This window comes from Periplaneta americana, chromosome 6, assembly GCF_040183065.1.
Source record: "Periplaneta americana isolate PAMFEO1 chromosome 6, P.americana_PAMFEO1_priV1, whole genome shotgun sequence".
NCBI classification, from domain to species: domain Eukaryota; kingdom Metazoa; phylum Arthropoda; class Insecta; order Blattodea; family Blattidae; genus Periplaneta; species Periplaneta americana.
In genome coordinates, this window is record NC_091122.1 from 132,413,939 (window position 1) to 132,486,027 (window position 72,089).

The window sequence follows — 72,089 nt, forward strand, 5'->3', positions numbered from 1 at the left end:
AATTACCGAAAATGCAAAAGAAAAGTAGGCTATATTAGTTCGTGTTGGAGTGAAACGAGTTTATATTACATCCTGCATTTACTGTGATGTTTCAGAAAAAAGATATTTCGTCATCTTCCGAGCCCTATTCATTACCTTATTTAAAATTCAACGAAATGAACGTAGATATTTTTCTTGAGGACTTAATACCTAGGTAAAATAGACGATGTCACTGGCCCAGGAAAATGTTCAATATTTCATGCAGTGACGTGTAATATTCGTATCCACGAAGCGAGGCTACCTCATGATTAGATATGGTAGATTTTAGCAAATTAAAATTTAAAATTTGAGGCCGTCGCTCCCGGCACGTCGTCTGCGCTGCGTTAGGAGCCCAGAATCGGCACCTCCCCACACGATGTAATCTGCCTCTTCTCTCTGCTCCGGCCGCCAGCTCCGATTATATCGGGACAGGTGACTCGAGGTGGCAAATTTTGTTGTAATGTTGGGCGCCAGCCCCCTCGAATCAACTGTGGCAGATTAGAGTTCCCAGGTAGCTAAGGGTCGTTCGGGACATGGAGTTTGGGAGAACGTAAGGTAATGAATGAAATGATGTACTCGACACACTTGATGTATTCAATTTTTATTCATTAACTCCAATTAGGATACGATGAAAGAGTAATGGAATGGAGAAAAATTCTCTCCGGCGCCGGGATTTGAACCCGAGTTTTCAGCTCTACGTGCTGATGCTTTATCCACTAAGCCACACCAGATACCCACCCCGGTGTCGGACAGAATCGTCTCAGTTTAAGTTCCAACTCTTGGGTTCCCTCTAGTGACCTCCCTCTGCACTACGTCATAGATGTCTATGAACGTAGGACTGAGATCCACACATGTGCTGAGGTGCACTCGTTATGAGCGACTAGTTGGCCGGGATCCGACGGAATAAGCACCGTCTTAAATCACGAAGTGATTTACGCATCTCATATATATTATTTTAATGTACCGAAGTACATATGATATTTCCATGCAGATAATCTGCGTCATCATACGATGAAAGAGTAATGGAACGGCGCCGGGATTTGAACCCGGGTTTTCAGCTCTACGTGCTGATGCTTTATCCACTAAGCCACACCGGATACCCGGCGCCGGAGAGAATTTTTCTCCTTTCCATTACTCTTTCATCGTATGATGACGTAGAATATCTGCATGGAAATATCATATGTACTTCGGTACATTAAAATATTATATCCAATTAGGATGTTTATTCTCACTTGTAGGATTATGTATAGCTGAACGCGTATCCAAGAGTGTGAAATTCACTGCATTATAGCAAATGAGGAATTATATTGCTGACATTACTCGATGATTTATAGTTTTGATAGCAATCGGCGAGTTATTAAAATTGATAATAATTGAAGAGTGGTCGTGTGATTCATAAGTAATCAGAGGAGGTATCTCGGTGGCTGCTGCTACGATTAATCAACTATATTCGCACAACTTAAGTGACGTTGCTAATTATTCCTGATAATATTCAAGTCCGCAATTGATATGGTTACGGAGCCTGAAATATCTTCTAAGTACCGAAATTACACGAGCGTCTAGCTGACTTGTATTCCATCACCATATTCACTGAGTCGATTATCTCACCAGACTGTTGTTACTGAAGTCCATCTTCACCCCACCGAGTTTAGTGATATCTTATGCGAAGTTTTACCGCTAGATGGCAGGAACGTTCCATTCGACGCAACATGGTGTAGGGCTATGTTATGTCATATGCTACAGTTGAGTACATTTTCCCGCTTGTTGGTTTTCTGTGCGTGTCAAAATTATATTTACAATTATTTTGTACAACCTAGTATAATTTAATATAATTCAGTATTTTCTATCTCATAATTTAATTTAATTTACAATAAATAATAACGTAAACCTGTATAATATTGAGCGATTCCCCGAGATGGGTGGGGAAATCTGCAATATGCAGAATATAGATACGAGTAAATTGAATGTTCATGAACCTAAACGAAAACTTTGAGAACAATATGCACGAATAAAAAAATAGGAAATATGTCGAAAGTGTTATTGCCCTCTTTAATAATTAGTGTTTAAGAATCGTATGCTAAAATCAGGATATGCAGCCACCAATGTGTTTTTTTATAGGGAAGAGACTATCGAGATTGAATTCCTTGTATTTTTTCTGTAGTTGCAGAAAGATCAAATGCGATTTTGAATAGGATGATATAATATGATCGCAGTAGTATCACGATTAGTAGTGTGTTTTGTAGGTTAAGGACATGCAGTTTTGAATACTGTGTGGGATGATTTTGAAAATTTGAACTTAAAACATGGCTTTAATAATTAGGGTAAAGTACATTAAAAACATTATTCACGAAATGGATTTCACTAGAGAGCGTCCTGGATAATAAACATTCCAGTTTATCGAGAGTTTACGGCAGGCGTAAAATTCGGAGACTCCTACATCTACTGCATAATAATCTAAGCTAACATAGCTCGCTGTCGAGGTTGCATATGTTTTTATTAATTTTTCTTTTTCCTCTTCCAAAAACAAACTATAGTCAACAATTCCTTACTTGAAGTAGTTACTTTTATTTAAGAGCTAGCACTTTCGAGGCCCAATTTTATTACTTATATTTTTTAAGGTTTAAAACATATATTCAGAATATTTCGGGACCTGATAGAAGACAAAAAGCTTTCCCTGGTTTTTACATATAGGAACATAACAAAAATTTGCCATTTTTAGTTGTTTTAAAGAGTAGCCTATTTAATATACTAATACACTACGTATATCCTCAATGTTTATATACCGAAAAACAAATGTACACGCAAAGCGCATCCCTCATAGTACATGTGCGCTATCTGTTGGTGCTAGTTCAGGATATCCCTATTCCGCTGCAGCGTGACGTCATTGTTGTCCACCGGTCCGGTGACATTCGGAATACGCTATATGCGAAAATCAACCCCTCTAATACTCGATCACATGATCTGTTCCTAAACTTTAATTGGCTGAGAAGAGCCTTACGTCAACATAGACGCGTTACTTGAAAAAATATACGTTGGCGTGAATCTACAATATCTGCTAATGGCTTTCTAATAGTTCTCAGATCAACAAAGACAAAACAGTACAAATGACGTTCAGGAGGGGAGGTAGAAAGACGGAGAACGACACTCTCTACTACAAAAATGAACCACTAAAAGTCACCAACGCGTTTAAATATTTGGGAGTAACACTGCAAACAACGACAAAGTCCTTCCGGATCCATGTCAAAGAAAGGGAAACATCAGCAATCAAGGCAATATTTGATATTAAGAATATAAGGCAGCTCAGCCTGGACACTGCTATTAGACTCTTCGAGGAAAAAATTGTCCCGATAATAACCTACGGCATTGACATCATATGGACCAACCTAAGCCTAAGAGATCTCAGAACTATGGAAAATGTCAAAGCGCGGTTCTTAAAAGCAGCCCTCGGGATCTCAAAACACGCGCCATCGAGAATAGCCTACGAGTTGGCGAGGGAAAATTTCTTAATAGAAGACCTACGGTACAAACTGCCATCTACCGAGAATTCGACCAGACTGCTAGAGGAAAGGAGACAGAAAAGAGACGAGATTTGGCTTGACTTCTATAGCACGAACGCATTGACCGACAGAATTTGGGCAGGACCCAACCAAGAACTACGACATACAATAGCAAGCCTGGCGACCCACGGCTACCACCACAAACTCTGCAAGACCCAACGCTACCACTCTCCTAGTCTGGAATGCGTGTGCGAACTCTGTGATCAGCTCTGCGAAAGATATCACATAATAAAATGCAAGAACAGAATCAAGTCAATTAGCGAATATAGCAAAGAATAATAACAAATCAACTCTTGCACACTTGTGCGCATTTCTTCTTATTAATTAAAATAGTTCTCAGAAACACAAAATTCCCCCGTGTGCAACAAAAGGTTCGTTCCAACAACAGTCAGGAACCGTCCGTAACCATCGTGAGCATGCGCAGTACAAAAAAAGCGTTCCAACACAATCCGAACCAGTCCTGAACCGGAAACATGTACTGCAGTCGGGCATTCCAACAAGCTTTTGACACGGGTTCGGAACGGTCAAAAATAGTCCGTGGATTGAGGCATGTACGGAAGAGTACGCAAGACGAGCATGCGCATAAGCTCGCCAACGTCTCCTGGATACTGAAGAAAGACATGACCGACCGTTCACATCATTGAGGTGAAAGATGAAAAGTGACAGTACAGACGAATAATAAAACTAGAGATTTAATTTAAATTTTCGCCAAAAAGAAAGGGAATGGAAATTATTTGGTTATTGAAACAGTTAATTACAATTTCAACATGCAGCTTTGATTAAAAATATAATAAATAACGTACATACATTAATAATTAAAAAAAGAACTATTGAAGTCAATTATCGGAATTCTTGCCTTCCATATTTTTTGTCATCTTTTTATAGAAAATGATCGAAATTCTATTTTCTGCAATTAGAATTAGCTGCGAAACGATAATAATTAAGCATCCCGTTCTTAGCAAAGATGATCACAGCTATAGCATCTCTGGATTTAGTACATAACGATCCGGGAAAGCGTTCCAACAGCGTCCAGTCCAGTTTCAATCCCATAGCAGATGCTCAACTAGCGCATGCGCATAAGATGGTACAGGAACCGTACATGAACTGATCCATGAACCGCTTGTTGGAACGAACCTAAAGATTCGTCTCTTCAACCTACCGACGTGTTCAGGAGGTTACCTCAGTTCACCACTACTCCATACAATTACAGGGGCGGCTCGTCCATAAGAGCTGCGAAGCTGCAACACTCCCTGCTTTGACAGTAAAATAAAAATAATATTTATTTTAATTTCTAGAAGAATTGTTACAGATTTTATTGGTAAATTGCTTTATATTTCATCTGGCAGGGAATATGTACTATTATCTTATGCATAATCTTTTTGCGCGTCGACTGTATTGGAATTGACACTGCATTCAAAGTCGTCCTGAGATCTGCAGGGTGGGACAGATCATAGAGAGTGTGTCTTGCATGGTCGGGGGTAGAGAGGTGAAGGGAGGCAGAGGGAAACTGCCGCTGTTTAAAACCCGTATTTCGCTGCATTGGCTTGCAGAGCCAGGCCACAAGGGATCTTTCCTCTCCTCCCACACCGATATTGTAATGCTGCGTCAAATGGATTCTCTATTCCCTTGAAACTTAATGACAACATTTTTATTTTCTTTTCACATAGCCTACTTATTGTTGTAGAATCTTATGGAGTTAATATAACGAAATTAATATTCTCTTTTGCCTTATTATTACGTATATATCCAGCCTCCAGCAGAACCTAATATTTGCCTTAACTCAAAATGATTCCACGAGTAGAATCCTATTGATATAGCACGTAAAATACGAAAGAGACTTCTTTTCCAGTTTTAGAAAATTGTTGACCATCAGTATATCTGAGTGTTGCTTTGATGTGACGTCTTAATACCGTAACTTAACCAGTGCAAATTTGCAAGCATGAGTGTGTGTGAATTACAGAATATTAATTTTATTTTTCTAACTTTCCCTCGATGAGAAGATTGATGTAATGAAGTGAAATTAAAGGGTCGTCCGTTACCCGACTTAAATCTACTTAAGCTTCATCCAGCCGAAATAGTGCATATATGTAAGGAAGTATAACAATGAAATTTACGCTAAGCATTTGCGGTTACGTGGATGTGAACAAAAAAAAAAAAAAAAAAAAAAAAAAAAAAAAAAAAAAAAAAAAAATCTGTATTTTATTTTCCTTGCCTCCTCTTCGGTGGTGATGCTGCATGGACTAGGAGTGGTGTGACACATTTAGGACATTTGCCCCTAAAAAGCAAAATGCACGAATCTTCGCAGTCTCACCTGAAAATGTTGTTTCATTGACTATGTTAGGGAAAACTAATATTGCAGTGCAATTAAGTGAAACGAACAGAACAAACATTCTCAAACATAATCAAGAAGTGAGAAAAAATCGTGAAATTATTTAAAAAAAATACTGATTGTATCAAATTTTGTGGCCAATATGAACTTCCCCTTAGGGGACATGATGAAAAAACGATTCGAAGAACCCTGGTGTATTTCGTGGGTTGCTACAGTTCGCGAATAATCTAAATGAGCCTCTCAAAAATCATTTGGAACATGCCACTGTTGAAAGGTAATTCTAAGACAAATCAGAATGCACTGGTAGATTGCAAGTTGGGTGTCTGCCGATCTGAAATTCAGACTGAAATCGATGGTATTAGTTTTTTTTTTTTTTTTTTTTTAGCGATTAGCAAATGATGCCACAGACATCTCCCAACTAAGTCAGGAAGTTTTGGTTTTGCGATATGTAGGAGTGCATTAATTTTTTGTCCTATACTTATTAGTAATAGTATCAAGAAGAGAAGATTGTATGTACCAAAATCTTCTGCAGCTCTCCCAATCCACAAGTTCACGAGCCGCCACTGATACAATATATCACGCATCAGTAACCTGGCTCCACAAGTCTGACTTTGACAATAGCATTTGCACTCTCTATCCGTTATGGATTGGCCTATCCTCGCCTAGAGCGGCTACTATGCTAAAATCTCTAGCGTTCTGTGTCCAACAAACTACAATCTCAATCTATGCTATGCATGAAAATCAATACAATAAAATACCCTATCCAAAATGAATACGCGATCCTACAAACTACATATATAAAGAAAAAATAATCAAACAAATAAACAAATAATATCTATGCTAAGTACTAGGAACCGTCTCAAATTTAGCACTTTAAAAGTCAAACTTACCACTTTATAGCACTTTTAGCGTTAGGATTTAGCGTTCTGGAGTGTTTCGGGCTATAAAATCGAAGGGTTGATACTCGGACGATTCCAAAAATTCAAATTTTGAGCATAGTACAGTTCTCTTTACTTCATTTCAAACGGCATCTGTTGACATAACAAGTTTCTACTAAACCGGATTTGTGCCATTGAAAATGTAGCGTTCTTGAAAAAGTGGAATAGTCCAACGTCTGTCTAGCAAAAGACGGACAAATCACAAACTTATCCGGTTCTTGTTAGAAAATATCATGAAGATGGCATTAGTGTTGTCTTCTTTTGTTTCATCGCCATATTAGCTGTTACTGTCGGTGTTATTCGTTAAATATTTCCTTTTACAAATAATCATCAAAATGAACCGGATCCAAATATGCAATGGTAAAAGAAGGGGGAGAGTAAAGAAAAGAAGGAAGACAAAATAAGAAATGCCAAAGTTAAAAGTGAAGAACATACACTTATAAATCATGTCGTGAAATTGATTCCAAGACGTGTGAAAAGAGCTATAATAATAATAATAATAATAATAATAATAATAATAATAATAATAATAATAATAATAATAATAATAATAATAATAATATTAGTTTGGTTGAACATAGTTTATTGTGTTATTAGAATAACTATTTTTCGATACTTGATATAGGGTGTACGGTACAATTGTTGGCAGTGTGACAGTTCTTGGCAGGTGTTGAACATAGTTAATAATAATAAGCTTATTTTTTTCCCACAGACAAATCTACTTAGGGAAAAACATAGCTTATAATGTTTGTCACATTATTATGTGAATGTTTTCTCTCCATTTTTCTTTGAGTCTTCATGCTATGTGTAAATTTTCTGAACTGCATATCTAGTGTTGAATTATAAAGAAAAAAATAAGGAAACAGGAGTGACATATTCTGTGAGTACCTGCCTATGTTGTATATTACATATTTAAAATACAGTTATACTTCATCTGTATGTTCTGCTGGTAATGTAATTAAATTCATTCAATCTCATAACCCAATTTTACTTAAAATAATTTGGGTGCCAACATCTGTATCATTTTTTCTACATATTATAATTATTGGCACTCCCTGCCAACAACTATATTATTGTGTATTAGTGATATAAGTACAGATTTTGAATCGCCTTCTAATGTTTCAATTAGGTATATTTTCGACTCACTTCTGATACTTAGTTACAGTTCTTGGCATGAGTGCCAATAAACTGTAATTTTGAAACGAAAAAGTGCTATAGTTGTTGGCAATATTGCGATATTATAGAAAACTTTTCCCCCCTGCACAGGGTGTCAGAAATGTTGTCAAAAAAGTAAAGGATTTAGAAGCTGCTATTAATGATATCAAAAGTGGACTTCCAAAAAATCCAGCTGCGAAGAAACATAACGTTCCTTGGGCAGCAATTCAGTTTCATTTAAAGCAAGATTTTGTTAAAAGTCGCCTTGACCCCAACACAATTTTGGCTGATGAAGAGGAAATCACTCTCAAAAAATGGATCATTAATAGTTGTAGAAAAGGATTCCCTCGTCGTAAGGCAGATGTGATTGCAAGTGTCAAAGAATTTCTCCACAACCGGCCAAATCAATTCCTAGACAATACACCATGTATAGGTTGGTATAAGGCTTTTCTGAAAACACATCCAGATACTGCGACTTTGACTAGTGGAGCTGTCACTTCAGCAAGCAGCTGCGTCAGCGAAAAAGATATTCGAAACTAGTTTGTCAAAATATCTGAATGTCTAACGGAAGAACAGAACATTGATGTTCCTAATCAACCTGACAGGATATTCAATGCTGACTGTTGAATCCTGTAAATTGAAAAGTTTTAGGCCCAAAAGCAGCTAGAAATATTTATGAGGTGGATTAAGGAAATGCCAAAACCTCCATAACTGTAATGTTCATCCTTTTAGCTAGTGGCTTGGTGGTACCATCGATGGTAGTTTTTCCGTACAAGAGGATTCCAGCAGAAATTGGGCGCTCAGTTCCAGATTCCTGGGGAATTGGTCGCAGCGATAGAGGCAGGATGAAATCTTCTATGAGTACCTATGTTGGAAATGTTTTTGTGTCATTTCTAAAAGAGAAAAACATCTAAACACCTGTAATTCTATTTGAAGATGGGCATAAAAGCCACATATTATGCCATATTATTCAACTCTGCACAGAACTTGGTGCTGTATTAATCGCGTTGTATTCCAACGCAAAGCGAATTCTTCAACCAGCCGACGTAGCAGCATTTAGACCCATAAAAGAAGGCCAGAGGAAAGGAGTACTTAATTTGCGCACAAAGATCATCCCCATGAAGATCTGAAAAAGGAACATTTCTGTCCCGTCTTAGAAGCAGCCCTAGAGAAGTACGTTAAAGTAAAAATGCTCCGAAGTGGTTTCTGAGTATGGGCTATTTCCTTGGAATCCTGATTCCATTGATTACTCAAAATGTCTTGGAACCAAAGTAATAAATGAGACATGAGATTATGAACATTTCAAATTATTGGTGACTGAAAAATTAATAGAAAAGTTCAAAGACATTAAGAGTGAGACTGAAGTAGAATAATGAATTTTATATTCTCTTCAGGATGTAGAACGAAGTGTTTCGTAAAGGTGTGCAACCAAAGATAATGAAAAGACAAAGCACTGTTTTAATTCTATAATTAAGCCAATTATTTCAGACTATAAAACGATAAATAACAAGCAAAATTTGGAAAAAGTTTCAGGCAGATAAAGAACACAAACAGGTAGAACAAGAGAAGAAAGAACAAAGGAAGAGAAAGAGAGAAGAAAAAACTCTAAATAAAAAAAAGATGCTTAAGAAAAAGAACGAGCGAATTAGTAACGTGGGTAAGGGTAATGACGTAACTGGAATGTCAGTTTTCAAACAAGACATGTGTCATTTTTGTGTTCGTAATATTAAAACTGAAAATGGAAGCCTGCAATGTTCACTGTGCAATAAGTTATTCCATGAGAAATGTGTACCTAAAAATCATCAACAACATATTCCCGGCAATACAGACTGCGATGATTTCCTTTGTCAGCTGTGCTACAATGTTGATGAAAGTGATAGTGAAGACTTGTTTTTAAATACTGAAAGTGATAATGAATAAATGGGACGTGTGTTGATTTCAATTTTGTTATAAACTGTTGATAAAACGAGTATGTCAAGAACTGTATCAATACCTGCCAAATATTGTAACAACCCTGCCAAGAATTTTATTTTTCAGAACTTATTCTTTTCACATGAAAAAATATTATTATTTAAATTTAAAATGTCACTTGATATATGTGAATATATGTAAAAAATATCCCTTTGTCCCATAGGAATTTCATTTTTACGATTGAACTTAAAATATCTACTCAATTTTTAATTGACTAAAAAATCATCCTTAACCCAGCCAATAATTGTACCTTTCCCTCTGCCTGACGTGCCAGGAACTGGAAGACTGAAAAACACAGATTTAGAAAAAGAAAAATTGTATTGTTTTTCCTGTTCAGGAAATCATTTCAACATTAAGTTTTTAATCCAATTAAACACATATACAGTATTTATTTGTATGTTGATACAGTTGACAAAATGAATGAAACAAGATTTCATATACTTTCTCTCAATTAATGTGTGTACAGTAGTGGCAAAAAAACCGGACCGACCATTGTAGCTGATTTCAAAGCTTTGTTCACTCCAGAGCACGATAGACTGGAAACTAAGACTTTCGTGGTTCGAATCTTGCCTGGGAAGGAAACTTTCTTTGTTCCTTATTCAAATTTATTCCCAATACCTTTCGATTGCAACGATATTTTACTAATTAATTAAATTATTATTCCCAGAACATGAATTTTACCAGCAATGGAATTGTATTGGGTATAAATTTGAAAAAGGAATAAAAAAAGTTTCCTTCCTAGGCAGGATTCATTAATGTTTAATAAAATCTACCGCTATATGATATCCAATGTCACACCTGTTAACTGGATCAATATTGTAAACGGCAGCTTATACATTTTCCGCCTGGTGCAGATCAAGAAATTTCAACTGAAACATGTAAATACATCTTTTTATTGCGCGATCGTGTTTTTTGTTGTATTTACAGCTATTGTTATTATGTCTTGAAATTTAGAATTCCCACACAGAAACTTGTTGCTAGGGAAACCATTCTTCATAACATAAAACTATACTGAAATAGATCCATTACAGCGCACTTATATTACCTAGTTATCATTAGAGTATAATTTTGCGAAGGCTTTGGAGTAATATTGCTCTCAATTTTCAATGCAAAATATATTGTATTTGCAATTTTAAAAATATGATCGTGCAAAAAATGTTGTACAATACACGTTTGTGAGTGCATTACAAAATCTCGTTTTTCAAGCATTTCCTCGATTTTGTTGAAAGCACTTCCCAACCTTGTATCGTAATATACTATTAAATTGTCTAATGCCCTTGTAAATACCGAGTGGCAGTTTAGAAAACAGTGTACGACACATAGGTGCAAAGTGATTTTATTTTCTTGGAGGTTTGCAAAACTTTGTCTGCGGACTAGTTTTACAAACATTCTCACTCACAACATGAAATACCACTTTTAATACTTGTAAACATTTATTATGGCATCAGGATTGTCAGAAACGAACATTTTCGTCATAATACTGAAACAATACAGTGTTTTTATTCTTGGAATAATAAGAAAAAGTAAAGTCAAGCCTCGACCATGTGGGACCCACACATTGGGAAAAGAAGGAGAAAACGTCAAAGAAAAATGTGATCGGACGCTTTCCGGAGACAGGTTGGAGCGCAGTGGACGAGACTAACGAGGGACAGGCAGGCATGGAAAAGACTGGAAGAAATTACCAACACTATGTAAACTGTGTATAGTTGTGTTTAGTTTATACATCTCTTTTTGGGTGTGTTAGTTTGGATTGTTTGTTTGTGTGTTTAGCTGATATAATTTATGTATTTAGTCGTTATAATTTGTGTCTTTAATTGTATAGTTTTTGTATGTTTAGTTGGATAATTTGTCTGTATGTTTTGTTTGGATAGTTTGTGTGTTTAGTTGGCACAATTTGTGTTTTCAGTTGGTATAGTTTTTGTGTCTTTAGTTTCGATAGTTTGTGTGTTTAGACTCTCTAATTTATATTTTCAGTTTGTACAGTTATTGTGTGATAAGACTGTACAATTTATTTGTTCAGTTTGTATAGTTTTCTTGTGTGTTTAGTCTGAATAGTTTTCTTGTGTGTTTATTTTGAATAGTTTATGTGTTTAGACTGTATAATTTATGTCTCCAGTTTGTATAGTTTTTGTGTGGTAAGACTGTATAATTTGTGTGTCCAATTTTTATAGTTTTTTGTGTGTGTAGTTTGGATAGTTTGTGTGTTTAGACTGTATAATTTATGTCTTCAGTTTGTAAAGATTTTGTATGGTGTTCAATTTGTATAGTTTTTGTGTTTTTAGTTTGGATAGTTAGTGTGTGTGTTGAACTGTATAATTTGTGTGTTCAATTTATTTAATTTTTTGTGTGTTTAGTTTGGATAGTTTGTGTATTTGTTAAGATCGTATAATTAGTGTGTTCAGTTTGTATGATTTTTGGTGTGTGTAGTTTGGATATTTTGTGTGTGTTAAGATTGTATAATTTATGTATTCACTTTGTATAATTTTTTGTGTGTTAGTTTGGATAGTTTGTGTGTGTATTAAGACTGTATCATTTGTGTGTTCAGTTTGTATAATGTTTTGTGTGTGTGTTAAGACTGTATGATTTGTGTGTTCAATTTGTATAATTTTTTGAATGTTTAGTTTGAATAATTTGTGTGTGTGCTTAGCCTGTATAATTTGTGTTCAGTTTGCATAATTTTTTGTGTGTTTAGTTTGGATAGTTAGTATGTGTGTTTAGACTGTATAATTTATGTTTCAGTTTGTATAGTTTTGTGTGTGTTTAGTTTGTATAATTTATGTGTTTAGTGTGTATAGTTTTCGTGTTTAGTTTGTATAATTTGTTTATGTGTTTAGTTTGGAAATGTATAGTGTAAGCTCTCTTGGACTGGCTCCCCAAGTGTAGTAGACCTTCAGCTCACCCTACACTACTGTAGGAGGACGTTGCCGTTATGGGATTTCAGGCTTTTTATATTTCATATATTTATGCAAAGGATTTTCATTAACATTTATGTCGATGGAACTGGAAAGAAGACTGAAAGTGAAAGAAAATAGTCCATCTAAGAAAACTTTGACAATAGAGTGATTTCCGCATAATATATCACGTTGGGACCATGCGTTTCGGTTCACTAATGCGGCTGATCCTCTTAACCGGAATCTGATACATATACTGACCAAAAAGCATGATTACAACGTGGTTCTATTAAGCGGAATGTACTGTAATTACTATTTACTCAATGTAATTTCCGTCTGCAGCTACACTACACTCAACGATCATGAAGCAACTGAAGCGAAACGAAGAAGGATGTACCTGGAAATTTTTTTAGGTCTCACACTACAGCCCTTTCAATAACTTCCACGTTATCGAAACAAAACCTTTCAGTGGCACACTGAGGTATAGGAATAAAAGAGTCACACGGTGTTAAGCGAGTTGAATATGGTGGATGGGACAGTAGTGTACATTTTTAACTAACAATGAGAATCTCCTATGGTTGGATGAGTTTTCATGCAACAGGAAGAAACTGTTCTCTTCTCGGTATTAAGACGATAAACAGCGGATTATCTGATGCAAACTTTTAGGTAACTCCGATACGAGGTAGCAGTAACTATTGGGCCAATGGGTATGATATATCTGTATACAATTTCCTCTGTATTGTAAGAAAATCATTATTAGCAATTTAATGGGTGAGAGGAGTGAAACTTCGACCATTTCTGATGAAATCACTTTTTCGTCGTAAAGCATAGTTAAACGTAGAGGCTCTAATCTATGTGTAACCAAAGTTTCAGGATTTTAGATTTTTTTTTAAGATTCAGATTTAGATTTATTCAAATTCAAATATTACAAATACAATAAAAGGTAAAAGATAACATAAAATAGCAACAGTAATAATTACAAAAAGAAAGGAAAGTTTCAAATCATACGTGAACTATATTGGAATTATAATACAAAATAACATATTACAAGTGGGTCACAGTCAAAAAGCAAGAAGCTTGAGATAGGACGACCAGACGTTCCCCGATTTCCCGGGACAGTCTCCGGTTCTTAGTTGCTGTCCCTGAGGAGCAAATGTCCCCGGGAATTAATTTTGTCCCCAGAAGCTTTGATTTTGTTTCAATAACATTTTATACATAAATATTTAAGTATCGTGATGGAACTGCTGTGATTCGTGCATATTTCTGAAAGGTCCTTAGTATGAGACAGAAGAATCAGCAAGCACAGAGCGTATTCTGAATCTCACCGGTGAGCAATCCGATGGCATCACTGTGTTCCGAATTCCACCGATGACGTCCTTGATGCTCCACCGGTGTCGCTCCGGTGCCATCAGTTTGCAGAGGTGGTGGCAGTCTCCATCAGCCACCATCAGTGAATCTGATTGGTTCTTGTATAGGGCGGGAATTAGCAGACGAATGACATCGTGCACTGTTGTGTCATGGATAAATATATTATAGGATGCGAAATTGCGGTCAGCACCATCAGGCTTTGGGGGTCTGAAATAAGGTGATCAGCGCCCAAATCGTAGGTGGTGAACATTAGAACTACATGTTGGGTACATTACCCAGAGTTCTCTATTTATACGTTCGAGATATTGCTGTACGGGAGAGTCGAGGAGTCGAGATGGCGGACTGAAACTTGCTAATAAGTGAACATAAAGTGATACGTGTGTGTATAAGCAGTGTATGTTAAACAGTGATGTTTATGGACGTTGTAAAAATAGTGTTGTTCAATGTATTGTAAAGTAATAGTAATATAATAAATTGAACTATCTAAGTAGTTCTTGCAGACTTTTCCATTATGCTGTACAATAAATAGCCTACCCAAAGAATGCAATCCCAATTATCTAACCTTTTGCTTTATTTTTTGTCTCTGTCTGGTTATATTTTAATCGAATAGTGTAAAATACATCGTCTCTTTTATCTTCCTGTTTCCTCCGGTAAGAATTTTCAGTAGAATATGCTGTGAGGAATAAAACTGTAAATGTTCTATTTTAAATTGGGTTAGTTTTGATTATCGATGAGGGTGGGAGGGAATACTTTCTGCACAGTTTAACATTTTCGTCACCAGGTGCGCTGCTAAATGCATGGCGTAATTACTCTTTTCGCTACTTGGTGCGCTGCTAGATGTAATAACGCCCCTCCCACAAACAGATGGCAGCAAGATCAATTTCTACAACAGCGCCTCTAGTATGTGTTACGGGAAACTCAGTAAGTGTCGCATCCTATTATATATTTGTCCATGGCGGTGTGTTCTACTTTAGTTCTACTGTATTGTTTGTAATGAGCACAACGTAAAAAAAATATGTTAATGGCTTATGAGCGAACATGTCAAAGGACCAGTTATTACTCGCACTACCGGTTCAAGAAATAAGTTGTTTATGATCTCTTTTCTTTGAACGAGATGGCAGTACGGAAATTTCGCAAAGTTTTGCTAGCGTAGCACAGACAACAACTTATACAGTCGCCATGACAGACATGGATCCTTCCAGTAGTTTTGTTCCTATTCCGCTGCAGCGTGACGTCATTGTTGTCCACCGGTCCGGTGAGATTCGGAATACGCTGATAGTATGAGATATTCTGCACTCTTTGAGAAGAAAATACCATCTCTGTCTTTCGTCATCTTAAAGCCTTGGTTTCTCTGAAACGACGTATGCGACGTGCGGATGCGGGGCCCGCTTCGTACAAATCCGGACTACACGAGGGATAGTGAGTGGTTTCTGTAACTGCGAGATGCGAGATCTGCGATATCCGATCTCCTTTGCGAAATATCATAACCTTAGTCTTTTCTGTGCTTATGGCCATGTCGTCCGCATACACCACGGCTGGGCAGCAAGAGCGGATTCTACTCTCTCACGGGGAGCCATATGATTTCTCTTCGTCTCCTTTCTTCCCCGCCGAACACCGTGCAGGTTGATTCAGTAATGGATGAATATTAAGCGTCCCCGTTTAGAGTCTAGTTCCGCTTCCGATGCCCAGCCCTGGCATACACGTATACGTCTGTCTGTCTACCTCCGCGAACTGCTTCTATCACGTCCGCTTTCATTAGGTTCAAGAGTAGGAGCATGGATAAATATATAATAGGATGCGAAACTGCGGTAAGCACCATCTGGCAGTGGGGGGCTGAAATAAGATGACCAGCGCCCAACGTCGTAGGTGGTGAACATTAGAACTATGTGTTGGGTACATTACCCAGAGTTCTCTATTTATCCGTTCGAGATATTGCTCGAGGACTCGACGAGGAGCGAAGATGGCAGACAGAAACTTGCTAATAAGTGAACATAAAGTGATATTACGTGTGTGTATATAAGCAGTGCATGTTAAACAGTGATGTTTATGGACGTTGTGAAAATAGTGTTGTTGAATGTACTGTAAAATAATAATAATAATAATAATAATAATAATAATAATAATAATAATAATAATAATAATAATATAATAAATTGAACTATCTAAGTAGTTCTTGCAGACTTTTCAATTGCGCTGTACAATAAATACCCGAAGAATACAATCCCAATTATCTATCCTTTTGCTTTATTTTTTTTTGTCTATGTCTGGTTATATTTTAATTGGGTAGTGTAAAATAGATCGTATCTTTTATCTTCCTGTTGGCTCCGGTAAGAATTTTCAGTAGAAGCTGCTGTGAGGAATAAAAAAATGTAAATGTTTTATTTTAAATTGGGTTAGTTTTGAATATCTATGAGTGCTGGGTAATTTACGGTGTTGGACCCCGGACTCATTTCACCGGCATTATCACCTTCATATCACTCAGACGCTAAATAACCAAAGCTGTTGATAAAGCGTCGTAAAATAACCTACTAAAATAAAATAAAAAAAATCTATGAGGATGGGAGGGAATACTTTCTGCACAGTTTAACATTTTCGTCACCAGGTGCGCTGCTAAATGCATGGAGTAATTACTCTTTTCGCTACTTGGTGCGCTGCTAGATGTAATAACGCCCCTCCCTCTAACAGGTGGCAGCAAGATCATTTTCTACAACAGCGTCTCTAGTATGTGTTACGGGAAACTCGGTAAGTATCGCATCCTATTATATATTCATCCATGGTAGGGGGCTGACGGGATCTCCCTGCAACACACCGTTTGTTTGCATGATAGGTCTTGATGTCCTTAGGTTGTCGGTTATGTTCACAACATTATACTCTAACACAGTGATGTCAAAGCAAGCGCATTTTTCTAACCTTGAAGTCGTGCGCGGGCATCAAGCGCTAGGGTATAGAAAGAGGAAGAATTATGTATATAAATAAGCAGCCTGTTGGATTAAGAAAACAGTGGCGCACAAACTTCAAATGGAACGTGAAAGTCTATGTCGTTATTTTTATATGGCTTCTTTCTGTTTGATATTTTATTTATTGTCTGTAAAACAAATGTACTAACATCAATTTCTTAATACTGTACTTGTTTTTTAAATGTTAATAACATAATAAAGAGTTGTGGAAGAATATTCACATAAATTCCATAGTAATACAACTATACTGCACTAAGTGAATGAAACACATCATTCATAAATAAAGTGATATTCCAAAGAAAGAGATTGAGTATGACATAGTAAGTTGGAATTGAAAGTAATCAATAAACTAATCAAAGCAATATTATAGTGCAAAGCAAAGTTACCTAGGTATATGTTTTAACTGTAACTAATATTACATAACAAAACTCTTATCGCATTATGCTTTTAAGGTGATATTGATAAGCAACTTCATATCATCAGAATATTAAATTATTTTGTCGAAATCTGAAGCTATAGAGCTGACGTTTTTTATAACAGATGGGCACATATCTTTTGTTTATGATGTAACAGTACATGCTTTTATAATTCATTTCCTTAACAAACATTTTCCATGCACATATTTTCAAAATTCTCAATATACTATCTACAATATTACGTATTTACGATATATTAGATTCACGAAAACATTGTTTCAGTACCTGTAAGGCTACTAAATAAACATATCTGAAAATTTTACTTGTCTGTAAAAAAAGTTGAGAAAATATTCATTTTGAATTAAACAGCAAACTTGTGAAAAAAGAGCATTACAATTAAAACTTACATTCTTCTAAAGCACTTATACTTCTCAGAGAAATATAAAATTTAACATGGATACACTTTTAATAAGTACTCTTCCCATTATCCATTGAATCAGTGCTGGCCATCCCTGCATATAGCTCGACCAAGCGGCATATCTTACCACCTCTTTCGTCTGTCTCTTTCCTTTGCTCTGTAAAGCGCTCAGGCTCTTCTGAGCTCTAAAGAACGCACTTGCCCATATGGGCATCAGTTGGCATGACTGCTCTAACATATTCCTTATTATGTTAGTGAGATAATTCCGACCAAACTTGATCTCCAGCTTTGTAACTAATATCTGTCTTTCTAGCAGATCGAAGACCTTTTTACAGCCTATGAAAAACTACGTATCGTTTCCCCCTGTGATGACGTAGAGCTTCCTTTATTACGTTTAATAATTTTTTGACAGCCTGGAGCGTTGATATTCCTTTCCGGAAACCAAATTGCTCTTCTTGCATGATATTTCCTGCAATTAAGTGACATCGTGGAACCGCCTGACCCGCCATATAACAGTGCACCAAGTGTTCTAGTTCTGTCACCATGGCTCTCGTCAAGATCTTCACTGCAGTTGCGTTCGTAAGCGTAATGGCTTGCGTACCCGGAATATCGGAAGGTGATTTGGTATGTGATATTGTTAAGAACCTAGTTACTAAAATAAAACTGAAGTTACGTTATTTACACTAATTCCTCATTATGTATTTTCAAGTGGTTCGCATCACGTTACGAATTCTATTATGGTTTAAATTGGTTTGACGCAGATTTGTCGCACCGAGTAAGATAATCCGTTCCGGGATCCTTTGTGAAACACATTCATTGATTCATAGTTTTCTGTCCAAGCGCAGGTCTTTCACTGCAAACCCAGCATTCTCCAATCTTTCATATTTACGGACTTTTAGTCTCCGGATAGATCTACATGTCTTAATGTGGTCTATCATCTAATACAGGCCTGCACAAGGTTTGGCTCTCCGAGCCGGCTCACAGTTCATGAGCGGAATGCAGATATTAGCTGCGTTCAGTATAGGGTGGACTGGAACAAGGGGTGATCTCGTACAAAATATACACAAAAGGGAAGTACTAGTACGAGTGTTTATGAAATGAATTCCCGTTCAGTGTTTGCAAAAGTATCTTGGACTTATTAAATAATACAGAAATATTTATTTTACAGAAATAATAGAAATTTTATACCTACTTAAATGTACAATATCATTTTCTTATTTTTATTTATCAGTACATCAAAACGAGGTTTTATGCTGTTGGCAGCTGAAAGGAACAGTAGCCCACTGATCGTAATGAAACATCAGTTCCAGATGTTCGATGCCAGCCTTTATTAAAGTTGATTATAGAAAACAGTTGCTCACAAATATAAATGTTGAGCCAAACATAGCAATCATTTTCAAGCCCAGCCTGTGTAGTCGTGGATATTATTGCTAATGTTTAGTCTTGTAAAACTCAACCAGGCTAGTAGCATTATTCAAACGATCTTTAGCCCTTAGGCCACATTGAAGATCAAGAAGTCCGAGCTGTAAATCGTTAAATGTTATGTTTTATTTAACGACACTCGCAACTGCAGAGGTTATATGAGCACACTTAAATGCAATCGACCTGGCCCGGAATCGAACCCGCAACCTCGGGCATAGAAGGCCAGCGCTATATACCAATTGCGCCAACCAGGCCCACCTGTAACTTATATGGCATTGTTTCAACTGGTGTTGAAGAATTTATTATGATAACTTTGAACTTCTTTCCAAATAAGACAAAATTTTAGTAGGTTATTTTACGACGCTTTATAAACAGCTTATGTTATTTAGCGTCTGAATGAGAAGAAGGTGATAATTCCGGTGAAATGAGTCCGGGGTCCAACACCGAAAGTTACTCAGCGTTTGCTCATACTGAGTTGAGGGAAAACCCCGGAAAAACCTCAACCAGGTAACTTGACCCGGGAATCGAACCCGGGGCACCTGGTTTCGCGGCTAGACGCGCTAACCGTTACTCCACAGGTGTGGACCTTAAGACAAGATTTTGGAACCTAGAATTAAATTCATTTTGAATTTCAATTAATATTTGCACATAATCGTTTAACATGGCTTCATCACGAGCAGTTTCTATCGTTCGAAAGTAAGCCATATTACCTTCCCGAAACTGACTTACGAAAAGTGTAAGTTTACGACTGAAACCCCGTAATTTATTCAACATATCAACACTGACCTGACCTTTTCCCTGAAGAGAGATATTAAAATTGTTGAAGATTAATATCTTTAGTATCTTTATGTCTGGACTCGTAATGACGCATTATGTTATGTTTCTTTCTACCTTTCAAAATGTTGTGGCAGATAAAGCACTGAGTATTTACTCTAGCAGCTATGAAAAAATAAGCATTTTCCCATGCAACATTGAAAGAATTTGCCTGATCACTACTTTTCCGTCTTTTAGATTCCTCCATACCGTACTGCAGCAGTAGATAAGCAACGTGAAACAGTTACTGAGAATACGCACTGCACTCTACTAGATAGCTGAGTGGTCGTTTCCCTCTCCTCTATCTATAGCAGGTCTATGTCATTCTGACGTATCTTCCTCTCCGATTCGGCGAGCGGTAAACACAGCTCTCCGGCTCGGAAGGAGCGCGCGCGCTTGTTGAGCGCTGTTTGTGCAGGTATGATCTAATACCTTCTTCTGCTCTGAACTTTCCTCCCGTTCACCATTCCTTCTAGTGCATCCTTCAGTAGGCAGTTTCTTCTTCGCCAGTGACCCAGTCAATTCCCTTTTCTCTTCCAGACCAGTTTGAGCATCATTCTTTCTTCATCCACTCTTTCCAACACAGCTTCATTTCTTATTCTGTATCTCCACTTCACACGCTTCATTCTCCTCCTATACCTATAGTAAACATTAATTTTTATATTTACGATGACACTAATATCCGAATATGCAAAACGATATTCTTCAATTTGCATATAAAACGTTGGAGTGTATAACTGAGAACATGATGTTAGGCTATTTGTGGAGAGATAACACTGCTCAGAGGTGGGCATCTGAAATGGGATCACATCTATTGTCACACCTTAAAACTGTAAATACTGGAGCAAACCACTTAATAGTGTACTGTATTCAAATAACGTGTGGAGGACAAAATAGAAACCAGTAAATAGCTTCATTTTGAGCCTCCATTGTCCATCATTCACAGTTTAAGAAATAGACCATAAATTTCTAAAATTTGGGCATTCTTTCCTCCCTAATAACAGGGACTTCAGCACTATTGAGTCAGATAAATGCAAAGCCAAAAATCTCTTTATTGTAGATGATTATGTGGGTTTAATGCAACACAGTAGGAGAAAAAAAGCCTTTGTTGTAAAGAAAACGGAACAGTCACACTTCCTTAATATCGAAAGTATTACAAAATGCAATTTTTTGGTGTGTAAATACACTACAGACGTTAACGAGGTCCACAAGACTCAATAGTTGGTCGTCTATTATTCTTAATAGCAATAAATGATCTTCCAGAATTCATTAAAGCAACAACAATTATGTATGCAGATGACACTACTTTCCTATGTTCTTCCTTTGCTCTAAATCAATTACATGCTCTCAACAATGACACTCTATCACAGATGGCTTTATGATTTGAATATAATGTTTTCTTGCTTAATCAAGAAAAAACTATCAACATAACTTTCAGCCTAAATTATCTAATAAATAAGGACAACAGACTCAACTACACAAAATTTCTAGGACTTTTTATTGACTCCAATTTAACATGGGATAAGCACATCGAATACATATGAACAAAGCTATCAAGAGTTTTATGTTTCTTAAAGAAATTAAGGCATTCCGTTTCTCAAAATTATTTAAGATGTGCCTATTTTTCTTTCTTTCAGTCGATAATTCGATATGCCCTAATTTTCTGGGGAAATGGAACCAAAATTGGAAGCGTTTTGATTTTACAAAAGAAAGCCATTCGAATTTTATGTACATCAAACTATCTGGAACATTGTCGGCCACGTTTCAGATAATCACATATTTTAACAATCATAAATTTGTATATATATATATATATATATATATATATATATATATATATATATATATATATATGATCTAGTATTTTACACTCGACAAAATATCGACAATTACTCATTAGTGGCCAATATACATGATCATGTAATTAGAAATAGTGAACAAATTAATATTCCATATTGTAGATTACACAAGAGCAACACAAAATTTTTAATTATGGGGATGAAATTATATTATTATATTAAAATATTATAAATTACCAATCAATAGCTTCAAAACTAGATTTTACAATTGGTTATTAAATAATCCTTTTCACTCTGTTGCTGAGTTTTTCTACACAAATTTGTATGAAATTGCATTTTAATAAATAAGTTTAATTCCAATTTAGTTAGTTTTCTTTAATCTAAAAGTTTCAAATTACTTCAGGTTTTCATTGTATTATTTAAATTTTACTGTGTCTTTTATTAGTGTTTTTTAAAATGTATTTATATGTTTTTCAATGTATTCTGACGAAGCCTAAAACTGTATGTCTAATGGCCAAATAAATTAAATTGAATGGAATTGAATTGAATGGATGAAAATTAAAATAGCTGAGGTGCGAATCAGCTGAACCAATGAAAATTAAATTTCGTTATTCTCTAAAAGATCTAGAAGCAGTTTTTCCAAAATTTAGAAATGGAAAAGTAGGCAATGAGACAGCTTTTGGAGATGGCACACTAGCACATTTTTGTTTAGGCAAGATAACTGTAGAGCCATAGTGGGCCAACTCCAGGGCTTTGAAATACGTGTAATTTCATGGTGTTATAATTAGGAAAAAAATATATTTTTCCTTTTTATGTCATATATAATTTCATCAGCACCTTTTTTTAGACATTAAATTCATAAATACTTATTAATATGCATTCAGTTAAATATTTTATGTATTTAACTTTACCTGAATTTTTCTCGGTTTGATGAAAATGGCTCTTGGCCCACTATGGCTCGCAGCCCTTCATATCATTAAGAGCTGTTCAAAGAATAAAGTCTGAATTAAAACGAATTGAAGCAGGTGAATCTCCAGCATTTCAGACCCCCAACAAGAAGAGGAAGCGACAGAAAACTGTACTAAATTTAGACGAGTTCGACAAGACCGCGGGAAGAAGAATCGTCACAAATTTCATGTAACTGAAAAACGTGCCGCAACTGTGAGTGAGTTGACGATAAAATTAAAAATAGGTTTTAAAGGTCGGAACATTAGTACAGCGATGGGGAAAAAGTGGTGGAATGAACGTAATCAGCAACTTACTCACGCCACATCTACCACAGCAAGGCCAGGCGTATTTCGTCGTTACCGGGTTTGATTATTTAGAAGGCGAGTCCAAAGCTGTGCAGTGGCGTATCCCAGTAGAAACGCGATGTAATGGTTGTGTTGTTATGCTCCTGACCTAAACCCTAGATCATATTTACCCCAGATAGGTCGGCCTTATAAGCTTTGAAGTTAACTTTTGTCACGTTTACTACGCTGCCATCTAGTTGTTACATATGGAGTCACGTCATAATTCCCATTTGAATTGCATTAGCGACTGTACTGTCATCTCTTGTTCGTTTAAGACGGACGGGTGGCGATCCTAGCGGTTGTTCTCTTCAAAGTGCAAACGAATTTAACATAGCGATGACCTATCTGTTACATATGTGATATGGGCCTAAATTAATAGAATGCTGATAAATGTTATAGAACGAAACTAGCGTTTACATTTCAGTAATTAGAATGTTCTTACATAAATAGAACGAAAATAATAATTGTGTTACTTCATTGGGTAAACAGATCGAAAGAGTAATGAACAAAGTAAACAGAATGCAATAGATGAACTAATAGCACGAATAATTAACAAACATATAAATAATGTTACAAAAGAAACAACAATATGGCTCTACATTTCTACATTCACCAGTATTCAGATGTTTATGTACAGTAGTGGCAAAAAAAAAAAAACCGGACCGACGGAATAATGGAAGTCCCCGAAATGAGCCACTGCGCATGCCACGCCCGCATTCACAAGATAGCGAGTAATCTATTGAAACTGTTGTAGTTTCAACTGCTGACGTAGCCCATTTCCAAAGCCATTAGAAAATAAGCTGGTAAAATTCATTTCAGTGGGAATAATAAGTTCATTAAGTAGTAAAATATCGCTGCAATCGAAAAGTATTGGGAATAAATTTGAATAAGGAACAAAAAAAAAGTTTCCTTCCCAGGCAGGATTCGAACCACGAAAGTGTTAGTTACCAGTCTATCGTGCTCTGGAGTGAACAAGGCTCTGAAATCAGCTCCAAGGGTCGGTCCGGTTTTTTTTGCCAGTACTGTACATGTGTAAGCTTCTTTTGACACTAATTTGTCTATGTCAAGAGTGAAGTTTTTTAACTTAATCGTAACACAGGTGTAAGCTGTAAACTGATATTCTTGGTCTCCTCTTTGATTTCACAAAGTTCAGTTTAGAAAACGGACATAAGTAGATCCATAAAGAGCTAACATTCAACCAGCAAAATTGTGAAGTTAGGGAATTTTTTTTCGGATAATGCTTTAAAGAATTCGGAACCGACATTCTGAGAACACCTTATAGCTGTGTTGATCTGCCAGTCCGTTATTTTTATTTGCAACGATGCAGGTGCCTCAATTGCTTGAACAGAAAAAATGTCATTCAACAGTCGGCATTCGAAATCCGTAGATTTCATATCAGGAAATCGATCTTCGAAATTTCTGTATAGAATGCTTAGATGTCTTTGTATTTTGCAACTATTTCCAGAGCAGCAATAATTTTGTTTAACTTAGGGAAGTGCAAAAAATTATACGTTTGAATTTTTTGTGAAAACAAATTAAGTTTTATCATGAAAGATTTGACAGAATCTATTAGATCTATTATTGTATGGTTAGGTCCCTGTAATGCAGTGTTTAAATTATCTAAATGCGTTGTTAAATGTGTAAGAAAAGTGAGATCGCTCATTCATTCTTCATTTGTGAGTTCGGGTATTCCCATTCCTTCCGATTTAAAAAATGCATCTATTTCGTCCCTTAAGGCGAAGAAACGCCTAACATTGCTCCTGTACTTAACCATCGCACCTGATAATAGTAGGACACATGTGTGAATTCAGATCCAATTTCGTCTAAATATGCCTGAAATCGGCGATGACGGAGTGACGACCCTTTAATTGCATTAACTGATCTCTCTACTATCTGCATTACATGATTGAGAGATGCAGCTTTAGCATACAATGCCTCCCGGTGGATTAAACAGTGAATTTCCACTAGAAATTGTCTCAATATACCAGTGAAGCTATCCGCCCTCCTGTAATTGCGGGGACGCCATCTGTAGCAACACAGAACAATTTTCCCCAAGGTAATTCGTATTTTGTCACAATTTACAGCATAGCCTCGAAGATGTCTTTCCCCTTTGTGGTGTATACCAAAAGAACAAAATCAAGAAACTCTTCAAATATATTCATGTCAGAATCTACACCCCGTATAAATATGGCTAATTGAGCTGTATCTTTGATGTCAGTACTCTCATCAATGGGCATGGAATACCACTCCAACTATTTTAATTTTAACTGATCTTCGACATCATTAGCCATTTCGGTAAACCTGTCTGTTAGAGTTCTACGAGAGAGACGTATTGACAGTGGCGTAGAGTCAATGTAAGCTAAAAATCTCAGCTTCCCCAGGTAATAATAATTTCATAATAAACCTGAGTTTATGGATAAAATTATGTATTAATTTTAATAGGATTTATATTTACGCGTTAAATATTGTGATGCGGCAGCTCAGGATGATTTGTGATGCAGCAGTAAACAAGAAGCCTACACACACCAGCTTCCAAGAAGACTGGTTTCTTACACTCATTCTTCTGTGTAACCCACCCCGCAGATTTTCCATCCCTTTCTAAATAAACTACCCTGGTCGCAAGGCTCGCAAGAAGCTAGCTTTGACATTGAAAATAAGTAGTTTCCGAGTTATCCCTTTTCGTCAGTTGTGTTCAGTTGAAGTGTTAGTGTGCATTGTGGCTGATATAATAAATAATGAGTGAAATAACAGTTCCTGACACCAGTTTACTTGAATTTTTAGGACAATTCTATTATCAAGACTGACTTACGAACAAAAGTGTGATCTAAAAAACAAATGACCGACTACCTTGCTGTGAATGAAGGACACAATCAAAAGACAGACTCATACTTACGTAATGATATGAATACTGTATCTATTGACCGTTAATATTGTGATTTCTCTAAGTATGACAGGGAGTGAGCTAATGTTATACGTATACGTGTCTATTTGTTACAGATATGTGTAAACCGTGAAATCATATTTTACTACGGTACGTACCATTTGAGGTCATGCCTTATTGGTGTTACGAGGTTCCAACCAATCTTCGACTGCTGACTTGACATTGACTACTATTTATTTTAAGACTTGAATTAGCTTCCGCTGCTCAAAATTTCATGCTACGCCACTGCGTATTGATTTGAATGATTCTAGCGTTTCTGGACAGACATACTTGGAGAGGATGAGCAAACATTCTTTAATAAATTCCCCTTCCGAGAAACACCTACATTTTTCCGCTATATGTTTCGAGAGAAGATAACTAACGCGAAGTATGTTTGTTGCTAAACAAACTGACTCTGGCTCGTCTTTGGTTTTTAATGAATGTTTTAATTCTTCCAATTTCTTATTTCGGGATGGCCCTATTTAAAAAGAAGTACACAAATTAGCGTTTAGTCTGCAAAACGACTATACAAAACCGTCACGATACTGTAATATCAGGAATACTACTATAACAATGTCACTACGATAACTACAACTAAACTTACAGGCTTTTAAGGAACCCGGAGGTTCATTGCCTCCCTCACATAAGCCCGCCTCTGGTCCCTATCCTGAGCAAGATTAATCCAGTCTCTACCATCATAACCCACCTCCCTCAAATCCATTTCAATGTTATCTTCCCATCTACGTCTCGGCCTCCCCAAAGGTCTTTTTCCCTCCGGACTACCAACTAACACTCTATATGCATTTCTGGATTCGCTCATACGTGCTACATGTCCTGCCCATCTCAAACGTCTGGATTTTATGTTCCTAATTATGTCAGGTGAAGTATACAATGCGTGCAGCTCTGCGTTGTGTAACTTTCTCCATTCTCCTGTAACTTCATCCCTCTTAGCCCCAAATATTTTTCTAAGAATCTTGTTCTCAAACACCCTTAATCTCTGTTCCTCTCTCAAAGTGAGAATCCACGTTTCACAACCATACAGAACAACCGGTAATATAACAGTTTCATATATTCCAACTTTCAGATTTTTTGACCGAAGACTAGATGACAAAAGTTTCTCAACCGAATAATAACACGCATTTCCCATATTTATTCTGTGTTTAATTTCTTCCCGAGTGTCATTTATATTTGTTACTGTTGCTCCAAGATATTTGAATTTTTCCACCTCTTCGAAGGATAAATCTCCAATTTTTATATTTCCATTTCGTACAATATTCTGGTCACGAGATATAACCATATACTTAGTCTTTTCGAGATGTACTTCAAACCCTATCGCTTTACTTGCTTCAACTAGAATTTCACTACGATATAAATAAAAATTCAAATATTTACCTGCCAAATTCTTCTCACTATGCAGGGTTGTTCCGATCTCTGATAACGAATTTGAATGACATCATATGCGTCAGGAGTCACACGACAGCTGAACTGTGGCGCGAGATGACAAACCACTAGTGAGTGATCTCATAGTCAGAATGCACGACGACTCATAGCAGAAATTCCCAAGTAAGTCGAGCCTTTTTGGAAGGGGTACATAACAACCCTTTCCGATGCCAAGTACAGTTAAGTGAAAATAAAATAAGCCTGCAATAAACGAGGTTTCCATTAAGCCTCCTTCGCGTGGGGTTCGAAATACACGCTATAGTCGTTTGCTGATATAGATTCACGTGGAGGAACAAGTACTTTTCCATACGCTGTTCACACGCAAAAACGCTGGCATAGGAAAATAAACGCAAGAGCTGGGAAGCTATATGGCAAGCACTATCTAAGCGTCTCAGATGACATACGTCCGGTCTGTTATTGCGGTTATGAAAGATTACAAGTGGTGTTCGTAGCTAGCAAGTAAAAATATCATTCGGTTCAATAAATCAATATAATGAATATTTCCTAACCATATCCCGTGATCAAATCAATCTTAAAATGATCGTTGGTCATTGTTGTCCTGTCGGACACAACAATACTACCTTCTTCTTAAAAAGACGATATCTTGTGGCACGTGCCTTTTGTCAAGGTTTTCGTCCTTTTGGTGTAAGGAAAGAAAAGGATTAGGTCTGCATTTCTATTTTTATCATTTCGTGGGGCGCGGCGACTTTTGACGGAGGTGGATTTGCTTGCTTTTTCCACTCTGGAATTAATCCCATTCGAGCTTTGGCAGTCTTATTAGGTACACACAAGATGCCTTTCGTGGAAATAACGAAATCACGTTTTTCGCAGGCTCCTATGATTTTCACGTAACTATACTTGGCATCGGAAAGGGTTGTTATGGGCCTCTCCCCCCCCCCCAAAAAGGCTCGATTTTCTTGGGCATTGCTACTGTGATACACCGTGCACTCTTGATTATGAAATCACTCACTACTGGTCTGTCACCTCTCGCCGCAATTCAGCTGTCGGTGTGATTCCTGACGCACATGACATCATTCAAATCGTTATACTGTTCATGGAGGAATTTATAATGCCGGAACACAGTAAGCAAGGAGCAGATTCAGCAGAATACATCCTTGTTGCACGACAAACACAATGCTTTGTTATTTTGAGGGAACAAAAGTACTTATATTCCCATTCGTCTTTGTAAATGTATCTTTTTTCCTCCACTGATACTCGCAGGCTTGTGACAGAGTGGTCGCGGATTTGGACGGAAACAGATATAGGATGAGTAGTCTGCTAGCTAGCAGTGGAAGGGTTCAACTATGATTGTGGGGAAGGGAACACACTGTGCTACTTTTCCCCATCGCTGCACCAGTATAGGAAAATTACTGAAGAAATTATGTTTCAGATGGACTAAAACAAGATCAAACCGGTGTGTGCTACTAGAGAAGAGTAGCGTACGAGAGAAGAGAATTAACTAATTATAGAGCATATACTGCAGGTACTTCATTTCTTCAAGTGCAGTAGGCAGACCTTCGTATGAAACTTTATTGACGCAATGCAATCCAGTTATATTGGTTTTATAAATCGTACTGTGTACTTATTATTTCATTACAGTAAGGATAAACAGTAATTTCACAGTTTATTATATTTTTATGTATTATTAAGGGTCCGGATACTTATATTTGTGATATTTGTAGCTAGAAACTTATTAGTCTGCTAGCTTGAGCTGCCACAGCAATGGCGTCGTGCGCAATGTTCTATTTGGCCTGTACCGTATGGTCTGCGCAGCTACTGGTGTAGGTAGGGCCTTGGTTTTGCAGGACTCTAATGACAATGACGTCGAAAAAACCGACATTGCTGATAAAATGCAACTTACGGGAGAACAGGTGAATTTTTTTTTTTACTTCGCTTAGTAATATCGCCGTAGCCTTTTTTCAGGGCCAACTTATCGCGAAGGCCTCACTCTTTTACCTCCCAAGTACAAGGAAACATTAATAATAATTAAAGAAAAATGCGCAAGAGTGTGCATTGTTAGAGTTACTAATAAATATCACCAACAGGTGAGTGAATGTTTTTTTACTTGGCTTAGTAACATCGCGTAGCCTTTTTTCAGGGCCAACTTATCGCGAAGGCCCCACTCTTTCCACCCCCCCAAGTACAATGAAACAATAAATGGCGTCGTGGACCCGCTTGACCCGCCCTAACAGTGCGCCAAGTGTTCTAGTTCTGTCACCATGGCTCCCATGAAGCTCTTCACTGCAGTTGCTTTCATAAGTGTAATGGCTTGCATACTCGGAATATCGGAAGGTGGTTTGGTATGTGATATTGTTAAGAACCTAGTTACTACAGTAAAATAAAACTGAAGTTACGATATTAACACTAGTTCTTCATTAAGCATTATTCAAGTGTTTCGCATCACGTTACGAATTATATTATGATTTAAATTTGTTCGACACAGATTCTCGCACCGAGTAAGAGCACCCGTTCCGGGATCCTTTAGGAAACGCATTCATTCATTCATTCATAGCTTTCTGTCCAAGCGCAGGTCTTTCACTGTAAACCCAGCATTTTCCAATCTTTCATATTTACGGACTTTTAGTCTCCGCATACGATCCACATGTCTTAATGTGGTCTATCATCTGTTGTCTTCTTCTGCCCCGAAATTTCCTCCTGTTCACCAATCCTTCCAGTGCATCCTTCAGTAGGCAGTTTCTTCTCAGCCAGTGACCCAGTCAATTCCTTTTTCTCTTCCTGATCAGTTTCAGCATGATTCTTTCTTCATCCACTCTTTCCAACACGGCTTCATTTCTTATTCTGTCTCTCCACTTCACAGGCTTCTTTCTTTTCCATATACACATTTCAAATGTTTCTAGTCGCTTGTCTTCACTTCGCCGTACTGTCCATGTAGACAGAATAAGAAATGAAGCTATGCTAGAAAGAGTGAGTGGAGAAAGAATGACGTTGAAACTGATCAGAAAAAAAAAAAAAAGGAATCGTTTGGGTCACTAGTTTAGAAAAAAACTGCCTACTGAATGATGCAATGGAAGAAATGGTGAACGGGAGAAGAGTTCTGGGCGGAAGAGGATATCAGATGATAGACAACATTAAAATATATGGGTCTTATGCGGAGACAAAAGGAGGGCAGAAAATAGAAAAGATTGGAGAATGCTGGGTTTGCAGAGAAAAACCTGCCATTTGGCAGAACACTATGACATATATATATATGGGTGTGTGTATATACATACATACATACATACATACATACATACATACATACATACATACATACATACATACATACATACATACATACATACACACACACACACACAGGGTGGAAGTGGATTTGCAGACTTCCAGAGTGAATAATTCCTATTGTATATAACAAAAATCTATATCATCACAGTGGTGGAAAGTTCATAGTTTTTTTTTTAGAAAAAGAAATGTTTTCCCCAAACTTTTAACAATCTCTCATTCGGTAACTATTGCGAGCAGGATCGTGATTTTTGTCCATATCGATAGCAAATCTAATAATGACGAATATGGGAAATGGTCAAACAATTGAAAGTCTGATTAATCAATTTTCTGCAACGCGATCAGGGAATTTTTTTTCGGGTGTATTGTCTTGCAAGAACAGCACAGCTTTAAACATTTTACCACAACGTTTCTTCACAATTCTTGTTGTTAATAATGAAGAATAATACGTTCCTAGCTTGTTCTAAGTAATGTCATAATTTTATTATTTCACCCTTGTCCCTATGAAGCCATGACCTTTGCTGCTGTTATTTGAATGCGAAAAGTCTTTATACGGGGAGAACCAGAGTTTTTCCACGCACTTTTCATTGTTATTTTGTTTCTGGTCGTTGTGACGGATCCTTGTTTCGTCGAGTTAGTCTTACTATCCACAAAGTTAGAAGAATCCTATTCAAAACAGCGGCGAGGTGACTTGAAAATTGTCACTCTGAGTCGTTTGTGATCACTATTTATAATTTATGGATCAATTATCAGATGCTTTCCTCATACCCAAATCATGATGTTCGATGCAAAATACAAGTTTATAGGACATTTTTAAAACTCTGATTAAGTATGGTGTACGATTGTCTATGAGGAAACGCTCTATTGCCTGCCTTATCATGAACAGTGGTCATATTGAAGCTACGAAATTACAGCCCCCACAAGACTCTCGTTGACGACAGTATGAAGCTGTTCAAAGCAAAAGTACTGCCGGTAATCACATATGGGTTAGATCCAGGGGCGGCTCGTCCATAAGAGCTGCGGAGCTGCAGCACTCTCTGCTTTAACAGGAAAATTAAAATAATATTTATTTTAACTTGTAGAAGAATTGTTACAGCTTTCATTGGTAAATTGCTTTATATTTCATCTGGCCGGGAAAATGTACTATTACCTTATGCATAATCTTTTTGCGCGTCGACTGTATTGGAATTGACGCTGCATTCAAAGTCGTCCTGGGATCTGTAGGGTGAGACAGCTCATAGAGAGTGTCTCTTGCATGGTCAGGGCGTAGAGAGGTGAAGGGAAGTAGAGGGAAACGGCCGCTGTTTAAAACCCATATTTCGCTGCAGTGGCTTTCAGAGCCAGGCGACAAGGGAAGATCTTTCCTCTCCTCCCACACCGCTATTGTAATGCTGCGTCAAATGGATTCTCTATTCGCTTGAAACTTAATGACAACATTTTTATTTTCTCTTCACATACTTATTCTTGTAGAATCTTATCGAGTTAATATAACGAAATTAATATTCTCTTTTGTCTTATTATTACGTATATATCCAGCCTCCAGCAGAACCTAATATTTGCCTTAACTCAAAATGATTGCACGAGTATAATACTTTTGATATAGCACGTAAAATATGAAAGAGACTTCTTTTCCAGTTTTAGAATATTGTTGACCATCAGTATATCTGAGTGTTGCTTTGGTGTGACGTCTTAGTATCGTAACTTAACCAGTGCAAATGTGCAAGCATGAGTGTGTGTGAATTACAGAATATTAATTTTATTTTTCTCAACTTTCCTTTTCAGAGAAGATTGATGTAATGAAATGAAATTAAAGGGTCGTCCGTTACCCGACTTAAATCTTACTCAAGCTTCACTCTGCCGAAATAGTGCATTTATGTAAGGAAGAAACAACAATGAAATTTACGCTAAGCATTTGTGGTTACATGGATATGAACAAAAAAATTCAGGATTTTGTTTTCCTTGTTTCCTCTTCGGTGGTGATACTGCATAGACTAGGATTGGCAAATGATGCCACAGACATCTCCCAACTAAGTCAGGCAGTTTTGGTTTTTCGATATGTAGTGCATTTATTTTTCTCCTATACTTATTATTAATGATATCAAGAAGTGAAATTTGTATGTACCAAAATCTACTGCAGCTCTCCCAATCCACAAGTTCACGAGCCGCCACTGGTTAGATCTAATCTAGGAACACCTCAAGGTAGCAGATCTAAAAGCAGTAGAAAGTACACAGGCAAGATATCTCAAGAGAACGCTAGGAATCTCAAAATGGACACCTTCCCTCCTAGCTAACGGGTTAATGAAGGAGACCTTCCTTGTTGAGGACATCCGAGTAACTATGCAACTACCATCTACACCCCAAGACCAAGAACTGCTACGAACAAGATGAGACGAGATCTGGGAATAGTTTTATGCAACGGATGCCATGGTTAATAGAAACTGGACAGAATCAAATCAGGAATTAAGATGCGCGATCACTCGACTAGCAGAACATGGCTGCCACCACAAATTCTGCAAAAAAAATATTTCCATAATCCAAGTGAAAGTTGTGTGTGTGAACTATGTGGGGAACTATGTGATGGGTACCATTATAAGTGCTTAAAGCGCAAAAAGACTAAGTGAATACAGCAAGGAAAAGGGTTAAACTATTTACACTATCTTCATGTACATTCGTGCGCTTTATCTCCTATAAGATTATACATATATATATATATATATATATATATATATATATATATTGAGCACATGTTAAATACTCTCTTCCTTCAATGTATATCACTTACGGTAACCAACATAACCTGTACTGACGTACATAATAAAATCCCATAGATTTCGGAAACGGCCGGTTTCCGGACGTATGTTTATTCGAACTTTTTGCCATGCTTCTTGTCCTTATTCACCTCAGCAGTTTATACTTATTATTATGAAACACACCTATATAACATGTTCCTAAATACGTCACTGGTAGCCTATTGTCTGGGAAGTTAGGAAAAATATTTCATATTTTGAGTTGTTGAAACAATATAAAATTATGTTAAAGAATTGTAAATTTTTCTGTTCTCTTTCAGTGTAATTATTACCTAATACCAACGAGGCTAGATGAGATGAGGACCGATGAAACTATGATCAAAATGAGTAACATGAAAGTTGTCAGAGTCAATAAGACACTATCCATGATCAAAGGTACAATTGACCTTATGCAAGACTTCCCACAAGACGCAATTGTAAGTACATTTGGAAAAGTTTAATTATTTCTCTTAATCATTTGGTATACGACGAATGTATGCTTATTATTATTATTATTATTATTATTATTATTATTACTATTATTATTATTATTATTACTATTATTATTATTATTATTATTATTATTATTATTATTATTCATTATCATTTAATTGTTCTATTATTGAAAAATTTATTTATTTATTTATTATTTTTTATTTATTTATTTATTTATTTATTTATTTATTTATTTTCATTTATGTGCTGGGCAACAGCCATAGGCCAATAAAAGTCCAGCACAGTGATACAATTAATACAATAAAATGAACATCTGTGGTACAAATTAAATAATTGAGATAACAACAAAATGAAGAGTATAGACTACAATGATTAATTTAAAAGAATTAATACTATTATATTTTATGGAAAGGAGTTGGTTGTTACAAAAGTAAGGTAGGTGTCCCTGATATGGCCATGCTAAAGTTTGAGAATTTTTCTAGGCGCCATTTTGAAAAAAAAATGTAAAGCACTCTTTTCTTACCCGTTCTCAGTCTAATGGACTTTCTTAAAAAATTTCCTTTCCCCATAAAAATAGCTTTAATTGTCCAAAAAGTCCCAAATTCCAAAAGTCTGCCTAGTGGCCATATCAGGAACATGTGCACATGCTATGGCCACCCTTGTTCCATGTTGTACAAATCGTGATTGTTTTCAGTTTGATAGCGCAGTTGTGTTAAAATTAAATAATTTTGGTGTAAAATGAATAAAAATGACACTTAATAATCTTTTTTATAATTCAAAAGTGCAGTCAAAACAGGTTTTTCCATTAAAAATTAAGTTGTTTTTCTTAAAATACAAAATTTTTGCGTAATCCCAGCTATAAGGCATGTAAATTTGTCAGGTGAAAAAATAAAAGTGAAATGAACTTGATATGGCCATGATACATTTGATATGGCCATATCAGGAGTAGGTAAGCTTTCACGAAAATCGTTTGATTATGAACAACTCGTAAAAGATACGCCATCAACTACAACACCAATCAACACAACATTAAAAACTGAATGGAGTACGATGGTTTTCATGAAACAAGTCTTTGAAAAACACGCATTAAACAAAGGAGACTTACCAGAGGAAAATAAGAAGAGGTCACATGAAAACCGCAAAACAGGCAACTGACGCCATATTGCTCAACCTGACTGGATGGAAAACGATCAAGTGACATACCAGGATGCCCTTTTACTGGATGCTGCTGCAATTTAGTGGCTTTTTGGTTAACTAACTCACAATAGGGGGGTGGCCATATCAGGAACATGGCCATTACAGGAGCACCCACCTTATTACCAATGTGCGTAGAAAGATTATGCAAATGATATTGGTAAAGATATTGCCATGTTCTAATACTTCTATGCATTGAATGGATCGAAATCGCCTACATCTATGTTAGCATTTTAATACATATGGAGACCGGCGAGAAATAATTAGAATTTCTAATAAGAAGAGTTTGTGATATCTCATGTCCTTTATAGGAATACGATGGCTGACACTGTTTAAGAAAAAAAAAATGGCAATTAATGTCACCTTTAAGGACCTTACATAAGAATATGTAATCGATATCATGTCGTCTAGCATACAAGCTTCGACATTTAAAGTGCTCGCATTTTTTATCATAGTTATACCCGGAGTTATTAGTCAGAAATCTGTACGAACATAATGATATAAATTTCCTTTGAATATGTTAGCAGTTTTGCCGAATCAGTACTTCTAACAGAGTTCCAAACTACAGACGCATATTCGAGTTTCAATCTCACTAATGTATAGTATAGTATTAAAAAGAGTCAGGTGTTGAAAAAGAATAAGTAATTAACCGAATTATTCCTAACATTTTATTGCATGGTTATAACTATAATCAATGTTGTTGCGAAAATACAATTTATTGTCAATTAATACATTGAGGTCTCTAATACATTTTTTTCTGTTAATTAATGCATTTTTTAGATGATAGTTATATTTTAGTGTAGATGTTTTCCTTGAATATGATATTACGTAAGTTTTGGATTCATTAATCATAATCTCGTTATTCAACTGACCAATTCGTAATTGAATTAATGTCATCCTGAAGAAATTAACAGTCAGCATTACTTTTGATTTTCAAAAAATTTTAAGATCGTCAGCGAATAATACAGGATGAATCAAAAGTGTGGAACCATATAAATATCTTCCATATGCTTGATTTTCGATTACTATAGGTGTTATCAGTATTTGTAAGACCCAATCCTCTACCAGTGACACATTCGATTTTAACCCTCAGAAAAAGTTCACCCTTTGAATGTGGATTTGACCCTAAATCAAGAGCCGCCATTTTGAATGCAACTTTGAAATTTTAAATGGAATGGGGGTCATGTAGGTACTCAAAATCATTTGAAATTTTCTGCGAAAAACAATGGTCAATCCGTTTTGAGATATCTCTAATCGTTTTCAAGTTATTTAAAGATAACTGTAATAATGACACAGACATTAGTTACTGCATCTACAGATATTTTGTAACATGGTACGGTACTAAGGAGGTTTTGGAAAAGGTGTTTTTATGCAATTCTGGTAATTAACTTTTCCTGCTTTACTGTTTGGTTAACCTGTGACAGTTTCAATGCATTGTTGTGATTATTTCAAGCTTTCCTATAACAAATTTCTTGATTTTCGTGATGGCATTATAGAAAGAGGAAAGAGTTGAGATCATTCTTCACTCTTGTAGATTAAGCCACAGAAATGTAGCAGCAAACTGGATGAACAGTTCCCTGGACATTGGATTGGTCGACGTGGACCAGTAAAATGGCCGGCCAGGTCTCCAGATTTAACACCCCTTGATTTTTTCTTTTGGGGTTACATAAAGAGCTTGGTAGGATGAAGAGAAAATTGAGAATGTGGAACATTTAAAGAACCGTATCATTGAAGCCTGTACTAAAGTCACCCCGGAAATGCTACAAAATGTTCTACCACATCATGACCATAATCCTAGCTAGCCACTATAATGTCTCCTAAGGGTTAATGACAATGACTACTCGAATGTGTGGGGTTTTTCGTAAGACGCCTCATTCTAAGTCCTGTGAATGGTGTTATTTGAAGTTTCCTTGTCGACAAATCAGAGAGTTTTATGTGGAAATATTCCAAGGGCGTGTCTTTAAGTCTCCGTGCTTGATTCTAAAATGACGTTTAAGAAAACAAGGTTTCATCGAATGATTTGACGAAGTTTCATAACAAATCCCATAAAAGTGAATCCGTATGATAAATAACTAGTATTGGTTTTACTTGCGTTGTGCTTTACGGGGCTTTTTCTTGCATTCTGCTACAACAGTGTCCGATGTTGGTCGGTTAGAAGTTGAAGGATTGACATCTGAATAAGAAAAATAAAATTACCCTCTACACTTACACGCTTGTCTAGCTTAGTCCTTTTTAAGGACTCAATCGTTACCTACGTATCCACGTTCAATTTCCTAAAATAATACGTTTAAATAAGATAATCACAAGACGGAATGTCACGCAGTTTAAAAAGAAGCTGCCAGTCCAAGGCAGATACTTAACAATAACTGCGGATTGCGCAATGTTTTCAAATCCCGGATATAAAAAGTATGGTCTAGTTAAAATATAATCTCTTGTTAATCTGAGTTTATTTAGTGCTAAGCTCTATGTTTTCATGGGATGCCATTGCATTAACATTAACAAGGTTTGGTACAATTGGCCAAATTTTCAAACACAAATTGAAATCAGTTTACTTACCTTTTCTTTGTTTGTAACTTTTTTGAAAACAGCTATACATTTTTATATTTTTATTCAAGTACATCCAACAGCGGCTCACGTTTCACTAGTGGTATGCGTGGCATAGGTTGAGAAAAAACCACATAGTTTTAGTTGATACAGCGTCGTTAAATAACCCCGTAAAAATAAGTTTTTTTCATAACATTTTCACCTGCAGAAAGTTGATATCATACCGAGAGAGAAAGCAGAGGACGTATAAATTACCGAAAATACGAAATACGTTGGATAGTTTACCCGGCTGGCAGGCGATACTTCTCTTGCATTTGTTTCTTCACATCTATCATTTGGTTCATGATTTCTACTGAAATGACATGACACAGTATATACCATTGTATTGAGCTAAGGTACAGTAGTTGTATGAGTTTCTATGCAATTGTTGGACTTCTTTATTACAGTGTTCTGTAGCTGGCGACCAGAACGTGGGCGGAGGTCCCTTGAACATACCACCCACTAACTGTTGTGAATTCTTTGCAAATGACACTACAGTGTGGCCCCCTTTACGAGATGCCTTAGGTTTTCCTATGAAATGTCCTATAAAGGAGGTAAGTATATTTTACTTAAGTAAGATTTATGCCTAGGGCAAGCACAAAAATAATTTTCACATAATGAATTGTGTTTGACTGCTAACTCTCATCTTTACGTTTATATACTGTAGGTTCAAATGTGTAATTTCAAAAATAGTTATTTAACATGATTAAAAATAAAATTAGTGCACAAACTACTAAACAATCATATACTTCTACTAAAAGATCCTACGACAATGACAGTGTAGCTCTTACATGAATATAGTAACAACGAAAATTAACTGATATGTACTTCAAATTTTAGATTGATTTATTTGCTCTGTATGTTTTGTATGTTTTCTATTCCCTACTTTAATTCTGAAAAAAGAAGTTGAAATTTTAAATAGAAAAGCTACTTTCTGAAATGTTTATTTCTCAATATACAGCTCAGAACGAATATTGATGTAAATTAAAGGTGTAAAATGTCAAAAAGAAAACCTTAAATCATTTAAAATTCGTGTGTGTCTTCATTTCATAGATAAATGACTAAACAACGAATGATTAGACATACTGTACATTGAAAATTGTGAGGTCCACATTACATGGATGTAAATATTGACATCAAATATATCATATCATATCATATCATATCATATCATATCATATCATATCATATCATATCATATCATATCATATCATATCATATCATATCATATCATATCATGTCATTCCTATATCATATCATATCATATCATATCATATCATATCATATCATATCATATCATATCATATCATATCATATCATATCATATCATATATCATATCATATCACATCATATCATTCATATATCATATCATATATCACATCACATCATATCATATCATATCATATCATATCATATCATATCATATCATACTGTACATTGTAGCAATGTACAAGTATTACGATATCAACATAATAAGAAGTAATACGAGGATAACAAGACATGATTTTTAAGAAGCAAGAGCATGATAATTAAGAAAGTATAAATATGGCTGCCGGTATTACAAATTGCACTGTAACGGGTGTACGCCTGTAAACAAGTTTCGCTTGGTTCGACGCCGTTCGAAAAATAACAAGGGCAAGTAACAGCCAGTTAGTGGTGATTACGAGCGACAGCTTTCGGCTGTAAAATTTCGCATCATATCCATTAGTTTACAGATATGGTTTATTGGCTTACCTTAATCTACCGTAAGTACTGGAATTGTCGACTGCTGGAAATATAGCACTAGACAACGACTTATTCGTAACATATGTATCATAATTGAAGATTCGTTGTTATAATGTGTACTGCATTGCCACGAACTAAACAGAACTACAATGAATGGAAGTCAGCTGTATACTAACGCACTAACCATGACGTCTTTCTAGTCTATGTTATCTGTCCATACTGCGCATCACGTAACATTCTGGCGCTCAATCCAGGGGAAATTTATACACTATTTTTTCTGCAGTCGACCTCGAGCTATAAAAGGTCAACGGCATTTGAGGCTCTTAACATTTTTTCGACGTTCATATCCTGTTGTTTTTCTGTAATGATACTCACCCCCTCCTATCGTAGCTATTAAGTTAGTCCATTTTCTGCTTTCCCCTTCAACATGCAAACTATTCTTCCAAGCGAGCAAAATGTTTGCCAATTATATTCTCAAAATTACAAGAAGAATGCAAAGGCAACGGTTTCAGACTTGTGTGATGGACCTGTCAATTAATTCTAAAGCAGCACACGACACAGTCACGTGTTATACCGGAGGAACCAATTCCTAAATTAGAATTTTACGGGAGGGGGGCACTATGGCCCAGCACTGCGATCTGTTACGATTTATTGTGCTAACCCTCAAGCTAGGCGCAATCCCAAACCCACACCGGCTGACTACACTAAGGTTTACTGCGTACCCAGGTTTCGAGCAGCCAACCCTAGGCCCGTCCCTTACGTGTGACGCTAGCCGGTGATCGGGTAAAGGTTGATGCTCACTGGCACGAACCGACCGGAACGGAACGAACCGGAAATATTCTGCGAGAGACGTATGCATGTATTTTAAACGGCAAACGCTCACTTGTCCGAACGGAAGCAACCGGCTGCCGGTCCTGACGGACAGGGTTCTCGCGACACGACCCTAGCGGAATTTTCGATGACGATCGTCAGCATTCGTATGTCTTCGCTGGTCTTCGGAGAAAAGTGTGTTGGCTGTTCTCAGTACTTTCCCACTCAACATGTGCTGGTGCTTTGTCCAGACAGATTGTTCTTAAAATGGATGATGAAAAGTTAATTTTAACAGTACTAATCGCGCTTCTGTGCTGATTGGTCTTCGAAATGTGATGTTTCCCTTCATTATTTCAGGTGCTAATAACAGATGAAGTTTTAAACATTTTTCTTCGCTCATACGAAAGTACACAAATGTGGCAAAGATGGTTAGATTAATCAAAACACTTTTTTATATTGTTATGACTAGGGCCCGGATTGTATGTAATTACATATTCCGTTCTTACATATGTAACTATAAGGAAAGCTAAAAATCCGCGAATCGTATTAAATTGAAATTTAAATATACAGAATAAAGAATATAATTACAACAAACAAGACAAATAAAAATAAAATAATACAATCAATATAAAAAAGGAGATACAGTAGTATTAACAAAATTTGAGACCGAATGAGCAGCGCTCGTGTTCGGTCGCAGTTCAGGTATAATATTAATAGGCCTATAAGAGAATATAAAATAAAATAAAATAGGAAATAAAATTAAAATTACAGTTACAGAAATTATATAATACAATATTGATATAAGAGAAATATAGAAAAAAAATAATGAAATTAAACAAGTAAAATAAAATAGGAACTAAAATTTAAATTACAGCGACAATGGAATTATATAATATAATATTAACACTAGAGAAGAATAATATCGCACGTCAAAAGTAGGACAATATATATATATATATATATATATATATATATATATTTCAAAATTATAGAATACAAATATAATATAGGTTGATTAATTCATACACATAGGCTATAAATTTATTTAATCAAATTGAAGATATTAACACGTTTCTAATTTTCTTGTTATATGTTAGTGGATTACATGTTAGAAGTTCTGGGTGTAATTTAGTTAAAGCATTGTACAACCGAGGGCCAAAATTAATGCTATGCTTTAGACCAGCAGATGTGAGACATTTAGTTTCTATTAATGTTGAATTAATATTTCGTCTTGTGTCATAATTATGTGTCTGTAATACAAACTTATTACGATTTTTATGATAAAATTTTAACAGCGTATACTTATAAATTTGTTCAATATTAAATACATTAAATTCAGAATAAATTAATTTAGTTGGATAATCGAAACGTTTCTTCAAACAAATTTTAATTATTCGTTTTTGTAGTAAATTTAACGAACGAAATGTTTGTACTTCCACCCCAAACAATTATACCATATTGAATGGTAGACTGAATAATGGCCAAATAAACATTTCGTAGAACTCTAATGGGTAAGTAATCGAAGATTAACGAAAGGGATCATTATTCCGAAGTTTTAAATGTTTTTACATATTTTGGTGCATAACAAATATTTTGACATATATTATATATTTTTTAAATATTTTGAAGGATATTGTATATTTTGAAAGAATATATACATTTTTTCACTAATTTTCTCTCTACGTAATGCTTAAGTTATTTTTTAAAATTGTTTATAAAGCTTAGCCCTTCGTCTCTAGTGCATAAATATAATTTGATAATTGAAAATAATAACGTATTCTGTCAAAAAATGGACATCTCTTTGCAATGCTAAGAGTTTGTAGGCTATATCCCTTGAGAAGTAACGGTAAAGTAGGTACAAATACCAATGCGAATGGTAGTAGTGAAGGAAATGGGTATGACCGTTTCGCACAAACACCCCCCATCAGTTGCTCTAAAAGAAAACAATAGTTTTTTCTGTTTTTTTTTTTAAGAAACTTATTTTGACATCAGGTAATACAAGTAGCAATTATACTGCCATTCGCATCCAAGTTAAAAGACTGGATTTCAATTGACGATTCCTTTACTAAAATGGTAAAATCGTGCAGTCCTAAGTGTGTGACAAACGCATTGGCTGCTCCATGAAGTCACAATTAGAATAGCATTTAAAAATTGGACTTCATGTGAGAAATAAAAAACGTGCTCCGTCGAAAAGAAAAAGTTCTTACACAAGTGGTGCTGAAACATTCGTCTTCTACAAGTGAATTTAATAAAAATTTGTGCATGGCAATGGTCGCTGCAAACATATACAGTGGTATAAACTTGGAGTTCCAAAGTTCCAAGCATTTATACGCAAATACTGCAACTTCAATATTTCGCATGAATCAACACTCCGAAAAAAATATTTAAACTCCTGCTACACTGACACAATGGAAACGATTAGAGATGGACTTGATGATTCCTACGTATGGGTTGCCGTTGACGAGACGATCAATAACCGCAGAAAATATGTAACATATTTAATTATTAATTGCGCCTCCAAACAATGAGGTTCAATCACATGTGCATCTGTAATGTTTTATTAGTGTGCAAAAATGCATCTAATAAAGCTTAGATTTTAAATTACCAAAGTTTTTTTTTATTTATTACATATTTATCTACATACTTCGTCATTTTTAGCTTCATATTTATGTAGTCTACATAGTTCTCATTTTCACATTACATAAAATCCGGGCTCTAGTTATGGACCCATATTTTCTTTTTTCTTTTCTTTTTTTCTTCCTCATCAGCTAAAGACTCAGTAAAATAAAATAATCTTCGGAACTGCTATCCCACTCCATGTTTAAACCAGACTGCCTGACGGAATATTCCGAGCAGTGAGCGTCAGAGCTTCCGCGGAAGACGGACGGCTGTAGATTTCCGTTCCGGTCGGTTCGTGCCAGTGAGCGTCAACCTTAATGCTTTGGAATGATGACGAAATGGAGAAATGTTGACGGAATGATGTAGATGCCTAATGTAGGGAAAAACAGGAGAACCCTGAGAAAAACTCAACTGCGACCTTGTTCACCACAAGTGTCACTATGGATTTTTCAGTGAAAGGGTGTGACCACTGAGCCACGGCAGGGGTTGGACGAACCGTTGGTCATGGCATTAATTTTGGGAAGATTTCATTATTCTTTAGTAAAGTGCAACAAATAAGTCAATACAGCATGTACAACAATAAACCAATCTTTCCTATTTTCTGTCTTCCTCTTAGTCTCTGCATATGATCCACATGTCGTCTATCATCTGATATCTTCTTCTGCCTCGAACTCTTCTCTCGTTTACCATTCCTTCCAGTGGATCCAGTTTCTTCTCAGCCAGTGACCTAACCAATTCCTTTTTCTCTTTCTGATCAGTTTCAGCATCATTCTTTCTTCACCCAGACTTTTCAACATTCATTTCTTATTCTGTCTGTCCACTTCACAAGCTCCATTCTTTTCCATATCCACATTTAAAATGATTCTATTCGTTTCTCTTCATTTCGTCGTAATGTCCATGTTTCTGCTCCATAAAATGCCACACTCCACACAAAGCACTTCACTAGTCTCTTCCTTAACTCTTTTTCCAGACGTCCGTAGAAGATGCTCCTTTTTCTGTTAAAAGCTTCCTTATCATTGCTATCCTCCTTATGACTTTCTGGCTGCAGCTCATGTTACTGCTTATAGTACATCCCAAGTACTTCAGACTCCTCATTTGCTCTACTGACTCATTTAGAATTCGCAAGTCTACCTTCTTTATTTTTCTTGCGACAACCATGGTCTTCGTCTTGTTTGCATTTATCTTCAGCCCATACTGCTCACAGCTGTCATTTAGCTCCTATATCATATCCCTTAATATTGTCTCCTCTTCTGCTAATAACGCCATATCATCAGCAAATCTTGTCCACTTTATTCTTCTTCCTCCTACTTTTACCCTTCCCATGTCCTGAAATCAGTTCTTCACCAATTCCTCCAAGTAGATGTTGAACAGGATAGATGATAAAGGGCATCCTTGTTATACTCCTCTCCCTATTTCACTTCCTTCATACATTTCTTCTCCTATCCTGACTTTGACTCGTTGTTTCATGTATAAGTTACTGAACAGCCTCCTGTCTTTCCAATCCACACTTATTTTCTTCAGGATGTCCATTAGTTTGTTCCAATCCACTATGTCAAACGCCTTTTCTAGGTCCACAAATACTATATACACTTCTTATTCTTCTTTAAGCATCTTGCGCCGATTGTTCGTAGTAGTCCAATTGCATCCCTTGTACCTTTTTCTTTTCTGAAGCCAAACTGCTCTTCTTATTCCATCTTAGAATATACACTTTGATTCAATATTCGCAGGAGAATCTTCGCCGAGTGCGATATCACGCTGATATTTCTGAACTCCTTACATTTCTTGGCGTTATTTTTCTTCGGTATTGGCAGCAACACCGTCTCCGTAAATCTTCGGGCCATTAGCCTTTCTCATATATTTCAGTGCATAATGATAGATTTTCCTTCTTGTCTTCATCTAAGCATTTCACTAAATCAATGGGGATTCCATCAATTCCTGTCGCTTTCCCAGTCTTCATTTCACTAAGCGCTAGTTTAACTACTTCTCTTAAAATAGAAAATCCTTTTTCGTCTTCTGATGCGGTTGCTTCGTCTTCTAGGGCTAACTCATCTGGACGATTCCTTGTCTCATATAACTCTCTACATATTTCTTCTATGTGTCCAGTATTTCTTGTTTGTCTGTTATTTCATTAATACAATATAATACAATATAAAATTGTTTGTTTATTCAGCCACATGACAAATCAATATTACTAAAACTAATGACACTTATTCATATATGTAGTCATTATGTTCTGTACAATGCAGATTACGAACGTTTTCGCCCTTCGGTAATCATCAGGCTCTGTGTATAATATCTCATTATTAGTCTCTGTAGTAAAATACAATGATAATTTAATGAAATGAACTGTTTAAAAATTAATATGTATAAATAATGTACAGACTTATGTGCGTAAAATTAAAACTGTGATTGCATTGCAATGATACATAAAATTATGGAAACTATGAACATGTAGTGATGTTCCTCATATGCTTTCTAAGTTAATGTTATTTCATTTCCTATTTCATCTTCTATCACACACATGGATTTTCTGTTCTTATTTGTGAAGTCAAAACATATAACTTCGCGGTACATTAAATCATATCTTCCTTTTCTCTCTAGATCCTCTACATCTTCACATTTCTCTTTCATCCAATCTTCCTTGGTCTTATCAGTTTCTCTCCTTAGTTCGTTGTTTAGTTTCCTGTAGTTTCTTTTAGCTTCTTCAGTGTTGATGTTTTTCCAATTTGTTCTTTCCTCCCTCTTCTCCAACATTTTCCGTGTGACCCAAGTTTTTCGTTCTCACTCCCTCTCTGTATCCTATTATTTCTTCTGCCGTTTTCTGTATACAGCTTTTAGACGACTCCAGTACTCATTACTATTCTCAGGTGTGGATTCTAATGTAGCGGTTTTCTTCAGATTAATATCTACTTCGCCTATCAGCAGAACATGATCTGAGTTAATATTCGCTCCTCATAAAGTGTTTGCATTTTTCAAGCAATTTCGCAATCTTTCCTGTACTAGTATATATAGTCTATCTGATATCTGCTTTCGTCCGTTGGGTATGTCCATGTATATTATGATAAACAGATAGACACAGAATCAGACAGATATACGTATAGATATTGGTATAAGTATAGATATAGATATAGACAGACAGATATATAAATAGGTATAAGTATAGATAGATAGATAGATAGATAGATAGATAGATAGATAGGTAGGTAGGTAGGTAGGTAGGTAGGTAGGTAGGTAGATAGATAGATAGATAGATAGATAGATAGATAGACAGACAGACAGACAGACAGACAGACAGACAGACAGACAGACAGACAGACAGACAGACAGACAGATAGATAGATAGATAGATAGATAGATAGATAGATAGATAGATATAGATAGACAGATAGATAGATAGACAGACAGATAGACAGATAGATAGTTAGCCTTAAACTCTCCTGAAATAATATCCTTAATATTTGCGCCGTTTTCTTGGCTTTGAATAACATTTACTTTGTTAAGAATACTCAGACGTGAACATTTTGTGACATGACGCCTTCCCGGTATGCAGAGGCTTGGATTCTCGTCACAAGAGAACACGTTGTACTGTATTCTGCTTTGTTTAGAATCAAACGCATTCTACTAAATAGGCGGAGCAGTGTAATTACGTAATTTCATTCGAGTTACTGTTTTAATATCTATGCAATCTAGCGTTCCAATTATGAGTGGAACTGTGAACTAGTTCATAATATTAATCGTTTCCACTGATCAGTGGCTCATTTATGTAGTTTTTAGATAAACATTCCGTTTATTAAATCTATACTATAATTTTAAGTTCAAATTCGAAGTTTTCACTTAAAATCATACCCTTGACGAAATGTAAGACATATTATATCTTAAGTACCGGCGTTTAAGACGCAACCCTTTGTTTGTACAAATCTTTCAGAGAAAAAAGTTATCACTGGACATTATAATGGATTTACAGTACCTACTCTAAATAAAAATTTGTACTTAGGTCTATTTTTACTAAATACAAAATTTTACTACGATGGAATACCTTTTAACTTCTTCATCAAAACCCAGAAATTCATCTCCAGAGCAGGGTTGCAGACGTTCTGAATTTTAACAGTGTGTCCTGTGTTCTGGATTGAGATATATTTGTCCCGGAATGTCTAAGAAATTGGGGAAATGCAATTTTTTGGTCATTCATATAAAATTATCTTTAAAATTCCTTATCAATCTTCTTTCAAGACCCTCTCTAATCTACGTCCATCGTCTTAGTCAACGTCACTTGGCGCCTACTGTGAGGTTGTATTGAAATAAAAACAGTAATACTGTAGTATGTATTAGGTATATCATCTTCATTGTTTTGGAGCAAAACTAGTGGGATACTCTTCGATAATAAATGTAGCCGAATGAGGCCGATGTCTGCCAAGAATTAAGAACCACAACCCACAGTAGACAATAATAGAAGGAGTGCTAAGTTGGTTTATTATTAATACGATTTAAGTACTGTATAATGCATTTTTTCTGTGTAGATCAGTCTGTGGTATAACATTACATTTCCAGAATTTATCAATAAATTTCGTAATGTAGAAAAAAACTGTAATAAAATTAACTGTTTAATAGCACATTATGCAACGAGCCTATAATGATAGTAATTAAGGCGCGAGTATGTTCATTTATGAGCGCAAGCGAGTTTCGTAATTTTCATACGAGCGTCTTAATTACCATTAGGTAGGCAAGTTTCATACGACTTTTTATGCTCGACCATATTTCTAACTTGAAATTATGCACAAGTATTCATTTTATTCGCATCTCACTGAAGAGCGGAAGTGACTTTGTGCATAGCTCGTAAATTGTGAGATGTGCGCAGACGCGAAAGTATTGATTTTTTTTCCGAGGAACAATAATGTCACTGACCTTGATATAATTTAGAGAATAACATGAACTAATTTTGATATAACCTGGAAATTGATTTATAATTGAAAAACGAGATGACAAATTGAGTTTATTTGAATATTATTTACAATTAACGCTAGTTATTATAGTAACAGAACATAACCTTCTGCGACAGTATTGGATTTCCAGCCTCCGTGACGTTTCCCTCATTGTCTTTCGATTGCATATCCGAGAATAATCGAAAACCTGAACTTTAATGAATAGGTGTACTTTAATGACATGCATTAAAGGACTGCTACCAGGTGTATAATTACTACATTTTGGCATGGTCGAGCATAAAATACATAAAACCAATAAAATCAGTTGCATTGCAAATTTAATTAATTCAAACGTGTAGTCACGTTAAGGTACGCAGTATCATCATCTGTCCTGGATTCCTGATAAGAAAATCTGGCAACCCTACTCCAGAGCTAAATGGAGTCACTTGCAACCTATTCTAGATCAGCATCTGAGTTCTCTTACAACAATTTGTCATTTGTACCATCGAATGCATCAATGCCAAACTTCTTAAATGATTTAACCACTGTCTCAGTTTTCACTGTATCCCGTGAAGCTTTGACCCATTTACAAACTCAGTATCAGAGTACAAGACGCACCCTGTTTTTCAGCCCATTTTCAAAGCAAAAATGTGCGTTTTATACTCTAGCAAATATGGTACCGCAATTAAAATCCTTAACATTACATGAAACTCATTAGTTCAATAATTGACATCAGTATGCTATTTAAAATAATCCACTCTCCTCCTTCCTACTTTCTGAGTCAGACTGTAGTTGTCATTGATCCACAAATTAATCTCATATTGGTGATATTTTCTAGGGAACGTATGAGTTAAAAGGATTCCACATGAACATGTGTAATCTGCCGGACACTCTTCCACCTCCTAAGGAAGGGATGATGGAAGTGACAGTTACCATGAAAGATAAGGAGATGTTGCACGTCAAAGGTTATGCAGAAATAAAACGATCGGGATTGCTAATGAGACGCTAGCTGAGAACACGTCACATTCTAGCTGTGAATCTTATTTAAGTATCTAAATATAATGTGTATGATTGTAAGAACTGTTGGATTTAAGAGATTAAATTGCATCTTGAAATATGTATTCTAAACTATTGTTTAATATCTAATATTACACCTTTAGTAAACTCCCATTGTTTTTCCTAGTACCCACAAAGAAATAGAAAGTCAATGTTGGAATAAAAGTTGCATCATCTTGTAAGATCCAAAATTGCTGCCGCATTAAGAAATAAGGGCTGGATAGTAGAAGAAAAAATGTCCTGTCTAGCTGAAAATGAGTCAACGAGACGAGTAGATAATTTAGCGTACAATTCTGATACTAAACAGGCATCATTGTGGACTCCACGATACGTTTTGAAGTAGGATATCATCAGTCAGCCGAGGTCCACCTTGAGAAGAAGTCGATCTATGAGCCTACAGTCAACTATTTCAAGCTGAAATATGCCTTAATTCACGTTGAGGTATTCGGCTTGCTCATAGGTGCTCGAGGGACTATACCACCTTTTTTCGAAGAACTTCGACGGCAGTTTGCTCTGCCAAAATCTCTGAGGGATGATATCGTGATAATTGTGTTAAAAGAAACCCAGCCAAATCCTAATTAATCACATGGTGCCACATTAATAGCAATTGTAATTTTTCACGCCCTTTTCTTTGTTTTCCGTTTTTTAATTTAATATCTATGCTTACATATGTATAATAATTTTTTTTGAGGATATACTGAGTCCGTAAGGGCTACTCTCAATGGGGGGGCAGTTTAATATTATTATTATTATTATTATTATTATTATTATTATTATTATTATTATTATTAGGGCTCGGAAGTTGATGACCTAATAATCACAGAAAAATGACCTATGAAATGACCTTCAATTTCTGAAAATATGACATTAAAATTTAAAAAAAAATGAGCAAGATTTTAATAATAATATAATAATAATAATATTATTATTATTATTATTATTATTATTATTATTATTACTGTTACTGAATATCTCCGAAATCACGCCAATGCACAATTAAATATTAGGAGGAACTGAAATTTCCAAACATACCTCTTATTCATCATTGTAGTAAAGAGCCATCGCCATTCGTACGGTCTAGGGTTTGAAGGATCGCCACTTTTGGCATTTTTACGCCGTCACTTGTGAGACTGACTGCGGGCACTGCGGCTGCAATATTTATTCTATTGCGCTAATTGGGGGAACCACGTACCACACGGCATCAAGAGTCAAGGCAAACCTTAGGAGAATTTCTACATAATACAATAGAATTGCGTAAACAATCTGCCGTGGGTTCTCTAATAAAGATGATTGTAAGGAAAAAGTCCTTTCAAAGGCAGAAGAGGGTAAAAATGCTACAAAAAGTAGAACATTTCCTAAAAAATGATCAATAGATAATGAATTACCGAAAAATGCAAAAAAAAAAATGCAAAAGAAAAGTAGGCTATATTAGTTCGTGTTGAAGTGAAACGAGTTTATACTGCATCCGGCATTGTCTGTGATGTTTTAGAAAAAAGATATTTCATCAACTTCCGAGCCTTATTCAACGAAATGGAAGTAGATATTTTACTTGAGGACTTAATACCTAGGTAAAATAGACAATGTCACTGGCCCAGGGAAATGTTAAGTATTTCAAGCAGTGACTTGTAATACTCGTATCCATGAAGCTAGGCTATCTCATGATTAGAGATGGTAGATTTTAGCAAATTAAAATTAAAAATTTAGCACTTTAAAAGTCAAATTTACCATTTTATAGCACTTTAAACGTTAGGATTTAGCGTCCTGGAGTGTTTCGGGCTATAAAATTGAAGGGTTGATAGTAGGACAAGTCCTAAAATTCAAATTTTGAGCATAGTACAGTTCTCTTTACCTCATTTCAAGCGCCATCTATTGACATAACAAGTTTCTACTAAACCGGATTTGTACCATTGAAAATGTAGCGTTCTTGAAAAAGTGGATTAGTCCAACGTCTGTCTAGCAAAAGACGGACAAGTCACAAACTTATCCGGTTCTTGTTAAAAAATATCATGAAGATGGCATTAGTGTTGTCTTCTTTTGTTTTAACGCTATATTAGCTGTTATTATTGTTGTTATTCGTTAAATATTTCGTTTTACAAATAATCATCAAAATGAACCGGATCCAAATATGCAATAGCAAAAGTAGGGAAGAGGAAAGAAAAGAATGAAGACAAAATAAGAAATGCCAAAGTTAAAAGTGAATAACATACATGTATAAATCATGTCGGGAAACTGATTCCAAGACGTGAGAAAAGAGCTATAATATTAATAATAATAATAATAATAATAATAATAATAATAATAATAATATATTTACTTTGGTTGAACATAGTTTATTGTGTTATTAGAATAATTATTTTTCGGTACTTGATATACCTGACGTGCCAGGAACTGGAAGACTGAAGAACACAGTTTTAGAAAAAGAAAAATATAAACATAACAATATTGTTTTTCCTGTTCAGGAAATCATTTCAACGTTAAGTTTTTAATTCAATTAAACACTTATACAGTATTTATTTGTATGTTGATACAGTTGACAAAATGAATGAAACAAGATTTCATATACTTTCTCTCAAATAATGTGTACAGTAGTGGCAAAAAAAAAAAAAAAAACCGGACCGACTCTTGTAGCTGATTTCAGAGCTTTGTTCACTCCAGAGCACGATAGACTGGAAATTAAGACTTTCGTGGTTCGAATCTTGCCTGGGAAGGAAACTTTTTTTTTTGTTCCTTATTCAAATTTATTCCCAATACCTTTCGATTGCAACGATATTTTACTAATTAATTAACTTATTATTCCCAGAACATGAATTTTACTAGCAATCGAATTGTATTGGGTATAAATTTGAAAAAGGAACAAAAAAAGTTTCCTTCCTAGGCAGGATTCATTATTGCTTAATAAAATCTACCGCTATATGGTATTCATTATCACACCTGTTAAGTGGATCAATATTGTAAACGGCAGCTTATACATTTTCCGCCAGGTGCAGATCAAGAAATTTCAACAGAAACATGTAAATACATTTTTTATGCACGATCGTGTTTTTTTTTTTTTTTTTTTTTGTATTTACAGCTACTGTTATTATGTCTTGAAATTTAGAATTCCCACACAGAAACTTGCTGCTAGGGAAACCATTCTTCATAACATAAAACTATACTGAAATAGATCCATTATAGCGCACATATTACGTAGTTATCTTTAGAGTATAGTTATGCGAAGGCTTTGGAGTAATATTGCTCTCAATATTCTATGTAAAATATATTGTATTTGCAATTTTAAAACTATGATCGTGCAAAAAATGTTGTACAATACACGTTTGTGAGTGCATTACAAAATTTCGTTTTTCTCGTTTTTCAAGCTTGTCCTCAATTTTGTTGAAAGCGCTTCCCAAACTTGTGTCGTAATATTAAATTGTCTAATGCCCTTGTAAATACCGAGTGGCAGTTTAGAAAACAGTGTACGCCACACAGGTGCAAAGTGATTTTATTTTCTTGTAGGTTTGCAAAACTTGGTCTGCGGACTAGTTTTACAAACATTCTCACTCACAACATAAAACACCACTTTTAATACTTGTAAATATTTATTACGGCACCAGGATTGTCAGAAACGAGCATTTTCGTGTCAATACTGAAACAATTCTGTGTTTTTATTATTCGAATAATAAGGAAAAATAAAGTCAAGCCTCGACCATGTGGGACCCACGCATTGGGAAAAGAAGGAGAAAACGTCAAAGAAAAGGTAATCGGGCGCTTTCCGGAGACAGACTGGAGCGCAGTGGACGAGAACAGTGAGGGATAAGCATGCATGGAAAGACTGGAAGAAATTACCAACACTATGTAAACTGTGTATAGTTGTGTATAGTTTATACAGCTCTTTTTGGGTGTGTTAGTTTGGTTTGTGTGTTTAGCTGATATAATTTATGTATTTAGTCAGTATAATTTGTGTCTTTAATTGTATAGTTTTTGTATGTTTAGTTGGATAATTTGTTTGTATGTTTTGTTAGGATAGTTTGTGTGTTTAATTGGCACAATTTGTGTTTTCAGTTGGTATAGTTTTTGTGTCTTTAGTTTGGATAGTTTGTGTATTTAGACTGTCTAATTTATGTTTTCAGTTTGTACAGTTCTTGTGTGGTAAGACTGTACAATTTATTTGTTCAGTTTATATAGTTTCCTTGTGTGTTTAGTTTGAATAGTATTCTTGTATGTTTAGTTTGAATAGTTTGTGTGTTTAGACTGTCTAATTTATGTCTCCAATTTGTATAGTTTTGTGCGGTAAGACTGTACAATTTATTTGTTCAGTTTGTATAGTTTTTTGTGTGTATAGTTTGGATAGTTTGTGTGTTTAGACTGTCTAATTTATGTCTTCAGTTTGTATAGTTTTTGTGTGGTAAGACTGTATAATTTGTGTGTTCAATTTGTATAGTTTTTTGTTTGGATAGTTTGTGCGTGTGTTAAAACTGTATAATTTATGTGTTCAGTTTGTGTAATTATTTGTGTATTTAATTGGGATAGTTTGTGTATGTGTTACGATCGTATAATTAGTGTGTTCAGTTTTTATAATTTTTTTGTGTGTAGTTTGTATAGTTCGTGTGTGTTAACACTGTATAATTTATGTGTTCAGTTTGTATAATTTTTTGAGTGTGTAGTTTGAATAATTTGTGTATGTGGGTAGCCTGTATAATTTGTGTGTTAAGTTTGCATAATTTTTTGTGTGTTTAGTTTGGATAGTTTGTGTACGTGCGTAGCCTGTATAATTTATGTGTTTCAATTTGTATAGTTCCTTGTGTGTGTTTAGTTTGTATAATTTATGTGTTTAGTCTGTATAGTTTTCGTGTTTAGCTTGTATAGTTTGTTTATGTGTTTAGTGTGTAAGTGTATAGTGTAAGCTGTCTTGGACTGGCTCCCCAAGTGTAGTAGACCTTAAGCTCACCCTACATTACTTTAGGAGACCGTTGCCCTTATGGGATTTCAGACTTTTTATAATTTTTCAAATACTGGGTGTTCATTTCAAAGTGTGTCATGACGTCACTGTTATGAGTCAGCGATGTGAAGCGACTTATAGCTTTTATGTCAGAGAAGTTGCCTATTATTCAAGGCGTTCATCCTGAACAACGTCGTAGCAACAGATGGCGGTCTGTACGGTCTGTGTGCTACCATAACCTCTTTGGAACTGTATTTTGCGCGGGCAAGTCGTACGCAGGGTATTTGTTGCTTACGGCAACATTCCACAACACAAATCAAATGCTCAATGTACATGTTGACCGTCAAAGTTAATGTCAACAAATACGTAAGTTATCGTCTTAACCCTCTCCCCATATCCCGACAGTAAGAAAAAACGTTACGTCAGTACGTGTTTCCAAACAGTTCACATTCCTGCCAATACAGGCGTTACCATACGTAACGGTACGTACTCTTCAGAATGAACGCCGTACTTGCTAGTCAACTTCTCTGGCACATAGGTAATACGCCTTTGCGGAAGTGTAGGAAGCAACGAGTTAGAAAGAGAAGAATATAGAGTGGCCATGTTGTCCTGTTCAGCGCTCTTTGCGGTGCCACCGCGAAACACGGCAGATATGAACTAAGCGCCCACCCTTGTAAAAATTCTTCTGCTTACAATGTTGTGTGTACGGAGGTAGAGCTACGAAAAAACAAAGAAAAAACATGCCTGTTGTACGTGCTGCATATAACTGCAATGCCAAAAGGAAAAAAAAGACAACTGATTTATCATATTTCATGTAAATTTTATGAAGTTAAGTCCATAGTTTTGTTAATTAGAAGCATTTTTTTTTTCATGCATAAATGTGTAGCAACGCCCGGCATACCGTGCGGTGTGTACAGTATTTTGCTTTTCTTGCAGTTTCCCTTTGAAAAAAAAAGAACTGTTGAAACAGTGGATAATAAATATGAAACGAGACAAATGGTGTCTCTCCGAGCTGTTAATTTCTATAAGTTCTTTCAGTACTCCATCAAAACACTTGTTTATAATTTTTGATGCAGTTTCACACAACCTATTGTTCAAGTCCCTAAATATTTACTGTAGTTTTGGTGAACTGCATTTTCTTGAAAAAAAAAAATGAAATTAACACTGTCTTTATTATATCATAAGCTTTACGTTTCGTAGGTGAGCATCTGAAGTTCATGTTGTTCTGTAAATGTGCAAGAAAACCAGCAATTGTTTGTACTGCCTTGTCAACAACTGCCTCCTACTCTTTGTCATGTACAAATATTTGTCTTCTGAATGTGGAGAGCATAGGAAGCTTTGTTTCGTGGGATGCCATTTAACCCTTGTCGTGTTTTTTACCCACTGATTTAACAAATCTTTGTTTTCTAAAGGAAAAGTGTAGGTTTCTCTGTTGTATATACCTAATGCGTAAGTAATTGCAGTGTATTATTTGTATTATTATATTTGTAATTATTGAAAAGTGTTTTTCTATTACATTTAATATGTAATTAATATATTTCTGAAGAAAAAATCTTTAAGTGTTGAGTGCTTTCTTAATGAACAAAATTATGTAATATCTTTTATTTCTGTTCCTTGTGTCCGTCCTGCTTATAGAGAAGACGATGAGCTGTAGCTTATAAAAAGTAGGCCTATTTCGAAGACAAACGATAAACCAAATAAATGGTTCACTAGTAATATACTTAAACTAAATACGGATAAAACCACTACAATTCCGTTTCAGACCCAGTGAAAAACAAATAGCAATGAAATATTAAAATTGTGTTTCGACACCGGCATCCTTTATTTCTGCTCCTTGTGTCCTTACTGCTTATAGGAGAAGACGATGAGCTGTAGCTTATAAGAAGTAGGCCTATTTCAAAGACAAACTATTAATCAAATAAATGGTTCACTAGTAATAAAGTTAAACCAAATACGGATAAAACCGCTACAATTCCGTTTCAAACCCAGTGATAGCAATCAAATATTAAAATTGTATTTCGACACTCGCATCCAAAATAACGCAAAACTCTGTGGTAGGCCGTATTGTTGTTAGTATTTTGACTGGAACGACATGAAAGAACATAATTGAGCACCTACAGGCAATAATGGGGTAAGTATGAATATATTTCGTAACTACTTAACCCATTATTGCACGTGGGTGCTCAATTATACACTAATAATAATCTATGGTGCCTCAGCCCTTGACCAGCCGGCTGTTGGTCTCACGTTCACATTTCCATAATAATTATACTTTACTGTAACAAAAAAAAAAAAAAAACTGAAAGAGTGTTTGGTCATGTTTTACCCAAATTACAAGCTTGAAGGTAAAGGTTGTTTACTATAGTTAGAGTTAGGACCTACTTTCATTCTATATCTTATGGTATAATAAATAGTTTTGCAACGTGTAGAGACTGGGAAAACAATTTAATAAAATCATCCGAATCATACTCGTTCATTTTATAGGCAATCTTGCGGGTCGCATTTAAAAGAACCTAGGAATATTAACATTTTCTTCAGTATATTTCCTAGGACTTCTTTTCATACGTACATGACAATTTTGCTTAGGTTACTCTTTTAAGCTTTCCTTCTAGGAATAGCTCAAGTGTTTTGAATTTAGCGTCCATAAGGTCTTTATTTTAGATTAAGTTACTATCACATATTTGACGAAATACTAGGTTTTTTCACTTCAATTTAACTTGTTTATGCAAACGAAATTTTGACAGCTGGCGATTGCAATGTTACTTATCGCCACTCCCACTTTCTTTTGGGCGCTTAAGTTAATGGCGGACGGTCGTTCAATTTTCTTCAAACATGGCGGGGCAATGGCCACTCTATATCTCTCTCTTTCTAACTCGTTGGTAGGAAGACTGAATTCTCTAGGCTCATCGGCTAGCCACATGACGACATACAGCGAGCCATGACACAATTTGAACTGAACACGCAGTATTTATGCCAAGGATTTTCATTAACATTTAAGTCGATGAAACTGGAAAGAAGACTGATAGTGAAAGAAAATAGTCCATCTACGAAAACTTTGACAATAGAGTGATTTCCGCTTAATAGATCACGTTGGGACCATGCGTTTTGGAATTAGATACTGTACATACACTGACCAAAAACCATGATCCCAATCTGGTCCTATTAAGCGGAATCCACTGTACTTACTATTTACTCAATGTAATTTCCGTCTGCACCTACACTACACTCAACGATCATGAAGCAACTGACGGAAAACGAGGAAGGATGTATCTGGAATTTTTTTTAGGTCTCACGCTACAGCCCTTTCAATAACTTCCACGTTATCGAAACAAAACCATTCAGTGACATATTGAGTTATAGGAATAAAAGAGTCACACGGTGTTAAGTGAGCTGAATATGGTATGAGACAGCAGTGTACTTTTTTGTACTAACAATGAGAGTCTCCTATGGTTGGGTGAGTTTTCATGCAACAGGAAGCAACTGTTCTCTTCTCGGTATTAAGACGATAAACAAAGGACTATCTGATGCAAACTCTTAGATAGCAGTAACTATTGGGCCACTGAGTATGAAATATCTGTGTGCAATATCCTCGATATTGTAAAAGAATCATTATTAGCATTTTAATGAGGAGAGGAGTGAAATTTTGACCATTTCTGATAAAATACAGTCAACTCCGGATTTAGTGAACCTTTGCGGACTTGCATATTTCGTTCACTATATCCGAGGTTCACTAAATCCGAAGTGTCTCTACTCTAACCTTAAATGACAGGAATGAATGAAGTTGTGAACAAGAAAATAAAATACTATACAGTAACTAAAATATCTCATTTTTGTGGAATGGAACACACTGTATACTGTTACTCACAGTTCATTTACTTAAACTATGCTGTTACCCATGTCCGCTCGTGAAAGACTACGTTCAAGACTATTTATAACGTTCTTATATTCCAAAGGAAATACTTTACACTTCGACATTTTTGTACATTAAATTCACTTTTCCAAAACTACAAACAGACTGATCAGGTAGAAATGACAAAAGCTGTTATGGTGTGACTACGTACTCAGCCTTGGAATTTCGCGGGTCACTTAACGGAAACTGCGAGGGAATTGATGGAGTTTGAAAGCTATCGGAATCTTACCTTCATTTATGCTCTGGACATAATGTCCGTCCTCTTTTAATAAAAGAAAGCAATTTTATTTTCCGTTGTTTCGATGCTATCCTATCCGTCATAACGGAAATGTTTCTGTGATCAAAAGGCAATCCTTCGACGGTGGAGTGAGGCAAGGTCGTCACGCGTTGCCTGGATTTACAGTACAGCTCACTTTCTAGGAATCACTAGTCCTACCTTTGTCTTTTTACTAAAGGAATAAGAAATTTAGAATGTTATTCTCAACACATTCTTTCAGTTTTATACAGGAAGGTTTGACATCAAATAAGAATTTGTCAGGATACAACTCTTGTAACTTCAATTTTTAAGGTTCACTATAACCGAAGCGAGGTTCACTATAAACAGAACTATTAATGTACTTTTTAATGTATGCGGGTCGGGCCCAACGATTTAGGTTCACTACAGCCGAATGTTCACTATATCCAGAGTTGACTATATCACTTTTTCGTCGTAAAGCATAGTTAAACCTATAGGATTTAATCTATGTGTCACCGAAGCTTCAGGATTTTAGATTTTTTTAAGATTCAGATTTAGATTTATTCAAATTCAAATAATACAACTACAAATATAATGAAAGGTAAAAGATAACATAAAATCACAACAGTAATAATTACAAAAAAAGAATGGAAATACACGTTCCTCTTCGTTACAGTTCCAAATCATACCTGAGCTACTGCGTGTTCAGTTCAAAGTGTATCATGGCTCGCTGTATGATGTCATGTGGCTAGCCGATGAGCCTAGACAATTCAATCTTCCTACACTTACGCAGAGACGTGTTACCTATGTGCAAGAGAAGTTGCCTAGCAAGTACGGCGTTCATTCAGAAGAGTACATAACGATACGTACGGTAACTCCAGTAGTGGCAGGAATGTAAACTGTTTGGAAACGCGTACTGGGGTGTTTTTTTTTTCTTATTGTCGGGATATGGGGAAAGGGTTAAGACGATTACTTACGTACAGTATTTGTTGACATTAACTTCGACGGTCAATATGGACACGGAGCATTTGATTTGTGTTGTGGAATGTTGTCGTACGCAACTCATGATAACAAATACCCTGAGTACGACTTGCTCGAGCAAAACACAGTTCGAAAGAGGTTATGGTATCACACAGACCGTACAGACCGCCATCTGTTGCTACGACATTGAAGTCATACCGTACACGTTTTCAAGTTCAGATTGAACGCCTTGATTAATAGGCAACTTCTCTGACATAAAAGGTGAAACTCGCTTCAAATCGCTGACTCACAACAGTGACGTCATGACACACTTTGAAATGAACGCCCAGTATATTGGGAATATGATACAAAATAATACATTACAATTGAGTCACAGCCGAAAAAGCAAGGAGCTTGAAATCGAGGACAAGATGCACACAAAGATGGCAAGGGACATACAAGACAAGGGGCATACAAGGAGGACAAGATGCATACAAAGATGGCAAGGGACATACAAGACAAGAGGCATATAAGGAGGACAAGGGGCATACAAGCAGGACAAGGTGCATACAAGGAGGACAAGGTGCATACAAGGAGAAAAAGGTGCATACAAAGAGGGCAAGGGGCATACAAGAAAGACAAGAGGCATACAAGGAAAACATGGGGAAGACAATGATAACAAAGGGAAGACAATGATAACACGGGGAAAACAATGAATAGGCCTACAAGAGGAAAGAGGGTTTGAATTGTTATGTGACGGTTAATTCCCAAGTTATTCGGCGACACCTACCGAGGAGAAAGTAGTAGTTCTACATCTAAAGACACTAACTTCTACAACAGCTGAAGTTTTACAGTGTGTTTCAATAAAATAGTGTCCCTTAGCACGACATTTAAGTTGCGATTTGTTTACGGCGATCATCGCCGGGCGCACATCGCTGGCGATTGTCGCCTGGAGTTCCAGCAGTTAAAATGAATGCGCACGGTTTCTTTACAGGGATGATCCCCAACTCAGATCGTTGGACGCGACGCAGATCGCTGAAGGTTGCTTCTGAAGTAAAGTCAAGACGCACATCGCCACATACATGTTCAATAATCGATATTTAGAGAAGGCCACGTCGAAATACTAAATCGAGTTATGGCAGCAAAACAAATGAGAATTGACAGCGATGTATGCTGATAAAGAAACCACTTTCTGACGATCATCGCCAGCGTTTAAAATCGCAGACGAAGTACGTCCGGGGATAGTCTCCGTAAACAAACCATAGCTTAAATATTGGATACTTATAAATTCTGTGGTGTTTGGGTAATGGGAGATAGGTTATAAAAATGAGTTCGGAGATAAATGAAAATTAAATTTGGAACCCTTATTACAAATAATTTTCTACACAAATAAAACACATCAACTGCTAGTATTCTTTGATTTTTGCACATCCATTTGTATAATTTAACTTGTGTGTTCATCTGGGGAACAAAATTCCACCTGAACAAAAAAATGACCGAACACCACAGAATTATTCCGAATATCCTATTAAAACCTTGAAACTTTCCAAGTGTTTCTAATGCTTAATTAATAGCAGGAGAGTACGCAACGGAGTTATCGGGTTTGAACCCCCCCCCCCCCGCTTGAACTTTTTGAAAAAATGACATATTTACATTTGAGTATTCTTTATCCATAATCATTTTCCTTTCTCTAATTTTTCACTGTCAGAGTAACAAAATCTACATCAACATAAGATATAGTCTTCCTACCCCTCCTTAAATATAATCCCTGTGCTTGTTGTTGCGGCACGTTCGAATTATACCGCCAGTACCGATCTTGTAATAAAATGAAGCTGACACAATATAAAATTTAACTTGTTGTGAAACATGTTTAAAAGGTTGTTCTGATAGTTCTACAGTACAGGTATTAAATATTGTGCACTGTCGATTTTAAATTCATCTTAATAGCTGTATTCACCAAACCCGTTTGCTAGAGTTCTGACTTCATTGTGAAACGTTCGTTTAATGTTTTGTGTATTTGACAGTTCATAATTTAGTATAAGCACATTACAGTTCTGGGTTCTTTGATATGTCTAGGCGATCGCAAAGCTCAATTTTACAATTTTTTTTATCAAAAACTCGCATTGTGATTCTCGCGAGGTTAGTGAAATTTTCACATTGGCAAATGTTTCTTCGCAGCCGAAGCGTGACGACGTCACGAACGTTCTTCCAGATGTCCAAGAACGGCAAAGTCAACTTAATGTTAAATTAGGTTAGATTTTGGCTTAAAACATATCAGGTAATTATCGGACGAAGTCTTATCAATTTACATCATAGACAACTCTATGTGTTCAGAGGATATACTCAACATCAAGTAATTATCTGAACAAATACTCTACTTTAAAAGTATCAAGAAGTATTCTTACAAAATAGCAATTCTTATTGTTCTTTTTGAGACTTTTTTATTTTAGTTGGTTATTTAACAACGCTGTATCAACTACTAAGTTATTTAGCGTCGATGAGATTGGTGATGGCGAGATGATATTTGCCGAGATGAGGCCATAGATTACCTTGCATTCACATTATGGTTGGGGAAAACCAGGTAATCAGCCCAAGCAGGGATCGAACCCGCGCCCGAACGCAACTTCAGACCGGCAGGCAAGCGCCATAACCGACTGAGCCACGCCGGTGGCTTTTTTCAGACAACTGACTTGCTAATATTAACAAAAATGTAATTTTGTTGTTAAAAATCGGAAAGAAAATCTATACGAAGCAACTATAGAATTCACAACACAATTTTAGCTTCAGAATACTTGCCATTCAAAGAAATGATGCAGACGTGGACAAATTATTAGACTAAAACGTTTTCTTAGAAACATAATATAATTCATCATATCAACTATCAGTATAATTCACACAGTCTCTATTGTTGTAAATATTATTGTTTACATCTTCTGGGATATTTTTCCAATGGTTAAGTATATTTTTCTGGCTATGTTGGTACTACTGATGTTTTAATTATATACTGCAGAAGATATTCTCCCATGGCCTGCAAGACGACCGGACATGAACGAAATTGAAAATCTGTGATCTACACTGAAGAAGAAAGAGAACAAAAAAAGGCTTACAACAAAACATGGACTCATGTAAGCACTATCTGATATCTGGCTAAATGATGCTCATATTCAAAGAAAGTGTCAAACGTTGGTTTCCAGCATCCCTGACAAAATCAGCGTGTTAATAAAGAATAAGAAAATGTTCACAAAATATTAGCAACATCAAGACTCAATTTTCTCTTCATTATTTCTGTGCAAAATACATTTTTGTTCATTATTTCTACGGATCTACCTAGGGCAGACTGTCTCACTTAACCAAGAAATGGAGAAAGAAATACAAAGGAGAATAACACAATCCTGGAAAGCCTTCTGGGCGCTAAAGTTTATACTCCTTGACAGGTCCATAAATCGCAGACTCAGACTAGAGGCTCTTAACTCCTGTGTATTCTCGGTGCTAACAGACGGTTGCCAAACCTGGGACCTCACAGAGAGGCAAAAGACGAACATCGATATATGCCAAAGAAAAATGGAGAGGAAGATAGTTGGCGTTTCACTGAAAGACAAGGTCTCCAACACGGCACTGCAGAAAATTACAGCTTCTGAGAACATCACAGAAAAAGCCCTCATAACGAAGTGGAAGTGGGGTGGTCATGTAGCAAGGCAGCAACAAAGCAGATGGGCGCGAGAAACCACCATGTGGGACCCGTACATAGGAAGGAGAACACAAGGCAGGCCAAGAAGAAGATGGGCAGATACATTCAAGCAGCAGCTGGGAGGGAACTGGTCAACCATCGCCCGCAACAGGAACGAGTGGAGACAGTTAGTGAACAAACTCATATAGAACTAAAATTTGACAAACTCTAGTGTATCTCACATAGTGAATATGAATGTAAATATTGTTCACGTGAAATAGCTCATCATGTGAACCACACCAACCGAGCTTCCCCTCCTGTAGGAGGCCCTAGCCCTTCATGGGACACAGTGGCTTCATTCATTCATTCATTCATTCATTCATTCATTCATTCATTCATTCATTCATTCATTTCTACGGATAAATATAACTTCGTTGCACATATAATTAATTTAGTTTAATAATTTGTCCACGTCTGTATAGTTCATTCTCTATTTGTAATATTCTTTAACCCTTAAAACTAAAGAAAAAAGGTATTTTAGAAGCAAATTCAAATTAGTGTAACTCTGAAAATATTGAGAATAGAACACATGTTTATATGACACTTTTTGCTCAAAATGTCTTTGAAAATATGCTCCGTAAGTGGCGGTAACTCATCCTGAATCACCCTGTATATAATTGGAAACCGGAAGAAAGACGGAAGCGAGTGATACAGAGGAGATCTTGAAATGAAGATATTTTTGAAGCTATGAACAACAGTGACCTCGGCCTTGATGATGACTCAGATCAACAACAATACCAGTTGAGGACAGCGAGACGGAGCTATGAATTGTCGCAATAGTAAAGAATAAAACAGCTTAATAAGCTCATACTCGTACAATGGCAGAGATATTTATCATTAGTTGATGTTTGTGTTATAGAATCGAACCTCTTTACCATTATAAACAGAAATCCCTCATCCATATCGTCTATTCACTATTTTTTATCATTCCGGTATAAGACAAAAGTATGCAATAACCTGAATGATCATGAATCCTCCTTTCCACAATACAAGACTTGACATATTTATGTAGTTTCGCAAACACAGTCACATAAAATTAAAGAGAATTGCATACTGAATTTAATGAAGCTATTTTTTTTGTACAGTTGTGTTACCATGGTTTCCACAAAGTTGTTCACGGCAGTTGTATTAATAAGCATTAATGGCTTGTATTCCTGGAATATCTGCACGTGGTAAAGTAGGCCTATGTGAGAGTGTTAAGTTGACTATTTCGTTTATATGACGTCATTCCATTTTCGGCCAATGAAGTGTAATGAAATTTTGAATTCCAACGAACCATAATCAAACATCGCGATAATTTCTGTACCTAGGTTTATTGCTATCAATTTATCGCATGGTCATTCTTTTGTTTAGTTGGTGTCGCCAACAGTTTCCCCGTAAGTCGATTATTAATTGATATATTTACGCAGTGAAGACGACATTCAAAACGGTGCACCATGTAGACACAAAATCTTCATGTATCTTAATTGAACGTACGTTTTAAACTTATTTCAATATTCTTCCCAGATTGCATGCATATACACATGGAAAATTAAACTGTGTAGATGCAGCTTTAGTTCCGTTACAAACTACAGTGAGAATACGTTTGTCGAGCTATGGAAAATGCTTTCCTGTAGCACGGAGTAACGGTCGAAATAAGGCACAGCTGACATTGTCCCGTTCCCACAGGTAACTAACCTAATTGTAGCCTATAATATTTGTATTACGTGAATGAAATTAAAAAAATTAATAGAAAGTCAGATGTTCAAATTTATGTAACATCAGCGCGTATCAAGCCCAAAGATCTTGTATAGTGTTATATAAAAGGTCTTTGATCAAACTTAATTCCATATGGCGTAATAAAATACGTGTTTTAATTATCTATACAGAGATGGCTTCACTGTGTAACAACATGATATGTCTTGCTGTAGTGGAATACATAAGCATTGCTATATAGCTGTCTCCACACATATTACATAGTTCTTAGGTCTAATGTAACGATGAAGTACTAAATAAAGTACGAAATTCTACTTCCACATCTACATCTTCATCTTCCAATTCTATGTCCATTGTAGACTATCTGAAGAAAATTACACTCCTTCATTCAGATGTGATAACTGCGTTTTCAACAATTCTTCATTTAATTAATGTAGTAATCAGGTTACTGTAATTATATTATAAAATTTTTAATTAAAATATGATTTCAGCAGATAATGAAGATGTATTTCTGTTATGGACCTAATAATAAGAGAAACGCGCAGTACATGTAATTAATATTGTTAAATATGTATTTCGTTTTCGCAATTGGCATTACTGAATAACATTCAATTTCTTTATTGCATTATTCGATATTCATCTATTTCAACTTCACAATGTCTGGATAGGTTAAATATTCGTAAATATATGATTATTAACATTTTGTGACCGAATTTTAGGGATATTATTTACATGTTTATTTTATTCTCGCTTCGCTCGTGGATTTATCGGGAAATCTCAGACCTCTCGTGACATTACTAAAGATAAAATACGAATGTTACGAGAATGATATAATTTCGCAGTATGCGTTTTTGAAGTGTAATGCATATCGTTACGAATGATGTTTGTTGTTGTTGTTTAGTCAACTGTCCAAAGACAGGTCTGAACCTCACAAGTAATACCTAGAAGACACCACTTATGAGGCAACTAGGCCAGGAGATAATGGGGTAGGGTGGCCAGTTTCTTTCCCCTTCCATTGCATACATCGCCGATTAGCTACATGCAGTAGCTATTACACTAGTCAGACTTCAGATGCATACAATCTTCCTCTGACACACATCGTCAAGTGAGATGTACTGCCTGATAATAGATGTACAGTAGTGGCAAAAAAAAAACCGGACCGACCTTACAGCTGATTTCAAAGGCTTCTTCACTCCAGAGCGTGATAGACTGGTAAGTAAGATTTTCGTGGTTCGAATCCTGCCTGGGAAGGAAACTTTTTTTTTTCCCCTTATTCAAATTTATACCCAATACTTTTCGATTGCAGCGATATTTTACTAGAGCATGAATTTTACCCCATGTATTGTGGGTCCCTATCACCACGGCATGGCGCGTCCTCAGGTTGCGGATCGAGGAGACGGCCTCCAGATATGGAGGGTAGCTGTGAATATATTGAATAAGCAGTGGCGGACAGCCGATGAGGGGAGGTCCTCCAGCTTGGGGGTTGGGCGAAGGGCTAACAACCCATCACCGTAAAAAACAGCTTGTTACGAATCCTTCAAATAAGCCTCGGAATGGGACTGATTCTCTTGCACGACCACAGAAAAGGAATAAGGTTCTGAGATTTGGTACTTGGAATGTTACAAGTCTATTTGAGGGAGGTGGGATATGATGATAGAGACAGGATTAATCTTGCTCAGGATAGGGATCAATGGCGGGCTTATGTGAGGGCGGCAATGAACCTCCGGGTTCCTTAAAAGCCAGTAAGTAAGTAAGTAAGTAAGTATGAATTTTACCAGTTTATTTTCTAATGGCTTTCGAAATGGGCTACGTCAGCAGTCGAAACTACAAATATTTCAATAGATTACTCGCTATCTTGTGAATGCGGGCGTGGCATGCGCAGTGGCTCATTTCGGGGACTTTGATTATTCCATCGGTCCGGTTTTTTTGCCACAGTACTTATCAGCCAGAACCTCAATCAGGGGGAACGAATGATATTACGGTCTAAAATCTTTTATAACCATTAAACTATATAATCTATTTTCAGACGAAATAAGATGAGCTTCCATTTTCTTTCTAATTGAAAAACCAAAACATATGAATTCATTTGTAAAATATGTGCTTGAAGTCGTTATGTACGTATAGTTAACTATGCAGAAATGAACATTAAATATTTTAATATATCATAATCATTTTAAATGCAGTATTACTCTGTATACGAAACTCAGCGTTCAAAAACGATACAAAAGAAAACAAAATTTGTTGAAACTTGCAGTTGGAAGTTATGCCACCCTTGATCTATGAGGTGCTCTCTGCTACCTGGCCTGTTGTAGGAAATTAAATAATTCGCAACGAGAAGTAGGAATTATTCTGTTCATAGTAATTACTAGACTTCAGATTTTTGGCTCTAAAAATTGGATCTTAGGTGCATAATATAGGCTTAATACTGTGAAACAGGGTACAGAAATTAAAAAGCAAACTCTAAAAGTACATCTGAACTGATTTTCATCATATCTTACTCAAAATTTAGAATTTGATAGTTGGTTGACGTGTTATTCAGTTCCAAGTTAAAATTGTTATAAAGGTGACTTTGGCTAGAATTTGATAGAGAGTTGATGTGTTATTCAATTATTTGTTAAAATTGTTATCAGTGTGTGTGGTTTATAATTTGATAGTGAGCTGTGTTACTCAGTTCTGTGTTTGAATTTTTATCATTGTGCGCAAGTTACAGTGTTCATTGTTATTTGTGACTAGAGCTCCGAATATCATGTACGTGCAAATACATATTTTCAGCTTAATAGTGAAACGTGTGCCCATTTAAAATTATTTGAACATTTGATAATTTTGAGTACAAGGTTGGATTTTTAAGCACATATATATATATATATTTTTTTTTACATTTTTTGGTATTCAGTATACGTAAATACATATTTCAGCATGTTACTTATGAATATATATTTTATATATTTTTGTAGAAAACGCCAGTATTCGTGAATTCACATACAGACTTTTCTTTTCATATACAAATGGAAATTTTTCTGGTAACAAAGTCATTTTAAAACGGTCGTAAATAAAAAAAATCTTTTACCACTTCTCATTCTTCTCCTTTCAGTTTTTGCAAGTAGGGGCTATTCTCAAAATTAAACTGTGTTAGCTGAAAATCGACAATGATTTAGTTTTCAAATTATTATTATTATTATTATTATTATTATTATTATTATTATTATTATTATTGTTATTATTATTACGTTATATAATAATAATAATAATAATAATAATAATAATAATAATTTATTTTAGCTGGCAGAGTTAAGGCCGTAAGGCGTTCTCTTCCACTCAACCAGCAAAAGTATACATACATATGTATAAACTTACAAAGAATTCAATAATTTGATTTAGATAAGAGCTACATGTACACAAGAGTTATATACGAATTAAACAACAAAGTACTATGAACTATTAATTAAACACTGAAATACAAACTATGTAGCAGAATTAAGCTAAAATACATAGAATGTTAATATATTTCAAATAATGTTACATAATAGAAAGAGATTATTATGAGACAATTTTGAAAATACAGCACTATCAGGATGCATGTCTAAAGGAAGGAGTAACAATGTAGACAGTGATAGTTTAAGTCAGTATGATTGGAGTGAAATGCTAAGAAGGTTATCTTTTAAGCTGTTTTTAAAAGTGTTTATTATCTTGCAGCCCCTAATACTTTGTGACAGGGAATTCCATTGTCGCGAGGTGGATACTGTAAAAGATGATGAATAACGAGATGTTCTATGAAGAGGTATACTTAACGCGCCACAGATAAGTGATCTGGTATTTACGTCGTGGTTAAAGTATAGATAAGAGAAACGAGACGAAAGGTAATTTGGTGTTGAAGTGTGCAGAATTCGAAAGAGCAATGACAAGGAGTGTAAAGTTCTACGTTCTTTAAGTCAGAGCCACGAAAGACTTGCGAAGGACGGTGATATGTGATCATATCGTCGGATGTTGCATACGTATCTGACGCACATATTCTGAACTCTCTGTAACTTGACTGACAGTTCAGAACTTAGGTCACTTAACAAAACGTCACAATAATCGAAATGCGGCATTACTAGGGTTTGTACTAGGGTAAGTTTTAGTTGCTGGTGCAAGAAGTTTCTTAAGCAACTCAAACAGTGAATGGAGGAACAGATTTTTTTTATCGTTTCTTTAACTTGAAAATTCCAATTTAGATTATTATCGAAAAAGAAGCCAAGATTTTTTTACGACAGATGAATAAGGGATTAGAGTGTTGTTAAGGGTAACAACTGAAAGATTACTGTTATTAAGAGAGTTAACTAAACGCTTATGATGAAAGAGTAATGGAACGGAGAAAAATTCTCTCCGTTCCATTACTCTTTCATCGTATGATGACGCAGAATATCTGCATGGAAATATCATATATATTTTGGTACATTAAAATAATATATGATATGCGTAAATCACTTCGTGATTTAAGACGGCGCTTATTCCGTCGGATCCCGGCCAACTAGTCACTCATATCGAGTGCACCTCAGCACATGTGTGGACTTCGGTCCTGCGTTCATAGACATCTATGACGTAGTGCAGAGGGCGGCCACTAGAGGGAACCCAAGAGTTGGAGCTTAATCTGAGACGATTCTATCCGACGTCGGAGTTGTATCCGGTGTGGCTTAGTGGATAAAGCATCAGCACGTAGAGCTGAAAACCCGGGTTCAAATCCCGGCGCCGGAGAGAATTTTTCTCCGTTCCATTACTCTTTCATCGTATGATGACGCAGAATATCTGCATGGAAATATCATATGTACTTCGGTACATTAAAATAATAAACGCTTATGACCAATAATTATAGCTTGATTCTTACTTGGATTAAGTGCGATTCCGAAATTGGCCGCCCAAGTGGAGACAGTGGCTAGGTCACAGTTCAACTTGTTAATTGATTCATTGATCGTATTGGGTTAATAGAGCAATTAAAAATTATAATTAACAAAAACAATTGGCATTGATGGTATTTCAAATTCTTTAATTAAAGGATACTCTGAAACATTTTTATTCCCTTATTAGCCCACATATTTAATTCCAGTATGAAAAATGGTAAATTTGTCTCACTATGCAAAGAGTTTGCAATTTATTCATGTATTAGAACAGGCAAAATAAATTATGTTAGAAAATGCAGACCTATCTCAATTTTAAATAACTTTTAACAAACTTTTGAAAGGATTATTTACAGAAATATTTCCTTTTATGTGAAAAACGAACAGAATTCATCACAACATGGATTTACTGAAATCAAATCCACGATCACTAACCTAGTCATTTATATCAATCAAAATGTATCTAATAGAATAGTAGAGCAACCTGATTCATTATTATTCCGATTTGGATATATTTTGTGACGAAAACAATCTTCATACGGAAACAACAAGATGGGGTATGGACATCTACTGCTGCAGAAGTTTCCCGGTTGTTTGATTTCTAGACGAATAGAATTCCCATATTCTGGACAAAGTTCTCACAGTGTGGGATGGTTTCTGTGGGCACTATTGAAAGAAGGGTCATGGATAAATATATAATAGGATGCGAAACTGCGGTCAGTACCATCTGGCGGCGGGGGGCTGAAATAAGATGATCAGCGCCCAACGGCGTAGGTAGTAAACATTAGAACTACGTGTTGGGTACATTACCCAGAGTTCTCTATTTATCCGTTCGAGATATTGCTCGAGAAGACGAGATGGCAGACAGAAACTTGCTAATAAGTGAACTTAAAGTGATATATGTGTGTATAAGCAGTTTATGTTAAACAGTGATGTTTATGGACGTTGTAAATATAGTGTTTTTGAATGTATTGCAAAGTAATAGTAATATAATAAACTGAACTATCTAAGTAGTTCTTGCAGACTTTTCAATTGCGCTGTACAATAAATACCCAAAGAATACAATCCCAATTATCTAACCTTTTGCTTTATTTTTTTTTGTCTGTGTCTGGTTATATTTTAATTGGTTAGTGTAAAATAGATCGTCTCTTTTATCTTCCTGTTGGCTCCGGTAAGAATTTTCAGTAGAATATGCTGTGAGGAATAAAAATGTAAATGTTTTATTTTAAATTGGGTTAGTTTTGAATATCGATGAGGGTGGGTGGGAATACTTTTTGCACAGTTTAACATTTTCGTCACCAGGTGCGCTGCTAAGTGCATGGAGTAATTACTCTTCATAAATAAGATCTCAATTTATAGACATAAAAAAAATCAATTATTTTGCGTACTATCTGCAACAGTAATTCTTCGTCCACATCGTCTATTCATTTTTTTTTGTTCCGGCGTAAAACTATAGTATAAAATAATGTGCTGATTATTATCGATCTTCCCTTGCATAAAATAAAACATGATATATTGTTGCAGTTTTGTAAAAATAGATACATAACTTTATAAAAGTGCATACAAAATTGCATGCAAATAATTCTTTGTATACACAACGACGGATATAAATAGAGCCATTTCAGGAAACAGGAATACACTACATTAAATAATTGTACTAGTTGTATCACCATGAAGTTCTTCACTGCAGTTGCGTTCATAAGCGTAATGGCTTGCATACCCGGAATATCGGAAGGTGGTTCGGTATGTGATATTGTTAAGAAACTAGTTAATAAAATAAAACTGAAGTTACGAAGTTAACACTACTTCTTCATTATGTATTTTTCAAATGTTTCGCATCACGTTACAAATTATAATATTATGCTTTTTTTTTTTTTTTGTTTCACGTAGATTTCTTGCACCGGTGTAATATCATTCGTGCTGGGATCATTTGTGAGACGCATGTATTCATTCATTAATTCAAAGTTTTCTGTCCAAGGGCAGGTATTTCACTGCAAACCCAGCATTATATAATATTTCATATTTACGGTCTTTTAGTCTCCGCATACGATCCATATAACATTAATTTGGTCTATCATCTAATATCTTCTTATGTCCCGAACTTTTCTCCTGTTCACTATTCCTTCCAGTGCATCCTTAAATAGGAAGTTTCTTCTCAGCCAGTGACCCAGCCAATTCCTTCTTCTCTTCCTGATCAGTTTCAGCACCATTCTTTCTTCACCCACTCTTTCCAACATAGCTTAATTTCTTAATCTACCTCTCCACTTTACACGCTCCGTTCTTCTCCATATACACATTTCAAATGTTTCTAGTAGTTTGTCTTCACTTTCCCGTACTGCCCACGTTTCTATCTTTTACAATGTCATACTTCACACAAAGCACTTCTCTAATCTCTTCCTTAATTATATTTCCAGAGGTCCACAGAAGTAAAACTGTAGAATTTCAAATGCTTAAAAAGGATTAACTAAGTCAGAAAGATAAAAAATAATGATGAATGCAGTATGACAATGACAACAAACCAAAACATTTGAACAAACGTACAAAAATGTAAAAATAGTTATCTAATAAAATAATTGAAAAAACTAAAACTGTTACACTAATCAGTTCAGTAATATAATATTACAACGATGAGAGCTATAACGTGTAATCTGTGAACAAACAAGCAAAAAAATAGCAACAT

The 72,089-nt window shown here is 35.7% G+C and overlaps 2 protein-coding genes across 5 annotated transcripts in view; both read left to right on the forward strand.

The window, feature by feature from the left end:
• Positions 1–18,552: 18,552 nt before the first annotated feature.
• LOC138702240 (uncharacterized) lies at positions 18,553–49,165 on the forward strand. Of its 2 annotated transcripts, none has more exons than XM_069829828.1 (4): positions 18,553–18,642; positions 34,012–34,167; positions 38,371–38,517; positions 48,876–49,165. In XM_069829828.1, the coding sequence occupies exons 1-4, from the start codon at positions 18,562–18,564 to the stop codon at positions 49,044–49,046; spliced, it is 555 nt and encodes a 184-aa protein (XP_069685929.1). In that variant the 5' UTR covers positions 18,553–18,561; the 3' UTR covers positions 49,047–49,165. The 2 variants fall into 2 exon arrangements, with proteins under 2 accessions (XP_069685929.1, XP_069685928.1); XM_069829827.1 differs by lacking the exon at positions 18,553–18,642 and adding an exon at positions 29,852–30,004.
• A 21,893-nt stretch (positions 49,166–71,058) lies between these two features.
• The window catches only part of LOC138701742 (uncharacterized), a 22,186-nt gene continuing 21,155 nt past the window's right edge, over positions 71,059–72,089 (forward strand). For 2 of the 3 annotated variants that reach the window (XM_069828971.1, XM_069828970.1), the window contains exon 1: positions 71,065–71,152. In XM_069828971.1, coding sequence (XP_069685072.1) covers positions 71,081–71,152 — 72 coding nt within the window. In that variant the 5' untranslated portion in view covers positions 71,065–71,080. Of the gene's footprint in view, positions 71,153–72,089 lie in introns of all 3 variants that reach the window. The other variant, XR_011332677.1, reaches the window with a different exon arrangement.

What these genes read in the sequence shown, in the direction of transcription:
- LOC138702240 (XM_069829828.1), top strand. Translation starts at nt 18,562, where the DNA reads ATGGCTCTCGTCAAGATCTTCACTGCAGTTGCGTTCGTAAGCGTAATG. An exon ending in GAATATCGGAAGGTGATTTG is followed by an intron (nt 18,643 to 34,011) that starts GTATGTGATATT and finishes GTTCTCTTTCAG; the next exon opens with TGTAATTATTACCTAATACC. An exon ending in ACTTCCCACAAGACGCAATT is followed by an intron (nt 34,168 to 38,370) that starts GTAAGTACATTT and finishes TCTTTATTACAG; the next exon opens with TGTTCTGTAGCTGGCGACCA.